We start from the raw sequence: 72089 nt of genomic DNA on the forward strand, positions 1-72089 counted from the left end.
GAGGGCACTCCACTTATGTCCATTCGCCTATGCAAAACCTTTCTCAAAGGAGTGTTTCACAGTAGACCTCCAATTAGGCATCCATTAGAGATGTGGAATCTCCCTAGTACCAGTCTCTCTCAACCCCCTTTTGTCCCTCTGACAATAGTCTGTGCAACCTCCTCAGAGGTGGATTCCCTAAAGGGTCAGCATCACTGTTGACCCCATTGTTTAAATCATTCCCATCATCCATTTCATCACAAGCCTCCCCACCCAATAATTACACTGTTGTCCTAAGGGGTCGGGGCAGACCTTCCCATTATCACATAACGTTCTTTCTGTGTTGTTGATATTCTTCCATTCATCACTGAGTTTGGTTCAGAGCCCCTTGGAACCATGTCGGCCTAATACCAAGCTCATGGACACCAGAAACTCTCGAGCTAAGCTGCTACACACAATGCCCTTCTCCCCATTACCTCAGAGTTTGCATACGACATATAGAAGTAAAGCAGAGGCCATTTCTGTGCAAAAACCCTGAAACAACAAGGACCCATGAAATCCACCAGGAGCCTTTGGTGGGGAACGGAGGGTGGGATGTGATGAATGCAAGATCAAAAGATGAAACGTTATGGTAAGACATAACTTCATCTGATATTGTTAATCTTCCCAGTCATCACTGATGGGACAGAATCACAATCTACCTGGGTGGCCTTTATGAAGAACATTCCTGAGCACCACTGAGTGAAGGTCGCTCTTCCCCTGGAGACCATATCCAACTTATCTTTGATGAAAGTGTGAGGTTTAGCCCAAATAGCTGCTGTACAAATGATGTCCACAGATGCTCTGGAGTGAAAAGCTACAGAGACTGCCATAGCTCTAGTTGAATGTGCTTTGATATTGTGAGGTTTAGGCTCATTTGTACGAGAGTATGAAAAAGAAATACAATCTCTGAGCCACGTGTCTTGACACAGCATATCCCATTTTTGGACCAGAGAAGGAAATGAAAATTTGATCTGTCTTGCAGAGATTTAGTCCCAAGTAAAAACATAGTTGCCTATGCACGTCCAATGAGTGTAGACCGTATTCTCCTTTATTGGAATAGTTTGGAAAAAAACACTGGGAGCTCGATGGATTGGTTCACAGAAAAATAAATTACTTTTGGGGAGAAAAGATGTATTAGTATGTAGAAATACTCTGTCTTTATGAAATATTAAAGTACGGTCTCTTGATGCATAAGGCCTGTAATTCTGAGATCTGTCTAGTTGAAGTGACAGCTACCAAAGAGAGAGATTTCCATGACAGGAATTTGAGATTTCATTTTGCAGCAGGCTCAAAAGGGGGTTGAGAGAGACTGTGGTACTAGGGAGAGATTCCACATCTTTAATGGATGCCTAATTGGAGGTCTGCTGTGAAACACTCCTTTGAGAAAGGTTTTACATAGGCGAATGGACATAAGTGGAGTGCCCTCTGATCAGTTATGAAAATTGGAAATAGCTGCTAAATGGACTCGTATGGCAGAAGCTCCATTCTCAAATAACTCAGATAGGTATTGAAGTACAACAGAGACTGGAGCCGAGAAGGGATCTAGCATCCGTTCTTTAGATCAAAAAGCAAACCTTTTCTATTTATCCCTGTAAAGTTTTCTGGTGGATGGCTCATGGAAGGCCAGAATGATATTGTGAACAGGTGCGCAAAGGGTTTCTTGCATGGCGACTAACGGAAGTGGAAAAAACAAGCTATCAGCTTGAGTGGACAGATTTGACAGAGTCAGCCCCTTGGGGTAAGAAATTGTCTGGACGAGTGCCCAGGCTCCATGCAGGCTGTAACAGGTGAGGCCAGAGGAAGGGGAACCACACCTGACGAGGCCAGAATGGGGCAATGAGGATCACCGTGCATCTCGAGTTGCTTTTTTAAAAGCTAGAGGTATCAAGGGAATTGGTGGATAAGCCTAGAGACCATCTGTGGGCCAATCGTGAGTCAGAGCGTCTCTCCGCGACTCCCCCTCTGGGGAAGAGGGCAAAAAAGCTGCTGCATTTGTTCAAAGGGGAGGCAAGAAGGTTGCAGCAAGGCTGGCCCCATCGGCTGAATATTTCTGCAGTCACCTTGGGATTGAGACAACTCGTGTGGAAGGAGAATGCATCTGCTCAGCCTGTCCACAATCATGTTGGAACTCCCAGGATGTGCACTGCTATACGAAAGCGGTTGGAAGCTAACACCCAGTGCCAAATTCTCATGGCCTATCACCACAGGCAGTAGGATTGGTACATAAACAAGGAGGAACAAAGACTACTGACATATTGCCAGTCTGAATCTCAATCATTCCAGATGGAAGGAGAGGATGTAATGCCTGCAAGACTAACAGCGCCATTCACCTCCAGAACATTGATATGCAGGTTGGCCTCTAAGCTCGACCACGTGCCTTGAACCATCTTTCCCTGAAAATGGCCACCCCACCCTATCAGGGAAGTGTCCATGGTCACAGTGGCGTTGGGGAGTCTGAAAAGGGTGACACCATAGTTCTGTGCCTGGTCTTATCCACCAGAGGAAATCTTGCTTGCAAGAGTTGGTTATGAGGATCTGAGAGTTTAGGGGTGAAGAGTTGCCAATCACTGGGACAATAGGAGCCACTGTAACAGTCTCATGTGTAACCTTGACAGAGGAACTATCGGAATGGCTAATGCCGTGGACCCTAAAGAGCCTGGAGAACTTCCCTTGCTGACACCTTTCTTTGACAAAGTATCACACGTACTTGCATATTAATCTCTAAAACCAGAGTGTCTGTAGAGAAACCAGCTATTGGGCAGGTTGTAAGTTAGATTTCTCCCAATGAACGGTGATGCCTAGGGACTCCGCTAGTGAAAGTGTGTAAGACGCTTGGTAGGGGCAAAAAGGAGCCAATCATCTAAATCCTCTAAGTCTCAGATGAGCTGTCACCACTACTAGACATTTCATGAACACTCTGGGGGCTGTCGAGAGACCAAATGGCAGTGCTCGGAACTGGTAATGACTGGCTCCTCGCCAGAAGTGAAGACTCCTGGAGCATTTGTCCATTTTGATGTGGTAATACGCATCCCAGAGGTCTATCAAGCACATCCAAACATCCTCCCTTAAAAATGGGAGAATGGATTGAATAGTGGCCATGCAGAATTTGGTTTGCATCACCGATTTGTTTAAATGGCCGAGATCCAGAATGGGTCTCCAGTCCCCAGTCTTTTTTGGCACTAAAAATAGAGTAAAACCCAGATCCACATTGGTCTGGAGGAACTGGTTGGATGACTCTTAACACAGCTTTCTTCTCTCTAAAGCAGCTTCTTCCCTTTGATTGAGTGGAACATCAGGAAGGTTTTTTTTTTTTGTAGGTTTTAGATGGGAGGCTAGAGGAATGTAGTAGTCTCTGGAAATTATCCTCTGCACCCATCGATCATAGAGGGTATAACGACTGGGGAGAGATGGGTAAAGGCTGCCAGCCTAGTCAAATAGAATGTGATATATAATTCTATCAACTGTATAAATAAATGTAAGAAAATACTGTAAAATGTGAACTTCAAAGATTGTTGCAACATTGCCATCTGCTGTAAGGATGGCCAAGCCAAGTATTTCAAATGTGTCTTAGTTGAAAAGATCTTATGAATCTCTTTGTTTTACAATTCGGCTCCAGTGCGGCTGGATGAAGGTTTCATGCCCATTGTTTTTTGTTAAAGTTTCACGCACACGCACATATATATATATATATATATATGTGTGTGTGTGTGTGTGGGTATGCATATATGTGGCAACTCAACACCGTAAAACTCCACTGCCAATCATGAGCAGACAGATGATCCGCTGTGGTGACCCCTAACCAGGAAAAGCCAAAAGAAGTTTTTGGCTAAAGTTTATGACCTGAATTTAGATGTGGAAGGTGCTTTATTGCTCTAGTTTCTGCTAGAATGTATATGTGAAATGTCTTCTATTGTAAGTGTCTGTGCAGGTGTTAGATTGCTAAATAATGCAGTTTGTTTGCCTGGGAAAACCCAAGTGTCAAAAATGATGTAATTTAGGGAGGGACCCAGCAAACATGTTTGTTAGTAATGTTTAAAATACTATTTCTCACAAGAGACTGGAAGCATTTTGATCTTGACATCTAACTCATCAGCACTCTGCCTTATGCTCACATGTAAGTTTTAGCACTGTGATTTCTTGTAGGAATAGTTAAAGCTAGTAAAGCTTAATTAGGTATTTTTCTTTGAAAGCAAACCTGTTATACTGTATTATTTTAAGTTTGTGTGATCTCTGAACTCTTAGTTCTCTGTGGTGTAGTAGTTTTGTCTTGTTTTAATTATTTAATTAAATATTTTTAAAACCTTCCACCTGTGGCTGATGTGTAGAGATAAGCTCTAGAGTACATTGCATATTTATAGAGGTTATTTTAACAGGCCACTCTAAAGTAAGCCTTGACTGTTAGTCGTACTACCATTGGATAATAATATTGCACAGTAATTGGACACCCTTTTTTAAGGGCCTTTTAATAGTCGATATTAGTTGGGTGGTGGCCGTAATTACTACCATGTAGTCTGGGCAAAGGGGCACAACTGAAGAATCTGTGTCTGCCTTTTCCAGGAGTGTCTGTGAAGTAGTATAAAAAAGTACAGTTTTGTACCTACCATAAATGTAGATGTTCGAGGATCCACATTGCTGCAGTCCTAACCATTGGGGTAGTCCGCTGTCCAGTCGGCCCGAATACCAAAGTATATGGCTGACGTCGGTCAAGGCGCATTAGACTGACGTCAGGACGTCAGGGTACTAATGCGCATGACCGACGTCATATCCTCAGTCTTTTCTTGCCCCAGATGTCAGAAGGCCCTAAAAAGACAAGGCCCAAACCAAAACACTAACAAAAACCCTGCACCAAACATATATACAATATATACAAATGCACAAGAATATAGCCTAACCCACACCACAACCCCTAAACACAGAGGGGAAGGAGGGAGGGTAAATTGGACTGCAGCAATGTGGATCCTCGAACATCTACATTTATGGTAGGTACAAAACTGTACTATGTTCTTCATTCCACATTGCTGCAGTCCTAACCATTGGGTAGAATCCCAAAGCAGAGGTAAGGGAGGCTGGCAAATCATAAGGAAGCAGGAGCTGTCAACATGCCTTGCAAAATAGCTGTGGCAAAACCAGCCCTAGATTTAGAGTAGAGAGGAAGGTGGTAATGCTTAGAGAAAGTATGCCCTGAACTCCAAGTAGCTGCCTCCAAAATATCCTTAGTTGCCACCCCCCTGAGAAATGCTGTTGAAGTGGCAGTAGCCCTTGTGGAATGAGGCCTAATCCCAGCTGGAATCTCCTTGCCATGATGGGAATAACAAAATGAAATGCAAAACCCAATCCACTTAGAAATAGTTTGCTTAGACACAGGCTTGCCCTGAGAAGTCAAGGCAAAAGAAACAAACAACTGCTGAGACTGCCTGAAATCCTTAGTCCTGCTTAAATAATAACGCAACTGCCTATGTACATCTAAAGTGTGCAAAATCTTTTCTCCCTTGTTTTGGGGATCTGCATAGAAAGTAGGCAAATGAATAGTTTGGTTTAAAGCCACACTAGAAACCACCTTAGGCATAAAGGAAGGATTAGTGCGTAATGATACTCTATCCTTATGGAAAATCAAAAAGGGCTCTACTGCCATAAGGGCCTGCAACTCAGAAACCCTTCTTGCAGAAGTAATGGCCAACAAAAAAGCAGTCTTCCATGAAAAGTATTTTAACTCAGCAGTAGCCTTGAGGCTCAAAAGGTTGTAGAGTAAGTATTTAAAAGACAAAATTGAGATTGCAAGCAGGAGTAGGAGGTCTACGTGGGGGTCTTATATTCTTTGCCCTCTAAGAAACTGCTTGAACAAAGGATGTGAAAACAATGGTGGGTCACAATCATAGTGAGCTGAAATTGCTGCAGCATGAATTTTAATGGAAGAGAAGGACAAACCTCTGTCCAATAACTCAGTAAGATATTGAAGAGCCACACTCAAATTAGGCTCAGAAATCTCCAAATTCTTTGCTGCACTCCAAAATAAAAATCTCTTCCATTTTTCTGCGTACACTTTCCTTGTACTAGGTCTTCTGGCTTCCATAATCACATTTAAAACTTGCTGAGGAAGTTGAGACCTGCTGTGATTCAAAACAGAATATGCCAGGCTGTTAGATGAAGAGATTGAAGCTTGACATTGAGCAGGTGACCGTCCCTCTGAGATAACAGGTGTGGAATCAAAGGTAAAGGCCATGGAGGCTTCCTTACCAGACTCCTTAGAAGTGGGTACCAGTGTTGCCGAGGCCAATCTGGAGCTATTAGAATCATCCTTGGCTTGTCTTGTCTGATCTTTAGGAGCACCTTTGGGAGAAGAGGCAGAGGTGGAAAGGCATACACATGAAGATTTTTCCAACTGAAAGAAAGAGCGTCCACTTTCCAAGCTGTGTGATGAAACCCATTTGTGCAAAACTTTGGCAGCTGGTGGTTTAGTGGAGAAGCGAACAGATCTATGTCTGGAGTTCCCCATGACACTGTCAATTTCTGAAATACATGAAGATCCAGTTTCCACTCGTGGGGATCCATGATTTGCCTGCTTAACACATCTGCTAAGGAGTTCTGTGCTCGGCAGAAACCTTGCCTGAAGAGTTAGTTGCAAGCTGGCGCAGTCTCCCATAAAATCATTGCTTGCCTGCATAGAGGATAAGAATGTGTTCCCCTTGTTTGTTGATGTACCACATGACAGTTGTGTTGTCTGTTAGAATCAACACCTGCCCAGGAAGAAGTAACTCCTTGAAAGCCATTAATGCAAACTGGACTGCTAACATCTCCTTCATGTTGATATGTAGATGCTGTAGTCTGGCAGGCCACTTGTCTTGTATCCACTTTCCATTTAGATGAGCTCCCCAAGCAATGTCCGAGGCATCTGTCGTTAAAATCTGACTCGCCTCTGGCCGGGTCACAGAGAGTCCCTTGTTTAGGTGACATTCCTGAGCCCACCACAAAAATTCTTTTTGAATGCAAGGTATTATTTGAATGACAGTGTCCAAATCCTGGCAGTGCTGTGTCCACACATTTTGAGATACCATTGCAGCTTCCTCATATGCAGTTTGGCATTGGGAAGCACCAGAATACAAGATGCCATGAACCCTAAGGCTTGAAGGACTGTCCTTGCAGTCAGCCCGGACTGAAGAGATAGTTGATGGAAGTAACTGGAAAGATTCTTTTGTTTGTCCGGGGTTAAAAAGGCCATCTGGGCTGCTGTATTCAGTTTCACACCCAGAAAGCACATGTCTTGAGAGGGTACTAGACTGGACTTTATTTCGTTCACAGAATACCCTAGGCATCTTAGCACTGCTATGACATATTCCAGATGCTGTAGAAAGTCTTCCTTTTCTTGAGCCAGAATCAGGCAGTCGTCCAAGTAAGGATAGATTTGAATTCCTTTCAGCCTGAAGTAAGCTATCACTGGAGCCAGAACCTTTGTGAATACTCTGGGCAGTAGATAAGCCAAAGGGCAATGCAGAGAACTGATAATGAGAATTTCCAGCTCGAAAACGCAGATACTTCCTGCAACTTAGTCTTATAGGCACATGAAGGTAAGCTTCCTTGAGATCTAAAGTTACCATCCAATGATCTTTGCCCAGCAGAGGTAAAAGCTGTTGTAACGTCAACATCTTGAACTTGGGAATGTCCAGATAAGTGTTGAGGATAGATAAATCCAAAATTGGTCTCCACGTGTTCCCCTTCTTTGGAACTAGGAACAGGCGAGAATAAAATCCTAGGCCCCTTTCTGGTACAGGGACTGGCTGAATAGCCCCTATTTGGAGTAACAAAGAAATTTGCTTGTGAGCCTCTTTCCTTTGTGGAGGTGGAACGTCTGGCACGCCTTTGAAAGGGGGCAATGTATGGAAATAAAACCTGTAACCGTGGTGAATGATATCCAACACCCATCTGTCTTGAGTGATTAAATCCCAATTTTCTTTGAAAAGAGACAGTCTTCCTCCCAAAGGAGCTGCCAGACGATAATCTACTGGCAGCTGAAAAGGCAGGTCATTGGGTCTGTTTATGAAAGGACTGACCCCTGCCCTCACCAGAAGTCTGAGCAGGTGAACCCCCTGTTCTAGGCCTAAAAGAACCTTGAGCTCTGCCCCTACCACGTCTAGACCTACCCCTAGACTGGGAATCATAAGCAGGATATGTCCATCCCTTAGTAGGCCAATTTCTACTAAACTTCGGTGGCTGCACCTGCAAGAAATCTTTAACAGTTTGCATAGACTTAGCTTTGTCCTCCATTTTCTTTAAAACTGCTTCCACAGGCGAACCAAATAACACATCAGACTGTAAAGGAGCATCCAAAATCCTAGTCTTAACATGCTCTGCTAAATTCTGATCCCTCAACCAGGCATGCCTGCGAAGAACAGAACTAGTGGCAGCCACCCTCGAGGAGGCCTGCACAGCATCAAAACCACATTGCAAAGAATGCTTACCCACTTGTTCAGACACATGAACTAAATCCAGCAACTCTTTACACTCTATACCTTCCGCCAAAGCATCCACCTTAGATTTCAATTGTGAAAGGAGATAATTTTGATATTTTAGCATGTGAAACTGACAATTCAACGCTCTCATGGCTAAAGTGGAAGAAGTATACACTTTCTTTCCCCACCTATCCAAAGCCCTTGCCTCTTTATCAGTGGGAACAGGATTTTTAACAACAGAGGCCTTAACACCCTTAGGCCCCTGAGAAACAGTTTCGGGTCTGCCCTAGGACTCTTAAACAGATACTTATGAGCTTCAGGCACCCTATAGTACCTATCAGGCTTAACAGGGGCAGGAGGCAAAGAATCAGGGTTCAGGAAGCCTCTGCAAAACATCTTCCACCACATTCAACACAGGAGGTATAGCTAAGGGCCTATGCTGGGGTAAAAAAGAATTCCCTAAGCCTTTTCCTGGAATCAGAGTAATCTTGGCCTTCCCATTTAAAGTGCTCCCTCATGGAATGCAGAGTCTCTGAAAATGAGAAATCCTCAGGAGGAGAAGCTGTAGGAGTGGAATCATCCACATCAGAATCAGAATAAGGAGGATACTCCTGCAAGTCTTCCACAGAAGACTCAGAAGCCTCTGAACACCGTTCAAAACTCTCAAACTCAGGTTCCACCCTAGGCCTCTTATCAGGAGGGGGCATAGAGCCTCTAATCATAGTAATTAAATCTTCTGCCATTTTAAGCATATGTTTCTTAGGCACAGAACCTGAAGTGCTAGGAGAAGCCCCCACTGAAGCTGAACTTGGCCTACCTCTCAAAGAAGTTTTGGAAACAGTAGGAGAAGCTCTAACTACCTTGGGAAGAGAGGGAAGAACAGTTACCTGAGAAGTCCCCTCAGCCTGGCCTACCTCCTGAGAGGGCACATCCTGTAACAGTAAAGTCTCTGCCTGAGACTCCAAAGAAACTCCTGGCAAAACCTCTGGCTCCACTGAGCCTTCTAAAGAACCGACGTCCGGGACTGCCGGTTCATCAACCCTAGGCTTTGCTGTTTTGTCCTTGCGCCTTTGACGAAGCGGGCGCGGAGCATCCGGCGGCATTTTGTAATTACAACGCTTCCCAAACACTAACCTGGCACAGTCTAACCTTCTCTTAATAGTGCGTTTGTTAAATCTAGCACAAGAGCGGCAACCAACAACGTCATGCTCAGGCCCTAAACAAGGTATACACAAAGTATGGTAATCCCTATGAGGTATCTGCTTCCCACAAGAAATACAGTTATTCACTTTTTCTGACATCCGGTTAAATACTGAGGCAAGAAAAAACCAAAATGTTCCCAACGGGTACTTAGCCAACTTTGATTCGGTCTGAAACTCCGACTTCGGAAATATTTCAGAACGCCAACCTGCACTCGCAAAACTGCTTCTGCATCGGACCATGCGGCAAAAAAGACTGAGGATATGACGTCGGTCATGCGCATTAGTACCCTGACGTCCTGACGTCAGTCTAATGCGCCTTGACCGACGTCAGCCATATACTTTGGTATTCGGGCCGACTGGACAGCGGACTACCCCAATGGTTAGGACTGCAGCAATGTGGAATGAAGAACATCTTATCTTAAAGTGTGTGTGTGTTGTGTCAGCTACTTGGGCAGAGGCACGAAGCACTGGTTGGACAGAGAGGGTACTGGAGGTTTTAGTTTGCCCAGCTAGGCTGAGACCTGGACCCTATAAGCTGTGCCAGTCAGGAGTCTTACTGGGGACCTGGTGAGCAAGGGAGCAACCAGTCCCAGACTGACCTCTGTGTGCACTTAAGGGAAATTGTACTTTACTGCGTGTAATACTTATCCTTTCCTCTTCTATGAGACAACCTCCCTGGTGTTGGTGCTGAGGATGGAGGCTCCTTGATTGCTGGGCCAGGGCACGGTCGTCACAGAGGGATGTAGTAGCCCCTGGAGATTATTCTCTGCAACCATCAATCGTATGAAATAGAGCGCCAAGCAGTTTGGTGTATGGAAAAACGGGTGTATACTAGATCACTGAGCGATTAAAACAGACCCTATGTAAGCGAAAGCTTACAATTTCGAACGGTCAGAACAGAGATTCTTTTCCTGGGGGGGGGGGCACTGTTCCAACAACCAAAAACAAAAAGACATACTTTAAACATTACATTAAGTGGGGGGCTGTGCCCCCCACACCCTACTTAAATATACCAACTCCGAGACCGCACTACAGTGCTGAAAACAGCAAAGTAATGAAGCTGCCAAGCAAATTTTTTCCCTGGGAAAGAATTTGCTTAAAAGCCGCTTCGATATTTTGCCGTTTCAGGCTTTTGAGTTTGACCAAGATGCATTCGAAAGAATGAGTCTTCGGTCTAATAGGGAATAGAGAAAAACGAGCCCCGACTGCTTCCAGAGGAAAGCAATCGGGCAACACTTCAGCAGCATTGATAAGACCGCTCAGAGAAGGAATCCCTGGAGTCTTGTTTTCGGGGATCCTCTCTGCCCCTAAAGGGGCATCTTCTACCATTAGAACACCCTCTGCCTCTAGGGGAATCCTCGCCAGGTGCGTAACGGAAAGGACCTTGAGATTTATTGTGCCATATTTTTTGCACTGCTCTAGCTGCCCCTTCGGTTGCGTGGGAGAGCAGCCTCATGGACAAATTGGACATAGACTCAAGGGTGGGCAACCTTGTCCCGTGCCCCATCAGAAACTTAACCCATGAAGGCGGAGCCTCCTGAAATGTGCCAAGTAGTTCAGGGACCCGACAGCAAATGTCGCTGAAGCAAAACCTCGCTTCCCCAATCTGTCCACAGTCCGGGACTCTGTTGGGCGGGTGAACAGTAGGACTTTCTTTTGCTAGATCCTTTAGTGGCCGCCACCACAACGTCAACTAGCAAACCTCTGGACCAGTGAGGATGCTCTTCGGGGGCGGGGGATCTTATCTGGTCTCCGGGGAATGGCCTCAATGGATTCAGTGTTCTGTCAAGCATGCTGCACGACAAGCTGGATTAACTGGTCAGCAGGTGGGGTCACTCAAGAGGTAGAAGGCTAGGAGTGAAAAGCCTGCAGGAAGACAGACTCCCAGCCACCTCTTAATATTTCCAGAAAGTCTCCGAAGGAGACATCAGGGGGTGACCATGGGTCCCCTCCCCATCATCATAGTCCGTATCCTCACTCTTCAGGAGAGTCAATGTGCTTCCTCTTGTACGCCTTCTTCAGAGGAGTTTCTTCACTGGGAATACCAGAGGAAGACTTGGAAGAATGGGTACCCCAAACTGGGGTTTCCTGAGGATTCTGCTCCCGGTAACCCGGGGAGGTGGGCTTGTGATAGCTGTAGCTCAGAGGGAGCAGGGTGAAGTTCCAATGTCAAAGGAGCACCTCCAGAAGCAAGCACGCTCTCCATCGCCCAGAAAGCAGGCCCGCCCAAAGAGGAATGGGAGCCTGGAACAGAGAAAGACAACCTCGGAAAAGAGGTCACACCCCGCTCTGTCAGACCCGCTCCTTGGGATAGAGCCTCAAAAGCAGGATCGGGGTAGATGTTATCCCCTGGATCAGAGGATGGAAAAAATGAAACAGAACTGTGCTCTGAACAGAGGACTCGCCCCCCCCCCAACCATGAGTCTGAGGAAGAGACTGTACTGATGGAACCAAAAACCAAAGGGCTAGCCTCAAAGCCTCAATGACGGTCACCTAAGGCACCGAGAGGACGGAGCAACAGATTGATCCAAAGGAGGAGTATACAGAGTCCTGGGAGAGATAGACCCAAACCCCAAAAGATGGGCGAGTCTTAGGAATATTTATCCCTCTGGCTGTCAACATCTTTTCCAACAGGCTCACCACATCAAATTCAGAAAGACTCCTGGTGGACTTCGTGGGCACTCCTAAAGGGGAGTCGGGTCGGTCCAGAAAGGGGCTTGTACATCTGACCTAGGGGCACCGTAGTCTCTAATTTGGAGACAGGTAGTAAAGGAATCAGTGGAGCAGAAAAGGGATTCTGTGCCAAAGAGGCACCGAGTTGATGTTATTTGTTCCAAAGGAATTGCATGGGTCGAAACCACTTTCAGTGCTGTAGCTGTTGTCGAAGGTAAGGTCGGAGCCATAGTTGAAATGGAAGGCAGGGTCAGTGCAGTCAAAAATCCAGTAATGTCCATAGCTTCGGTCAACGTGGCAATTGGAGCAGAGCACGGAACGGTAGTTAGTAGTAATAGAACAGAAGTAGCAATTCTATGCTCTGAGATGGATTTGTGGGCTTTACGTTTATGCGACTTGCTCTTATCACCAGCCGGTGAAGAGGGATCAGAATGGGGGCATTTTCTTGTCCTTCACTGGAAGGGTTGAGACCTCAGACACAGAAAGGGCATCTGAGAAAGGAGAAACAAGAAGGCCTTTCAGAATCAATTTATTTTTCCTTTCATTGAGTCCACTGACTAAAACTTTTGACAAATCTGGCAAAGAGGTTTAACAGAGGTGAGAAACCCCCACGACCAACAGTCGCCGTGAGTCATTGTTAGGGAGTTTACCACTGCAAGAGGTGCAATGTTTAAACCCTGAAGTCCCTTTTTTGTCAACTGTCTGTGGATGGAAATGTCTAACCAAAACTATTAGACACCTAAAAAGGTAAGAAAGGAAAAGATACCAATGATGGTATCAAGCGATACCACAAGGGTAAGGAGAGGGCATACCAACAACGGTAAAAGAATTACCCAATGGGTAGAGCTAGTTAGATATATTGAGAGAAAAAGAAAAAGGTTCAAAAATACACAAAGAAAATATAACGCTTAGCTGGAGAGCTTGGTGAAATTCTGCTATATGGCTACACAGCAAACGAGATCAGAGGTAACAAGGAGACTGGCATTGTGGGTAGCAGCTTAGCTCGAGAGTTTTTTTGGTGCACGCGAGCTTGGTATTAGGCCAACATGGTTCCGAGGGACTCTAAACCAAACCCATCAGTGATTAATGGGAAGATTAACATCAGATTCAGTCTTATCCCCAACTAGTTCTCAACGTCGTCTGACAGCTTTACAGCTACTAACTTGTGCACAAACAAAAGACCAGACTGGATACCAGCATCAAGTTTACAAATGTCATTCAAATGTATCAATTTCCTAACATTATCAGCTTCAACAAGTCATAACCTTGCCTGTTAAATACTGCGATTAAATTGCGGTATAACAAGGAGTCCTTGACCAAGCCCCTGGGGTAATTCCACATATGTAACCACTTTAATACATGCTCTCTCCTACAGCATTCAAGTAGCAGTTCTCAAAGTGTAACTTCTTGAAAGACCAATTGCTGAAGGTTGTTGATTTTGGTAATCAAAGTTCCCATTATGTCCACCAATACTGGCCGCTTCCATTCCTTAGAACGCTTCCCTTTAACTATTCAGAAACAGAAAATGTAATGGTATTCACTATGCTACCTGCCGAAGTATCATACAGTTAAAGTCTAGTGCCTTTCACATTGAAAAGGCAGTGTCCCTTTGGTCACCACCATCTAAGTTGGACGTTCTTTGAGCAGGAGTAATGAAGGAAACTTCAGACCGTTGAGAAGAACTGCCAAAGTTCCTTCTTCCACTCTGTTATTCTGGCTGATAAGACCATCCAGCTTCATAGTTAAATCAGCAACAGTAGACAAAGTAGAAATGGACTAGAATATTTACTGTAAATAGACACGCACGCAGTGCGCCAGAACGCCGTTCTCCTCCTTCCACTGACTCAAACCAGTAAACACAAGCACGATAACCAAGAAAACCAGGAACTGAAAGATGGAAGCCACTGAAACTCCAGTAGCCGAAATAAAACACTATGGGTCTTGAGGAAGCTCATTATCCTGTCCATGTCAGAGAATAACAGACTCACTGAAGAACTTGAGGAAAAGGAGAGAGAGTAGACTTTAGAGACCTCACTGACTTGCTTCTGTATTCCGGGGTTAGACTGAGGCCTCAGAGACGACTTGAACCGTCTGGAGGCAGGACCAGCTACCTGCTCCAGAACTAGAATCTGATCAGATGATCCTGTTGAACCCAAAGGTCAAGCCGACACAGCGATCGGATCAGACAAATCTGAGGCTGGCCTGACCCTAGTCTGATCCAAGGGTCACTGATCTGGAAAAGCACTGGATCCGGAAGACCGCTTCTCAGCTCTATGCTCCAACAACCTCAGATCAGAGATAGACCAGGCTGGGATCAGATCCAGGGACCTAGGATCAGACAACCGCAGTTTCCTAGGAGCCAACAGCAAGAAGGGGTCTTCAGCTTTGAGTCTGCACAGGAAGCCTTCGAGGGGGAAACAAAGTGCCCCCCTAAAAAGACCTTTCGAAAAGGAGCTTATTTGCACCTCTCCGCCAAGGCCCTGGGGTTAAACGCAGACCAAGTATCGCATTCAACCTTCAGATGCAGAGCACCCAAACAATACAGGCACTCCTCGTGCGAGTCAGAATTGGGCATCTTCCGACCACAAAAAAGCACTTCTTAAAGCCTGAGGGATTATCAGCCATAACAAAACTGAAGTAACACGCAAAAGCCCTAAAAGCCAAAGTGCTACCAGCTAAGGCAAAAAAGGCACCAAAAACTATCACCAAGAACAAAACTCATTAAAAGGCTAAACTAAGGGAGGGGAGGTGCTACAAGAGGGAACACACTAAACCGACTAAACTACACTCATCAAACTAGCCAAAAAATTTAAGTAGAAAACATTTATCTTTAGCCAGAGCAAAGGAATTGAGTCTGTATAGAACTACAACAGATCTGGAGGTTAGAGGACAGCAGGGCATCATGGGAGAGGGAGGAGCTAGAGCCTTTGCTGTGGTGCTTATTGATGTTGATCGGTTAGCCAACACTTTATACCAGTTTCATTATGTTGCAAGTTAATGGAATCCCTGAACAAAGTAATCCATCAGGAGCGTTGCTTTTCACTGATATCACGAGTGAGCGAGAAAGAAAGTTTACTGCTATGGATCCCTGGAATGTAGGCAGCAATCGAGATGCAGATGGGTGGTTCGTTCAGCTGGAGAGGCTCATGGCTAAGGAAATAGCACTGTTTTTGGATACGCGCCTCCTGGAGAAACATGTAAGTCTAAATATTACTCCAAGGGGGTTGTGTATTGATAAACTTCCTGCTACACAATTTTCGGAAGAAGAATTTGATCTTTTCGAAGAGTGGAAGCAGGCTTCATTGTCATGTACCATTAATTGGCTCCGTATTTTGATTAAACGTAATATGAGCACATGAAAAACTAAAGGCTGAAATTTTGCATCTACAGGACGAGGTGGTGGGGGAGTCCTGTTATAGGATGCATATTTCTAAAGTAAATGAAAAAAATTGTAAGTTGGAAAGTGAGATAATTCAACGTAAACGAAGTAAATTGGTGCGTGACTTAAAGGACTATGAGACTGGTATTTTGTTCTCATGGCAACGTGAGCCTGCACGTAGCAGGTCAAAGGTGAGAAATGAAAGCAACAGACAGAGAAGCACTTCAGCGTCTTCCACAGACAGGAACATTTCTAAAAATGTAACTTTTGCCAGTTCTGCATCTGTGACAACTAATACTGGGGCTAATAACGTTGCACCACTTTCACCCAATACCGAAGATTCCTTTCAGACAAATAAGTCGAGTAGGGGAAGGAATGGAAGAAAGGGAAGGAATCGTTTCAAACAATGAAGTGGTATGTGGACTTGACACAGAGACTTTAAAGTGTGTTAATTTATCTAATTTGGAATTAACACATGACATGGAAAATGTTTTATTCAGAGGCAGTAAATTTATACCCACTTTTTTTCCCTCTCTAGCAGATTTATATTTAGAACAAAGCTTTCACTAGAAAATTATTGCTGAAAGTTTATTTTAATAGAGAGGATGAATCTGCTTCTGGAAATGTTAATTCAAATGTTTCTTAATACTGTTGATTTAGATGAAAGTTTATTAAATCTGTGTATGAGTATGAAGGAGCTGAATTTTATGAATCAGATGAATTATGAAGTGGAAAATGTTAATGTTTATCATACTGGATATGGGAAGCTAGTTGTGCCACATTTTATGAGCAACAATAAGTTCACACCCAGCATTCATGTACCTGCCATTTCGGTATTTAAGATTCTCTTTAAATTGTTACAGAATTCAATGTATTTACTAAAGAGAGAAAATGTTATAATTTGAGTAAAAATGAATGGTTGGCTTTAAAAAAAATGCAAGACCAACTATATATTTAAATGTGCTGACAAAGGTGATAACTGGGTTATCATGGAAAGAATGGATTATTGTGACATGGCTCATAATTTACTGAAAAATGCTGAAGAATATAAACAGTTAGACAAAGACCCTACCACATTATTTAATGATGAATTATTATTTTTGTTGGAAAGAGGCGAACGCCTTGGTTTTTTTGAGCATAAAGATGTTTATAGATTGTTCATAAGGAAACCTGCTATCCCCATTTTGTATGCCCTGCCCAAGGTACATAAAAATTCAAATAAACCTCCAGGCAGACCAATAATTTCGGGGATAGGTTCATTCTTGAACAATGTTAACATTTTTTTAGATTTTCATCTTAAGGTTCATTTACATAAAATAGTAGCTCACATTTCCAACACTCAAGATCTCATCAATAGTATATCCCAAATTAAATGGTGTAATAATTATTATTGGGTTACTATAGATGTAAAATCGCTGTATACCAATATTGAAATTAGATGGGGGTTGGAGTCCATCACGGATATGCTGGGTGTAGGGCCAAGGACTACCTTTTTAGTGGCTTTATTAGAATTTTGTTTGACTCATAATTATTTTTTGTTTCAGAACAAATATTTTTTGCAACTAAAAGGAACGGCAATGGGGGCAGCTTTTGCGCCCTCATATGCCATTATATACACGGGTTATTTTGAGAGTAGGTTTATTTATCCTACCTCTTTTTTTGAGAGGATGTTTATCCTACCTCTTTTTTAAGAATGTCATATTATATAAGCGTTACAAATAAAAATGAGATAATCAATGTAAGGGAGAAATAGATGATTTTTTGTATTTTTTGACAATCTTCTTAATAATGAACACCATTCTTGTTTTTTCTTATGAGTTGGATAGAAAACAGATTAATTTTTTGGATTTAACATTGTTTTAAGATGGGGAAAATATAGGGTTTAGGCCCTTTAGAAAACCGACTTCTGTCGATATGTTTTTGCATGCAACAAGCATGCATCCAGGTCATTTATTGAAGGCGTTACCTTATGGTGAGTTCAAGAGAATTTATGACCATACAAGTAATAAAAATGAAAAAAATAGTGAATTGAATAAAGTTATATTGAGATCAAGTGAAAGGGGTTATAACATAACGCAGTTAATATCATGCAAAAATAAACTACTTGGGCAGAATATTGATGGAAATTACATTTTCACTAGGAATTCTGATCTGAGGTGTGATATTTACACTCAAAGAACTTATGATGAAGAAAAGCAGTTTTATGCAACTAGATATTCTGCTTTCTCTGATAAATTGGTTTCCTTAGTCAGAAAATATTGGTACATTAGTGAGGATGAGACCATTGGTCATCTTTTTGCAAAACATATTACATTCTCTTACAAAAGAGGGAAAATCTTAAAGAATTGTTGAACAACAACTTAATTGAAAGAAATTACAACACTTTCTTCAGTATGTGGAACTTTTTCTTGTGGCTCTTTTAGTATTTGTCATAAGGTCAAGAATTTGAGTATGATCAGTGGTATACCTTTTGTTGCTAAATATTATTTTAATTGTAAATCCACTGGGGTAGTTTACATTTTGGGTTGCTCATGTAATAATATGTGGTACATAGGACAGACCAAACGTATGGTCAGAATTCGTATTCTGGAGCATTTAAAAGATATCAGAATCAAGAATATAAATAGCCCAGTTGCACAACACTTTCAAGAAACGCATAATAGTTCTTCTACTAGTTTAATATTTTGTGTATTGGGAAAGCCCTTTATTAGTAGAGGGGATGATATTGTAGTTAAGCTATTGGAGTTAGAAACTAGAATGATTTTCAAGTTTCAGACTTTAAAACCAAATGGCATGAATCAGGAATTGGGAATTTAAGCATTATTATAATGTTTAAGTGATAAATATTTATTTATTTTTAGTAATTCATGGTCACTTTAAAAATATTTGAAAATGTTACTTAATTAATTGATTATGTAATGTAATTATTGAATAATGTTAACTGATGAGAGTGTGTGTATATAAATTTTATGCCCACACTTAAGTGTGATCCTTGAAGGCGAATTGCCGAGGTACCAGATCGCTGTTATTAAAGTATACTGGTAAACTGCTGGCTTTTGTGTTTTTTTCTTTATTTTTTTTCTTTATTTTTGCTGTGGTGTTTATTGAGCTAGAGCCTTGGGTCTGTAGTATGTTGCCAGCTCAGATCAGACATATGATCCTACAGCCTGTGGTAATGAATGATTACATTGATAACAGATACAAAGGGCAGTGCTCAAGTACAGGTGTGTATACTTACCATAAATGTAGATGCTAGAGATGCTAGAATGTATTCACTGTTGCAGTCATTACATTTGAGTAATCTGCTGGCAGGTTGCCCTCAGTCAGCCTGAATTCCAAAGTCTTGGGTCCTGCGTCGGTTGCCATCTTCTCTTCCATGACGTCAGGTCGTCAGGGGTATAAAACATGCAGCAAACGCCATTTTCTTCAGTCTTTCTTGCCCGAAGCAGAAGCATTTCACAAGTGCCGGTCGGACCCTGTAATATCTTACCCAAATGTAATGACTGCAACAGTGAAACACGAAGAACATCTGAGAATAACTGGCTCATAGCCAAGAAAGAACCTCAGACTACCTCACTGTTTTGATGCAGTCCTTCCTCAAAAGAGGCAGAATGGACTGAGCCATGACCATCCAAAACGTTTGTTCTGAAAAAGGCAGGGGGACCTCTGTCTACACAATTTAGTAAAGGGCCATGAATAAACTGGACCCTACCTGGGCTAGTGGAAATTCCTGGATAACTTTCTTTGAAATTTCTCCCTACTGCTGCCTTCTCTGACTGGGTGGGACATTAGGGCATTTTCTATTCTTTGGTGGATGGGAAACCAGGAATATACTATTTGCACCAAAGAATCTGGTCTGATGGTTAACCAGGCTAAAGGATGCAGATAAGCATCACCTGACTACAGCAGTCTGACAATGGTTGTACAATACTGGGTTTCCTTAGTAAAGGGACCTTGAAACCCTCGATTCTGTGGGTCATTGCCCCCCTCCCTGTTGGGGCAGTCTCCTAAATTTGCCACCACAAAAGCCTAGGACTTGTGGAACCACGTCTTTAAACTCTTGATTCCCAGAAAAAGTCCTTTGGGTGGTGGAAAATCAGATGCCCACACTGGAGTGTTTGCCCTCTTGTTCACTTCTGGTGGACCCATCAAAAGTGGGATTTAAAATAGTCTTGAAGCTCTCCACAAAATCAGATGCATCCAGGCATATAGCTATGCCAGTGCTGCAGTTCACAAAGTGTCATAAATTGTATTCACCACACAGTACACAGACACATTAGATACAGACTGGAAAGTGGTCAGTTGCAAACACAGTCTCTTCTGGATGTCAGCAGATAAGGTAAGCAAGAGGGTCACAGAGTTTGATAAAGTCTCTGGAGTCCTGGTGGATTAGTCAGTGCTCTTTGAACCTTTCCAGCACCCTCCATCTCCTTGTTAAGGGGGATGGATAGTAGAATTCTGATAGCTGCCACATCTACAGCAGGACTTTAAAAATTCTAAAGTTGCCAATGTCAGATTAGATGTACTTGAGTTGAAGCATATGGAAGACATTGGATGTTTCAGTTTTTCTAACACAAAAATGAGTCCCAATGCTTGGGACCTTTACCTCCTGTGGCAAGGCTTCAAGTAGAGTAAGCCATTCAAGAACTGCTTCATTGAGAGGGAGCTCAAAAGCAGTCACATCATCTCTATGAGATGCACCATCACAAAGGCAGAAGCCAAACCTAGTCAGCAGTAGGCTTGGTCTTCCAATTACTGTTTCCTGGCCTTCTAGCTTCCTAGTTTTAGGAGGGTACAAGAAATCTGCCACAGGTAGAATATTTCATCTTCCAAACTGCTGGTCTGAGGTTTATTAGGAATTCCTTGTACTGCGTCAAGAGGTCTGTAGACCTACAGCACCAGAAGATGTCTTTCCCTTAACATTTGAAACATGGGAGAACCAGCATAATCTGGGCCAGAATGCAGAAATCAGTTTATATCCTCTCCTTGAAAAAACTACTTTGGGAAGTGACAGCAGGGAGGAGAATCACAGGGGAACAGACCCAGACTATACAGTGTCCAAACCTATTTTTAGCTCACATTAAAGAGCTCTCTGGCACACACCATCTTTTTGGAGCTCTAAATGTGCCGTAGTTTAACATCCACTCTTTTGGATCTGCTTAAGTCCTGCCATGGAGCTCTCTAGGATTAGTATCCAGTAGTAGTTAGGAAAACAATTTAGGAAGAGTACTTGTTCACAAACCTGCAGATTATTCCCCCTTCACTGTAGCAGATGCAGAGTCTCAGGACTCTGGCTAGGAATCCAGCTGCCCTGCATTTCAGATCTTTGATGTGTGTTCCCATACCCTGTCTGAGGCATCCACAGAGCATGACTAGGATGTAAAGCTGCAAACAGGCAGTGATTGCCCCAGGTACTTAAGTTTCCTTATGTGCAGCCTGGCCGACACCAAAAATGCAGCTGTCTTGTGGACAAAATTGGTCGGGCATCGCTGGCTAACACCAGTTTACCATGTCTCTCCCCACCCCCAGAAGCAGAAGACAGCTACTGAATCTCCAACAGGATAGGGTACCTAGTACTACCACCTCTCTGGCTGAGCATGGGTTGGGCTTCAGTTTGTTCAGAGAACCATAGCCTGCAGAGCCAGTCTAATTTGTAACCCATTTCCTGCAGGGATGTTGCCCAAAAAAGTGGCCATCCAGATATGGTTAAATAGGACTACAACCAGTTTGCAAGCTGAAGTGGGCAAAGAAGCAGGTTAGTAAAGGCGAGCCTCCTCTACAAACCTTGTACACTGCTGGTGTGCCATCGTTGACAGCTAATGTCATCAAGTAAGGGCACATAACCCTGCAGGAGAAAAGGGCTGGTAGGAATCAACAGCTTGAATTTAAACCCTTTATTAATCTATCACTACAAAAGGATAACTGAACTCACTGAAAGTGACACATCCTATTATTCTACATCGTAGAATCTCTACTAACAGGGGTAGGGATAAATGTCTAGTCTTTGTATGTGGAAGAAAGCCCTCTTCTGGCTTTGATATGATGCCTGAAGCCATACTTTTCCATTTCTGGTAAAAGGAGGCTAGCCAGCCCTCTATTATGAAACGAGGGCAAGAAGGTAGAGGATGGTAGTGTTAGAGCTGTTCCCTACTGGAGACAAACCCAACAGCAGAAAGCCATCATTTTTCCCACTGCCAAGCAGTTTTCCTGCATCCTATAGTAATGGTCTTGCTTTGAGGGACACTTCCCTGATGTACTGGAGAATAGCATTGTTGGGGGGGGGGGGTCCAAAGTAAAAATTCCTCATCTAAAAAGGAACATTTTGGATGAGCCTCCCTATCCATAACATGCCCATTGCTGTCAGTCAAGCCCTATATTGCACAACTTGTTTTCCTTCAAAGTAGTATTACAATAAAGCTGCATTAGCAGTAAGAAAAAATTAAGTTGCAATAAGAACTGTGCAATGCAGATACCAAAAGGTGAGGCAGCCTGAAGTACGAGACAAGCAGACAACCTGCTACAAAGTGTAGGTGAACCTGAAACTACCGCTACTCCACCCAAAAAAAAACACCACCAACAAAGCATTGGATGAAGAGGGGCATATCCACTGCAGACAAAAGGAACGATGTTCAGAGGGTGATGCATAGTCTAGAACAAACAAATGCAGGTGAAACGTTTTAATAGCTTGGGACAAATGGGAGGAAGGAGCAGCTACTGGCAGACTTGCAATTTATTCCCTCCCACTGTACCAGCTGTAATGGATCTAAGCTGCAAACAAAGTCCTGGTTGGTGAACACTGGTTCAACACTTCCAAAAATGCCACCTTACGTGAAACAAAATTAAGATCACACTGTCAGAAGAGGACACTGTGCATGTGTAAATGTATTCACCACCTGAAACTTGATAACCACAGTCAATGGCATTCTTAGAAAAAAAAATCAAAACTACTAAGAACTTTAGGCTTTATTTATAGTTTTAACTTGTTTTTAGGTTGTTGCAGCAGGAGCTGGAGTCCTCTGTACAGATACTCTAGTGTGGGTCTTTGCTAGATGATCAGTAAATTCCTGAAATAAACAAAAACATGTTATTGTCAGGTGTGAAACCACAGTGGCAAGAGGAAATACTATGCATTATGATCAGTAATGCTATTTAATAGTCTTATAAAAAAAGAATCTGTACCAGCACAAACCTCATTAATGTAGTCAAAATATTCTGGTACATGTCAGAGAGGATAACGTAGTTATAAAAGACACACAGCACTACAGAACCCTGAATCAGCTAGACACCTGCCACATTACATGACAACAGGGTTTGCAGAAAAAGGGTTTGCAGAAAAACTACCCAGAGTAAGAATTCCAGAAAAGCCAGCCCTTGTAGCCCCCCCCCAGCATTTGAGTAGCATACTTATTTAAAAAAAATAAATAGAATTACTTGTGTACAAACAATTCCTAATTATGGGTCTTTAAATCCAATTAAAGATGAATTGCCACAAAATGTTATAATGGGGCATGACATACAATACTTAATAGGCATGCACGTCCTTTTTCTAAGGTGACTCTCTGCCACGGAAGGAAACTCTCTGCCACGGAAGGAAACCAAATTGCTAGTTTACCACTGGAAAACCTTTCAGATTTAACAGTTTGGTGTGGCTCTCTGGACATCACTAAATTTAATAACGTTTCTCAGGCCAGACTTGTTCTGGTCTGTCCCCTCTCCCATGCAGAGAAATGTTTACCTTGAAACTTCAGTATTTTCTAGCAATTATCTAAATTATGAAAGTCAGGCTAGAAAAATATTTTCTACTACCATATACCTCTTCGCCCCAATTGTATCAAAAAATCTTTCTGTACACAGATGGCTGAAATACTTACTGGCAAACAACCCTTCACTGCGTGCTCCAACTAGCATTCTGCACTTCAGAATACCAACATACAAATTTTCACCCCTCTTACCCACTGAAGTGATATCAAGATGGGGTGTATTAATTGCCTAGCTTTTTCTTAAGGCTTCTAGTATTTACCATTTAAAAAAAAAATCTTTAAGCCATACAGTAGCAAAAAGCTGTATAGCATTTTTACAGGATGTAGCAAAACTGACATGGCACAAGATATTAGGTGATGGTCTCATGTCTTAAGTATGGCCAGCATGTGTCATCTGCAGAAAAATGGCAGGTGTCTGACACCCTTTTACTAGGTACTGTGGCATTGACTGGAACAAGTTTGATTATGGTGAGAATGACGTTAAACAGAAGTGATGGTGTGAAGCTTGCCAATGGCTCTGATGCTCACCCTGGGGAAACACTACACTCAGGGTGTGTTAAGTATAAACCCTTAAAGCCTGGGGGGGGGGTATCTGCAAAGGTGGCAAGCAGACTACAGGCACATTGTCCTGCAGATCTGTGCAGGGGGACGAGTCTTAGAAAAACATTTGGCAAGTAATGTTTGCCACATTCATCAGGCTCTTAAAGGTAAACGGTATTCTACTATTAAATGCTCAAATTCTCCGTCCTTTTTCTCCCTATTTACTGTCCGATATAACACAGCATTTAAAATATTTTAAATAGACTTTCTCTTCACTAGAACAGTACCTTACTGTACCGTGGTAGTTTTACTTTCAAAAAACTTTTAACCTGCCATGGAAAAGCTTGCTGCAGTCTCCCAATTCACTGATGTCAAGGCCACTGAAAACAGGTAGTTTTCTGGACAATTCCCTCCCCACACAGACATCACCACAGCCGTCCTAATAACCCACCCATGCTGTAATGCCACAGCTCCCTGGTCCTTCCCCTAGCCATACAGAAAGCAAACGCTAGAACAAGGAAACTGTACACGAGTCAAGTCTCCTGCTGTGCCAATCACAGCAAGCAAGAGCTCAAATTATCCTTAGCACTTTGACAGCTAGGGAAGTTAGGTGTGACGAGGGAGGAGACAAGTCAAAGTAGTAAAATTTAGGCTTCACAAAAGACTGCAGTTTAGCCATTCTAAACAGAAACAGTAAAAAGCACTTTGAAAGTCTGTTTTGTGGCATGTGTGTTTTAAGTGGGGAGTGTCCATATTCATAAAGGACACCCACACCTCCAGGTTAGTAGCAACACATGAAGCATCAGAGACCATACAGGTGCAACTAACCATAGGCAAAACTGCTATACAACTGGTAGCATGTTACAGACCACCCTCCCAATCTCAAGAACCCCACTCAGCCTTCCTGAAGACATTGAAGGATATGAATGTATCACAAAATACCATCATACTGGGAGACTTCAACTACCCAAACATAGATTGGGTACATTATTCTAGCCCTAATACCCTAGCCCAAAGGTTCCTGGAATTCATAAATTCAAATGCACTGGAACAACTAGTCACCTCTCCCACTAGGGGAGATAATATACTAGACCTGATAATCACAAACATGGGGTCAAAATGCTCCACACCGGAAATATACCCCTCACTAGTGAGATCTGACCACAAACTAATCACCCTGGATATACATATCCCACCTCCATCCCCAGCACAAAAGACCACAGTGAAAAACTTCTCAAAAGCAGACTTCACTCTTCTTAAGACTGAGATGGTATCCTTTAAGCCCACTGTGCCAGTGGATACCACATCCCACAATGCCGAATCCTTCACAAATGCTTTCTATGGACATCTCCAAGAATGCATGGATCATGCAATCCCAAACAAATCCAAGTCCCTCTCCACCAAATTTAAGTGTCCTGTCTGGTGGACCTCAGCCATAAACAAATTGTATAACAAAAGAAGGAAGCTACTGCACGTCAGAGCGAAATCCCATGAAGGGAAAGACATCTCTGATCAACATTAGCAGCAAACTACGTTCTCTCATAAAAACATCCAAGGCAAACTTTGAGGACACTAAAGATAACCACAAGGCCTTCTTCGGCTAGGTTAGAAACCTGGGCGGAAACCCTCAGACATGCTCAGAGTTGGTTCACAACAAAAAATACACTGAACCCACAGATATTGCTAACATTCTGGCTGACTGGTTCAGTGCAAATTTCTCGCCTCCTTCACCCCCAAAAGAAGAAATACTTATCCCAGCTGAATGTAATCTCCCTGTCATCTCAGATGTCCAAGTGAGAACCGCCCTAAACAAAGCAAAAAACACAGCATCAATGGGACCTGACGGTATCCCGGGGTGCGTGTTACGTGAACTCCAAGAGGAGCTAAACCCACACATAAAAATGTTATTTAACCTTAGCCTTACTTCGGGATATGTACCTGAACACTGGCGTACAGCAACAGTGGTCCCACTCCACAAGGGGGTGCCTCTACAGACCCTGGAAACTACCGCCCCATAAGCTTGACTAGCCTGGTCTGCAAAGCTATGGAAAGAATCATTACGGAACTCATAAACGAAGACATAGACGCTTGACCCCACCCAGTTCGGCTTTGTAAAGGGCAGATCTTGCCTTTTAAACCTGGTTGACTTTTTCGAAACAGTCACTAGAGCCATTGATGAGGGCAAAGCAGTCCATGCAGCATACCTGGACTTGGCTAAGGCCTTCGACACAATACCCCACTCAGGCATCATAGACAAGCTAAACAGCTTAAAAGTAAACCCTTATGTCACTAGATGGGTTGCAAACTGGCTAAAGGACAGAACCCATAAAGTTAAAATCGCTGGAGCAATGTCAGACTCAAAGCCAGTCACAAGTGGTGTCCCACAGGGATCTGTCCTGGGACCCCTCGTTTGGCATTTATTTCTCAGATGTTAAAGCAAACATGGGAGGGCTGTGGCTGACAAAGTTCGCAGATGACTGCAAACTAGGCGCCATAGTCGATACACCAGCAGATACACATCCTACAAAAAGGCCTCACTGAAAAGGACAACTGGTGCCGTAGTCACGGCCTTAAACTAAATGCCAAAAAATGTATAGTCATCCCTTTTGGAAAAAACAAAGTACCCACAAATTATCACAGACAGCAACCCACTGAGTACGGAAAAAGTAATCAGAGACCTAGGGACCCAAGTAGACAGCGACCTCTCATTTGACACCCACGTTGCCAAAGTGGTTAGAAAAACATTCCACCTTGCACACCTCATCATGAAGGGTTTCACATCCAGATCCAAGGATGTCATTGTACCCCTATATTCCTCCCTCATCAGACCCATGATTGAGTACAATGCCCCATTTGGTATGTACCTCACCCGGCACTTGCAACAGCTGGAGAGACCACAAAAGTACCTCACCAAAAGGATCAAGGGTCTCCAACAGATGTCTTATTCTGCAAGACTAAAGAAACTTCAGCTCTATTCAGTAGCATACCGCCTGCTCAGAGGTGATCTCTGCCTGACGTACAAGGCCATGTCCAATCAGGATCTGATGGACATGCTCCACCTCAAAAAATCCAAATCCATCAGGACCACGAGAGCTAAAGACTTAAACCTCGGCACAAGTATGAATAGGACATGCTGGAGGGATAGATTCATAACCCAGAGGCTTCCCATGCTTTGGAACAGGATCCCAGTTTGTATTAGGCAGAGCCCCTCACTGACTCTCTTCAAGAGAAATCTTGATGAGTGGATGGGAGATCGTAAGTTTACCCCAGGGGTCACATCTGTGTCACTGCTAGACAGGGGCACAGTAAACTAATTCTATTATATAAGGGGACCTTCACTGTGTCACTACTAGACAGAGGCACAGTATTCTAGATTTATTCTGTACATTTTTGTACCATTTCATGGGGTGGCAAAAGCCACATCACTATGGCTAGGCTTACAAATGCCCCAGGGCAGATAGCCTAGTACTATACTATGAAACTATGAAGTAATCACTGAACAGTATGAAATGTTACACTGCTGTCTTTCAGTTTTAAGTATGCATGAAAAATCAATGCAGTGAGAGGAGCTTTAGTAAGAAAGAGGCCTGTGTGATGCAAGTTTTTACAGATAAGCACTGCATTGTGGGATACCAAGAGACAGACTAAACAAATCAGAATTACTTCAAGATAGCAGACCCAGAAATTACACACACACACACACATATATATATATATATATATATATATATATATATATATATATATATATATATATATATATATATATATATATATTTAAAAACCTGTAAATAATCCCAGAGTGATGTTAAAATGTAGGAAACACTAAAACATAGGAAACCCCAGCTTGCCCTCAGCCCTGGACATCTGATAAAGGCCAATAATTACTACAGAGAACACATTTTAAAGGGTTATTTACTGGAACAAGGCATTTTATCCGAGACAGTAAGATCGTTCTTGGGAAGAGCAAAGGCCTGTAGGTCATTGGAGAGCAGAAAAGTTTATATAAAAATGACATCTTATAGTATCCAACGTGGACAACTGAAAATCCAATCCAGCTAGGACAGGAGTACTTGCTTACATATTTTAAATACATATACACTTATTTGTGCATCTATACATAGCCATCCACCCACAACCCTTTTATCCCATTCTTGCATATGGGGCCTGGGTGTCACCCCCAACAGTGACAAACACGCAAAAACAAGCTAAAAGTAGCCTCTGGCACTTGTCATCTTACCTTTCATGGCAGGAGAAAACATGAGATTACATCAATGTTAAGTTTTATTGGCAATATGCCTTATGATCCAAGTCCAGATCATACCAGCTATGACATACGAACTTTCAAATCCAAAGTTATTTGATTTCACAATAACTCAGTTCCCTTCCAGTGCAACTATGGAAGTTTACACTTTAACATACAATGGGCAGAGCCTAAGCCTTCTGAAATGCCCTCATGTTTCAAACAGGTATTCATATGATGTAAACAAACCATTTTTACAGTCGTAGCATTCATTACATAAGTGATGTACAGGATTTAAGTCAAAGTGAATAGAAAATATTGTGAATGGTTAACTATCTCAGTAACCACTCAAGCTACATGCATACAGTCATCAGCATTTAATTCAACCATCCAACAGCTTTCATGAGAGGCTAAGCAGTTCTGTCTATGCTACTTGGTTGAAATATTTAGAAAAACATGAAATGTACGACAACACAAATACACAATTAATCCCTTTATCTACACTAGACAGAAATCAAGTTATGTTTGCAATTATGTCAGCTTTGAGATGAAATCTACTTTGCAAGTAGCATGTTTTTCAAATTTTCAAATGCAAATATGAACAAGTAATTTTATGCTCAAAGGCATCAGTAGGATGCAACTGCAGAAGCAGCTGGAGCAGTCACTCAGCAGTAATGAATTAATGGCATCCCAGCCACTTTGGCAAGTCACACAATCACAAAGATTTTAAGACTTGCTGCAAAATCTGTTCCCTGTCAATAAACTTTGAAGTAATCCTGGACTGTGCTATATACTTTATGAAAACATGGGTATACGTCTACCCAAATTAAAAGCAGTTGTTTGCAGAATCCAGCATATCACAAAAATGAAGACTGATTAGGTTTACTACACCAGGGATGAATTCTCATTTGAGCCCTCAAGTCAAGCAGTGCTGCTTTCTGTGCCAGTTACTCAATTACTTATCTGTAAGCACAATAAGCCGTAATGTTACCCACCAAACATAAAAAGCAAACAAGCAACTTTAACCACCCAAGTCCTCTCCTGCAAACTCCACAAATTAGGCTTCACTAGACAGAACATGCTTTCTCAGTGTGTGGTCCTAAACAGTGGACTTCTTAAAATGTTTTCATTCTGCATACCCAATTTTCCAATTGGGGATAAAAGACTCTAGGATAACGCAACTCCTACTCTTATAACTTGTTTCTGCCCTACCTATGAGATTCTCAGCATGCAATCTCTTAAGCCACTTTGGATATATCGTGGCTTATCAGTTATTCTAACTATTGCTGTGTTTCTACTGACTTTTTACCTGCAAAGCAACTCCAATATTTACACGGTACACAATTTGTCATTCTGTAAATATGTATCAGTTCTGTTTACCCCAGGCTGAGACTGAAATATCCAGGATCAGTTGTCTGCCTTGGTTAACAAAACAAAAATAAGCCAACAAGTTTTGCTATACACAAACCACTTTAATTTACTGGAAAGGAAACTGCAAATTAAGAGCACTGATCTTACCTGGTATGGAGATTTGGTAAACACGGTCTCCTTCCAGAGATCTGGAGTCAGGTAGCTGTACGTTTTAGAGATTGCATCAAACGTGGCCTTTGCTGAAAGACAAAGCACATAATTTTAGCCATAGTTACCTATAAACTGCCACATCAAAGTGATGCTTCCCCAGCACACACATCTGGCAAATTCAAACATCCTACATTACACAAACATCGAGAAATTGAATTCCATTACACAGCTACAATACAGCCAGGCCATGGATTGTGGAAGTTTAGCTCAGCTGTATAGTTAAGACACCACACCAGAATAAAGCTATGGCTTGCTGATTAAAGTAAATTAACTCCTTCCCCTTTCCACAGACCTCCACATATGATGAGGAATCTCACATGGCTGACCGTTACTACCTATTTAATTCCCCTGAGAGACAAACCTCAGACCACTTTCCACTCTGGGGCAAGAGTGGAGCCAGGAGTGGCACAGTCATACACCGTGCAGGATCAAGGTAGTCCATGTTTCCATCTGCCCAGCATGGCTATGAGCACTGCATTGTGCTTGCTGTGATGGGACACATGCATTCACCAGCACATGTTGGCCTTTACTTCCCTTTGCCACGCTTGTGCATTATGGTTGTTTCATGATTTAGCCTGCAGATCAAAAGCAGCACTTTCAATCAGATAGTGTTTTAAGACTGATTCTATCTGCTCACATTACTGAAGATAACTTAAAAAGGTAACAGTACTCAAACACTGGTCATCTTGAGCAAAAAAACAAAAAGAAAGATCCAAGCTGTTCTACAAGCACGTTTACCAATCTGGTACCTTGGCAATTTGCCTGTATGCTTCTAGAACAGCTTGGATCCTTTTATTTGGAGTTGGAGTTTTACTATATCTTAAGTAAAACTCTGTTCTTACTCCAAGGATGACGAAATTTGGGCATTTATACAGCAACACTTGTTAGTAAGAACACCAAAACAGCCTTACCAAAATTCCCTAACGTAGCTGTGCAGCCTCTGGCAGAAGTGTAGCAATCATCAATACCAGCCATCATCAGTAATTTCTTCGGCACAGGGGCAGAAACAATACCGGTACCACGTGGTGCTGGAATGAGACGCACCAACACAGAACCACAGCGACCAGTCACCTACAATTGCACAAGAAGAACTCAATACCAGCTTCAACATGGTTTTACACACCAACATACTCATACTATTTGTTTCAAACACAAAGCCATTGCTAACAAGACCCTAGTATACTGAATATTTAACAAAGAACCATAAGCATTTTATTTTGTGGGCCCATTCTTAAAGGAGAATGGAAGACTCTGTACATCAGCCACAGCACTGGTAGTTCATAGGCGATTACTAGACTAATGGCACAACAGCCTTTACAAACCTAGCCAATAACATTCCAAAACAGACAACAGACTTGAAATTGTTCTAAAACTATTGTTAAACCACACCGCAGGTTCTTAAACAGGTTATGCAAACAGATGAATGGACTGGCCATAAGATACCCAGTAATTCTCAGGTGCAATTCTGCCACTGAGAAACTATTCTGCTCTGGTTCTCATCTCCCACACAATAAAGACAACGACAAGCTAAAATACTCAAAGTGCTCAACGAGGAAACGAGCACGTCTTACACCCCCTACTGGTGAGATTATGCAGGTCCCACCCCCAACATGGGAATTTGTATTGATACAGGCCTAATACACACACAAATACACGAGTACAAATATACCAGTGTAAAAATAACGCAATATGCCTGCATATTCGTATACACACAAAATACATCAGTAAGTTGCATCTAGCTAGATCTACACAAAATACATCAGTAAGTTGCATCTAGCTAGATTACAGACACCCATATGGACACATACACAGGACAAAACCTATTTGTGCACTTCGCAAGATCAAATCCAGTAAAAAGTACAGGGCACAACTTACAGCTTGTGGGCCAACCTCAGTTTTGCGGAAGGAGGACTTCTTCCCCGGACCCCCTACTCTGCCTACAAAACTTGCAATATCCAACAAGCAGACATTCGAAAAGAAATTGTTACTGGCATCACCCAGCCCCCCCCCCCCATTTTGTGTACACACACGTTATTTGCATCACTCACTCTGTTACACACACACCTTGGCAGTTAAACCTGTGAAAGACTTCAGACTTTGGGGACCTACCAACAGAGTGACACGCTCACTGGGCAAGATTTGGAGGCACTTGTCAATTTCAACACATTATCTCACAGCTTAGGGGCACATGCTATTTTACTTAAGGCACAACACTGGTACATTACACACCTGCAATACTTGGTTCACCATAAAACCACACACAACTGTAGAGTTCACAAAGGAACAGGTATGCCACACAAGGCTTATCTGCCGTGCAAGTGATACTCCTTTAATTTCTCTCCCGAATAACGACAATTACACCACCAAAATTAGGTGTAAATGAGCAGAGCTGGGAGAGAACAAATACTACCTTGCACTTCAAGTAATGACACGTTACTTACACAAGTCCTACACAAGTCAGCAGTTTGCTGGTTACTCCACAGCTCCCTTAGCATATACCTGGAAACATCTAGCTGCAGTACACTTCTGTTTTAGATGGAGAATGCGGCATACACCTGGAAACATCTAGCTACATTACACTTCTGTTCAAGACTGAGAAAGCAACAAGTATTTGAAATGTCACTGCATTCGACGCTGGAGTAACACCACACACAAAGTCGTTACTGACCATAACCTAAACTCACTGCATTGAGTAGGCAACAATGTAAAGAGATTAACAAGAAGCTGAACATAAGCCTGTCAAAGATGTAATATAAATGCAAGACAAAAAATATAAAAAATGACCACAAATCTATATCAATGTGCATATAAACTCACACATACACAGAAGATAAGTTAGCCTAGCAAGAAGCATCAGCTCTAAATGAACTGTAATGAATTTACTGGGTAATGCTACTTGAAATGTGACTAGTAAAGTCCATTTCCGATGAAGTCTCCCTAAACTGCAGAGATGAAAGCTCTACACAAAGCGGTCTTGGTTTTTTGAACAGGCTCACCACAAATTACATGGAATATGAAGGTTTGATTAATGTAGCCAGACTTAGAAAGGTGAAAGTTAAAGGGCATCCCCTCATAAAACACCATTACCGGGGGTGGGGAGAGGTTGTTACAAGGGTGGACAAGGCTCCCGAGTTAGAAGGGGGAAGGCAATTAGTGCGGCAAGCAGAAGAATGTGAAAACAAAACCCAATGCCCAGATATGCCACTAACTCATGTATTTAGAATATTTGCATTACTTGAAACACAAGGGTACTCTAATAGATGGAAATCGGACTGTATCAACAGTTAAAAATGAAGACAGATGAAACAGCATGCACAAACTCGAACCAAGTATCTTGCACAAAAAGCATACTTTTAAATGACTGCCTTGAAAAGTCTTTAAAGGAAAAAATAGGAAATTCTCAACCATCTCTTGAAAAACAACCTTATATCCCCCACCCAATACAGTTACAAACCTAAATACAGTACTAAAACAGTCTTAGTTTCATTAACAGTCAACCAACACCGGAACAAATGATCACCTAAGAGCTAGCCTCTCAATCCATACCTAGTTCATTAGTTACCTCGTCAACTGTCAGGCAGTTAAATGGCATAATGAACCATCTTCTCTACCTCTGTTGAATCTATTCTTATAGATCAGAAACCAAATGTTCTTGCAAACTTAACGCTTAGTACAAACTTGATGAAAGCAAGCAGGAACCACGCAAAAGTACTGGTGGCTTACCTTACAAGGTACAGTATGAGGTTTACCGATTTTGTTACCCCAGTAGCCTCTCCTTACAGGAACAATGGATAGTTTAGCCAGGATGATAGCACCTCGAATAGCAGTGGCAACCTCCTTGGAGCATTTGACACCAAGACCAACATGTCCATTGTAGTCTCCAATTGCAACAAAGGCCTAAAAGCAAAGACAACCTCAGATGCATAAAACAGAAGAATCCATACAAAGTTACAGTATGTACAAACATTAATGTGCTAGTGGGAGAAGGGAGATTAAGCCTTCCTAGTGCACAGGCCCCTCCAGAATATTCCATTAAGTCGCACACCCCAGTCCAGTCAGATAATTACTACTCAGAACTCCCTTCCCCCAAGCAGAAGGGCATCATGCAGCCACCCTGCAACAAAAACTCACATGAAGTAACCACTTAAGGTCACATCTAAATTAAACAAAAAATTCTAGTATACCAGGGGGGGGAGCCTCATCCCATCACTCAGAATTGGTCTGAGAATGCGGCAATGCCACCTGCAAAAGTGCAAAGGCCAGAGCAGCTACAAAACCAGCTTGCTTTTTCTGGGGGGGGGGGGGAGACAGCGAGTAGGTTACAACAATGTTCTCATACAAGTTAAGTTTATTCCCATACACCCCCCTCCCATGGATGAAGTGTGCAGGTCCAACAAAGGAACCCTGTGTGAATGGTACAGAACATAATGTTAGGCCATCCAACAATAAGACACTAGATGGTTTGCTGACTGACTGACAAAAATATGAAAATATTTAGTGAGTAAAGCTGTACCTTAAACCTGGTACGCTGACCGGCACGAGTCTGCTTCTGCACAGGCATAATTTTCAGCACCTCATCTTTCAATGAGGATCCTAAGAAGAAATCGATAATCTCAGACTCCTACAGATAAAAAGAGACATTCAAGAAAACTCTCAATAGGAAGAAACAGGTTATGCATGCAATGGTAACCACACCCACACAGAGAAACACCATACAATTCTAACAAATCGCATGCATGTTAGATTAGCCAGGCATAAAGTCACTAAACACTAATATTAGGAGGTTATCAATCCGCTGGTAGCCAAATTCACCTTGAATGTTTGTTGACAGAATGCCTGTGATTACCAGAGTTCCTCACTTCTTGGTTTGTACCTGCCAAAATAGTCCCATACTTCCCAACTGGACAGCTGGCCTTGTGGAACCACTCCTGCGACGTGGGACAGCTCTACCTGCACACCACCAACATGTGAGCTCAAAAGTCCTCTTCCCCTACCATACACAAGGGCACACCTACAACAGGTAGGCCAGAAACTCGATTCCTAAGCACAACATGTTTAACTATATCCCAGAGGTCTCACTCAATCCCAAAATAGTCCAAACCTGTTTGGAAATCTGCATCTCAGTCTCAGAAAGGATTTTTTCCTAAAGCTACATGACAAGCTAAACATGTACAGTTTAAACTTGTCCGCCTACAATTTTACATCATAGGTTGTCTCTATTAAGCCAGGAGGCTAACCTTAATAGCTTCTTTTAAGAATTCATTAATTTTACAGTTCCACAAACTGGTAAATACACCCACATTGTCAGCAAAGTGCATAAACATAACCAGCAAAATCAGATAACCTTATTATTGAAACCATCCATAGCTGCACAGTCAAGCTCTTATAAAATGTGAGGGTTTGAATATTACTGTCACAACCAATGAAATGGCCATCTAGATTCGCTCATACAATAGTACTCTTGTCTGCATCTTGGGGAAAAATGTCTTCCAATATTAGTGCTCCCACCCTCAAACACACATTATGAATTTCTTGACCCCCCCCCCCCCCCCGGAATTACTGCAATCAACTTCTGGACAACACAGGCAGAATTTTCAATTCGGGGAGGGATTTCTGACTTAAGCAAACAGCTGACATAAAATAGGACACACACAAAGCCACCAATTTAAGCAAAAACAAGCGGTCTTCAGCACACACAACAGGAAAGGTCAGGTGATAAAGGGAGCGCTTATACTTGCACCAATTTTCAAAGTATGGTTTACAAGATAATGGGTAACTGCAATCAGTACTGTAGCTAGAGTAGAGTGTTAGGGGTTGGTGTAAAAAAAAAAAGTCTACAGTGCAATACCGGCATTTAGACTACAAAAGTGACCAGAAACAAAGCACAAGTCACGCCTGTAGTGTACAGTGAGTGGACAGCACCACCTGCTAGCTACACATCTGTCTGCCTACTTACTGGATTTCTTAGCTTGGTTAGTGTGCTGATACGACACCCTTTTCAGCCACTTCCCAAGCCAAGTGGCAGTCAAAACATTTCAAAGAAAATTCTGGGTAATACGTAATGCACACATGCATTTGAATTTTATACAAAAATCAAATCTTTAAAACCACAGGCCAAGACAGACATGACCGAAAAATGACATACACCATGTTCAAAATGTAGAGCACAGAAGGACCTGGAAGTTAATGGCTTGGGTTAGGAAGGCCATTTTCACACACGATGATGCTAATTTTCAATTTAGAAACGTTAGTTGTGACAAGGCAAACCATTCTTCAGCTAACTTGCATACTTTAATTGCAGTTACTACAGTGATATGTACATCACTGCTGATCTGCATGTCACTACAGTAAGCTGATGCTATTTAATCCCCAACTCATCTCGTACCCCCCCCCCCATCCCAGTTACTTTTTTTGTGGTTACAGCACTTCACTTTCAATGGTTCCCCATTAGGTGATAACCACACTACTGCTAAGTGCCATAAAAATTAATCCTTAAGGTTCAGTGCAACCCCCAAGCCCCACAGTACTGTTAGCGCCACTTAAGTGTGTTAAGGGACAAGATAGGTTTGAAACATCCAACATCAGAAAACAAGACCCCCCCCCCCTTTGAAGCAGGTGGGTCATGTAAAGGAAGGTGGTTCATGTGAAGTCAGAGGCAAAAATCAGAAGGATGAGAACATTTTTAAAGCCATTGAATTGCTGCAGTTATTGTAAAATGTAAAAGTTTGCATGGTTGATGCAGTTTCTTTGTTCAGGAAGAATGATACACCAACTGCTATGAAAATGGTCTCCCAGCACTGTAAATAAAAATTTGTTTGCACACCCTGAAGTTTTGTTCCTGACTGAAGGCATACAAGGTAAATTCCTAATGTTATTTATTAACGACTTCAACAAGAGTAACTCCTGGTGACCAACGTTTCTCCCACCTATGTTTCCTGGGTAGCTGAACATGGCCTTCTGGCAGTGTTCAATATCACAAAGTGGTGGGGAAGGCCACGTAGATGGCTCCTGCAGACAGCTTCTGGGAGAGAACACAACTGGCATATGCCTCTCCCCCAAGTACCTCATTACCATTCAGCACAGCAGTCCAAGGACAGTTGCTTCTGGGAGAAAACACAACTGGCATATGCCTCTCCCCCAAGTACCTCATTACCATTCAGCACAGCAGTCCAAGGACAGTTGCTAAACTGGGGAAAGATACTGTGACGTGCACTCTACAACACTGGGTCAAATTCATAAAGGTGACAAAGTGAAGTTTACAACAGGACACTTATGCACACTGGATACAGGTTCATAGGAAAAATGTTTATTAAGTTCAAACTCTTTAATGCAATATTACATACAAAGTAATCAGAAATGGAACTAAACCCTTAAGCTCACATTTAAAATGGTGCTCCCAAAAATCATAAGATCAAGGATACGCATTAAAAAAATTTGCAGCTACAATATACACCTCTCTCCAATAAGGGCTGGGACAGGGTCATATTCTGGCTCCCCTAGACCCCTGCACTGGAAAAGCAGGTCTAGCTGTTGGGCACCCACAACAGGTAGTTAGACAAATTAAATGAGAACTCAAGAGATTAGACTTATGAAGTCACAATGACACACCTGCAATGACAGTTTTAGTTCAGTCACATGTAGAACCAATACCAACCCACATTTAGTCTACAGTGGCTTAAATTTTCCCAAGCTACCAGATACTTCACACCATATTAAAAAGCTGTAAGACAAAGGGAATAAAGAGCCTCTGGGCAAGTTTCATTCATTAGCCATGTCTGCTCTCCAATACTGGTAGATAAAGTCAGCCATGGGTCATTTCCCTCTGAGTGAAGGAGCACGGTAGTCTCTCCGGCATTTAAAGGGCCATGGGACCCTTCATTACTCTTCAGAGCAGCACATCCTCTGGAACCACAGCCACTCTAAAAACTGCCAACCACTGACACTTCCCAGATCCTTGAAAGTTATCACACCAAGAGATCTGAACACAAAATGAAGGGAGTTGAGATCCTTTCTAGACAATGACAAGAAGGAAACTTTACACCAACCCTGGCTTTTCCCCTCTCACCTTTCCAACTTGCTTTTATGTACTCAGAGGAAGGAATCGTTGAAAGATCTATTCATAAACAGTGGCCTGGAACTCCTGGCCAACTCTGTGCCAGCACAAAGCTAACAGCTCATAAGGCTAGTGTCCACTGCTCTAGCAAAGCCATTCACAGCACTGTACATGGGGCTGGTGGTCTGTAGGACAACTGCAACGAAGTTGACAAATGGGAAGACACGGTATTGTGTGGAGCCAACACGTTTCTTCAATTTCTCCATGTGTATGAGGTAGTACACAAGTATAACATCCACTTTCACAGCCTGTCCATGGAAGACTTCCTAGCTAGGAGTGCTCAGGCTCTGACTGAGACCCAGTAGCAACTTCATAGCAAAAGACAAACAAAATTTAGTACAACAGTCTTTGGAAAGTCAGATCTGTTGCCATCATGTCCAGGCTATTTCCAATGATGTCATCCACCAGTACAACCACTCCACGATTACAACCTACACAACAGATTATCTCAGGCAGGATATGCTCAAACTCAAGGGGGATGGCTCTAGAGGCAAACTGACTTTTTGATCTGCATTTTCTTTCACTTTGGTGTACACGGATGCATGGATCACAGGCATCAGAACTGCCACATCCCTAATGCCAGGGATAAGGCCCATGATCCAAGCCTTGCTGAACAGAGCTCAAACAAGTTAGACAAGCAGAAGCCAAAGACAGGCCCAAGTCCAGAGGTCAGAAGGTTATAGATGCCTTAAGCCGGGGACCCTCAGCTATCGAAGAAACTTACGAAGACACTAAACCAACATTAAGAAAGGTATCTACCCCAGAGGTGGTCAAAGCAAGATTGTCAGACACCAGTGGCTCTGTTGATAAAGTAGATTTGGTTGGGCATTTACATCAATGCATTCTCGAAAGTGGAAGTCACTGGGAGAAAAGGGTCTTGAGGAGCAGAGTTAAAAGTAAGCCGAGAGAAAATGGGTCCAGGGGAAACATGAATTATGGCCAAGAAGGTGCTCTGAAACCAATTATGCTAGCAAAGATGGAGACCAGATCTGCTGCACCTTGTAAAGGAGACCTGCCATATCTTTTCTGTGGTCAACTCCAACTTGTCTGGTACAAGTGTACAAGGACTACAAGACACAATGACAGGTGAAGATGCAGGACTGCAAGACACAATGACAAGGTGAAGATGCATGAAAGTGCCAATTCCCAAGTCCTAAAAATCAGTCTATGGGGGAGGACTCCTCTTAAAAACAGTCTCTGATGTGGCTTCTTTCAACAGCCAAAGCATACCACTGATGCCGTGGTCCTGATGCAGTGGTACGCTTCCTTTTCCAGTCAGCACTGGGTTTTCATGGCAGAACGCCCTTCTCCAAGGTTAGCTTTCCTCTAGAAGCCAAGATGACTTGGGAACGGATGTAGAAATACAAACCTCTAGTTCACCTTACCCAACTCATAGTGGCACCTGTGCTCCAACAGGACATGAATGACATACAAACAAAACTACTTGTCTAAATGCACAAGAACCTTTGCCTTTGTTCATCTTGTAATGAAATGTAAAAGGAACAAAGCCAGCTAAAAATATCCATTCTAAAAGCCACAAAATAACCCATTCTTCACGAGTAGTGCCAGAGGGCTGGGTGGGTCAACCTGCCAAATAAACCCCAACAGCAACCCCCCCCCCAAAAAAAAAAAAAAAAAAAAAAAAAAAAAAAAAAAAAGATCCTGACAAAAACAAACAGTCACACAACCAGAAGAGGAACTTAAGCCCCAAAGTAGTCCAGGCTGTCTACTTTTGTAGGTCTCATGTCCCAAGCCCCTGCCTAAATTACCAGGGGTAGCAGAACTGGTCAGAGAATTGGTATGCATGACTAGGTTTAAAAAGGCCCCAGTGGTCACTGGCTTGGCACACCTGTGAGCCATAAAGCAGTCACTGCTTTGCATACTTTCAACATTTGCTCTCAGAAGCCACAGAGCCTACAACTCCCAAGAACATCTTAGCAGTGTCCACTTTTAGTCCAGGCATGAGAAGGGAAAGCTGTGTACCACAGGATGAAGACTTCCTATGGACAGGCCGATGCCACATACATAGTACACTAGGCACCATGCAGATGAAGCCTTCTGCACACCTGTTCTATGTCTGCATAGCTACAGACCTCTTGGCAGGCTCATACCCTTCATGAGGATTTGCACCCCCTCCTCTATCTGGGAAAGATACTACAAAAGATTCTGTACCATCTACATCACAGCCAGGCCTCGTTCCACTACACCACAAAGTTTAACTTTCATAGTGTAATGCACAAAATTTTCCAATCCACTCCCTACAGTTTGTTCCCATTTGTTTGCTACTAAATTTTCTAATACAAGCATTTCCATCCTACATACGATGTTATGCCTTAAGATGACTAACTCCATCCCTCCTGACAAGGCATATGAAAATTAAAACCAGACAGCTGATTAGATTAACGAGAGTTCTGTTCTAAAGAGGTAAGCATGACAGTTTGAACGGACATCTAAAACAACATCTATTAAACTAGAAATGCATTATCTTTCAAGTTTGACTGTATAATGTAACATGGACTAAATAGCAAAATTTTACCTTGATGGGGAGGGAGAAGAGATAAATTTCTTCCAGAGATTTAATTTTCATGTCTTTGACAAGCCGGCCAAGCTTGGTAACTGGCACCCACTGCAAACACAAGATTAACAGATTAACCACGAGTATTCACAAACCATTATGAAATTAAAAAAAAAAAAAAAAAAAAAAACACAATTTCAAGACACCCATTTAAAAGTTTTGTTAGGTATGTTAACCCACTGCATCCTCCCCATCGTTGTTTATGTTCAGTAGGGCAGAGGAGCTGAAGCAGCACTTAAATCTAAAGTAGAAGCATTATCCCTCAAGGAACAGAGAGCTTTTTCACAATTTCCAATGCCAGACTCCAGTCACCTTGTTCAGGATGTGAAGTGGTCCACTATTTCAAGACAACATCCACATTACAGACCTAGATGTCACCCACAGACACACATCTTTACAGACCTTATGTGCTGGTATACTTGGGACAACTATTTATTCAGCTGCACCCAATCATGCTTCACCCATACTACTGTTTCAAAATTCAGCTTTAGATACAAGGGAAATCAAAACGAAAACTGTAACCCTAACTCAACCGTAAGAGTGAGAAGGTTCATTCATACAACAGAATTAGGCACCCATACAGTTAAGACTTTTCAGTCACTCAATCCTATATTTTGTCTTCCTCAGTGTTAAGGTGTACCAGCCATCAACCTACATTTTTTCACTTTTTTGTGGTAAGCTTATATAGATAACATGCACCAGCTGCTATCGGTAGTCTTAAATTTAAAACTGGACACAGCCTAAAAGACTGGACCTTAAAAGCTCAAGATGCAGGAACCTGCATCTTTTAGAGAGAAAAAGGTGTTCTTGCATCACACCTCTCCACTTTTGTTACATCACTGCACACCAATTAGTAGCATTCCAACTACAACCCTTGAGAAAGACAATATAGCATTAATCTGAGCGGTGCCAAAAGGCCAAACTACTAAAACCAATACTTTACAAGGAAGCCACACACCAGATTCTGTGGCCAGCCACAAATTCATGACATGGGCCTCGCATTCAAGTTCTTTAACAAAAACATGTGCTACAAGCATACATCTTACTCCTTTCTTTCACAGGAGTTTGCAACTGAAGGTACACGTTTACATGTTAACCACACAACTGTATCCACCAGTTTTTAAAGACTCCATACCCTCCCACTTGTGTACAAGCTGTGAAACTGGTGTGAAATTGGTGCACCTTATTGCTGTAGCACAGGACCAGATTCAGGCCTGCTGAATCTAGCTTTGTATAACTTGAGCACTGATCCAGGCCATCTTTTTTGGAGAAGGTTCCCCTGCACCCTAGTAGCAGGAGTGTGCAGTTAGAACTTGTCTGACTGAAGAATACTGGAACAGGGCTCAGTTTTGAGTTTTCTGGTTAATTGGGTAACTTTTTTAAAACCAGACTGTTAGTTTTCCATTGTTTTATATAAAAATTGCACTTTATTCATCTGCTTTTACTGTATTTGTGTTTCTTTCTACTTTACTAGGGGCATAGACTACAACTCTGAACGGAGATATTTAACAATAAGCATCTTTATTTATTATTATTTTTTTATTGTATCTGCTTTATTTTCTGGAAAAAAAAAACTTTTATACACACACGTTTCCTGCCTTTCTAGGCTAGAATAGTCCAGTTTTCAGGTTAGTGCTGAATTCAGGGCTGTGTTACAGATCTCTGTATTTGCCCATACCTTACTTGGACAGAAGGAAGTTTCTCTGTTCACGTGTCGGAGAGGGGAGCTTTGAGTAGCCTACCTGACCCTGGAGGAGTGGTTTCAGGTCAGAAAGTAGTAGTTTATTGGCCATTTTGGGCGAACTTCTCTCTCTCATTTCCCTGCTATAAAAAACGCATTTGTCTGGTTTTGTGCGCCGGGCAGCACCGGTTAGCTAGGGTATAACTATTCCCGGCTCCACAAAGTCTCCTCTTCAATTTTTCCCTTGGAACTAGACAAACTTTCAACTTAAGCACTCAAGCCATTCATTTCTCAGCCCGGCACTTGCTCAAAGCTCATAGCAAGCACTTATAAACCCTAGCACTACAGAAGGACAAGGTTCTCTATTAGACCTTACCAGCCATTCAGTAAAACAGTTTACTGTACCTATCCAGGCATGTCCAAAGGGCAGTTTCAGGTGTACTATCCAGTCCAACTGGTGAATCTGGGCATTTTGAGGCAATGTAACAACTGCCTCATGTACACAGACAACCCTCTCCTCCCACCACCAAACACTAATACATGCGAGAGATGCAATTATACAACCAAACTGGAGGCTAAGCTCTCTCAACCCAAGACTGCTTCAGACCAGTCAAGAGAAGGGAAATACTGGCATCACACCACCAGTCTCACACAGACCCATTAAACCAGCACCAGTAAAAAACACACAAATACACGAAAACATACTCGGAGGCTCTAAATAAAAATCTGCAAAAGCAACAGAGCCCTCCAAAGCAGACATCCAAGCAACCTCCACCCCCCAACACAAACCATGAAACACATACTTAACAAAACCAGTGTGCCATGCAATCACAGCCCTCAAGGCAAAACATATCCAACATACTAATAGGTAACTCTATAGTCAGGCACACTGACGTCCCACTCACTAGGCTGAATAAGAAGGTTACTGTTAGCTGCCTGTAGGGTGTCAGGATCCGCCACATAACACAAGCACTCTGGTCACTCCAGAACAAGTACAAATATTACTCTGTCATTGTCCATGCTGGTGTGAATGACCCGAGTCATACCTCCCTGGACTACATGAAGAGAGACATGGAAGAGCTCTCTGATCACATAGCCCAGGCCAGTATGACCCTGACTAGCTATAACTCCTACCATACATTTCGGCCACAGAACCCGGACCGAAATACAAAAGGCAGGGGAGTATCCATATTCATTAAGGATACCCACATCTCCAAGTTAGTGGCACAGCACAATGCTTCAGAGATTATCCATGTGCAACTAACAGGTAAAACTGCAATTCTAATTGCAGCTTGCTACAGATCACCCATGTCCCAGGACCCCCCATTCCACATTTCTGGAAACACTGGGTAAGATAAAGGTCCTACCAAACGCCCTAATATTGGATGATTTCAACTACCCAAACATTAACTGGGAGAGCTACAAATACTAACTCCCTTGTCCAACATTTCCTAGAATTATAAACTCAAACGCCCTGGAACTGGGGCAACACTCCCACCACAGGTGACAACATACTGGACCTGGTCATCACCAACATGGGCGACCGGTGTTCCACACCGGAGGTCAACTCCTCGCTGGTTAGATCTGACCATAAACAAATCAGGTTAGATATCCACATTCCACCCCCCAGACAAGGAAACCACTGTGAAAAACTTTAACAGCAAACTTCACGTTACTCAAAACAGAGGTGGAAAGTTTCAAAGCCCCCATGCTAAAGGATAACGCTGTCCAAGCTGCAAAATCATTTACTAATGCATTCTACGGGCACCTACAAGAATGCATGCATCGTGCTATCCCAAGCAAAACCAAGACTCACTCCTCCAAGAAAAGGAAACCAGTCTGGTGGACCCCTACCATAAACAAGACATACAATAGGAGGAGGAAACTAGTACAGAAAAGACTAAAATCCCAAGAAGGGAAGACATCCCTGATCAGTATCAGCAAGAAACTATGATCCCTCATAAAATCGTCCAAGTCAAGCTTTGAAAGAAAATTTGCCAAGGACTCCAAAGAGAACCATAAGGCATTCATTAGCCATTAGCTATGTCAAGAATCTAAGTGGCAATGCTCAGATCTGCTCGGAGTTGGTGCACAATGGCACAAAATACACTGAACCAACCGATACTGCCAACATCCTGGCAAACAGGTTCAGTGCAAACTTCACCCCCTCACCCCCAAAAGAGCCCATAACCATACCAGAAGAATGTAGAGCCCCTGAAATCACAGGCATTCCGGTTAAAATAGCCCCCTCCAAAGCCAAAAACACAGCATCAATGGAACCAGACAGTGTCCCAGGCTGAGTCCTACACGTGCTCAAAGACTAATTGACCCCTCACCTAAACACACTGTTCAAACTCAGCCTCTCCACAGGCTACGTACCCATAGAGTGGCACACAGCAACAGTTATTCCGCTCCAAAGGTGGAGCCACAACAGACCCCGGGGAACTATCATCCTATAGGCCTGACTAGCTGTCTGCAAGGCTATGGAGCGCATCATCATGGAACTTATTAACAAAGACATTAGGAACCTCCAAACACTGGACCCTACCCAGTTTGGCTTTGTTAAGGGCAGATCATGCCTCCTAAACCCGGTGGACTTCAGGACAGTTACCAAGGCTATAGACAAGGGAAAGGTGGTACACAGCCTACCTAGACCTCGCAAAGGCCTTTGACACCCTTCCCTATTCTGATATTTTAGACAAGCTCACCAGCCTGAACATAAACCCCTATGTCACAAGATGGGTTGCCAATTGGCTCATGGACAGAGCCCACATGGTGAGAGTTGCAGGAGCTAGGACCGACTAAACCGGTCAGAAGTGGCGTTCCCCGGGGCTCAGTCCTAGGACCCCTGTTCGGCATATATTTCTCAGAGGTACAGACAAGCTCAGGAGGACCATGGCTGACCAAGTTCACAGACTACTGCAAATTAGGGGTTATAATTGACTCACTGGCTGATGGACATCCTCCAAAAGGTCTCACTGAGACAGATACCTGGTGTCAAAATCATGGCCTCAAGCTAAATGCCAAAAAGTGCATAGTTACTCCCTTTGGAAATAAAGTACCCACAAACTAATCACATACTCCACCTTTATCCCCTCGAGCCACACGCTCAGGAATCTAAACCTCACCACAACAATAAATAGGACGTGCTGGAGGGATAGATTCCCGTCCCAGAGACTTCTCATGCTTTGGAACAAGATTCCAATCTACATTAGGCAGAGCTCCTTGCTAGCACTCAAGAGAAACCTTGATGAGTGGATAGGAAACAAACTTTACCCCGGGGTTCACTTCAGTGGCTCTGCTGGACAGAGGCACAGGGAACTAATCTAAGGGGGCGGCGAAAGCCAACACATTCTGGCTAGGCTTATAAAATGCCTTCGGGCAGATAGCCTAGTACCTACCTATGAGCCTAAAACATTCAGCTTAGTTTTATCATAACAGACTAAAGCTGGTAAAAAAAAAAAAAAGGCAAAGATGCCTAGACTTGTCACTGCACTCAAGTTTTATAGCGAATATAAACCACTCCTGTTCTTCAGAGATTTCTCCAATAAGTAGTGTCAACTAAAACATAAACCCTTGCTTACCACAGCCAAGATTCATCTCGTCACCAAAAACTACAGGTAACCACATCTAAACTACTTTCTAGCCAATGTCTTGCAGTCATAGTAAAAATTATTTCGGAAACAAAGAACAACAGGGCATGGCAGTGCTGGGACCTTTACGTCTGGCAGGAAAATGGCACTGAAGGCTGTCATAACACTAACCCACCAAGGAAAACCAGCAACAGAAACCAAAGCAGAATAGTAGTTAAAATGCAGAAATAAGCAACTAATCACAAGGTCACTGCAAACACGGCCGAATGATTCGAGACAATAAAGACTCTAAATAAAACAGCAGTTTAATTCTCACTTAGAATTTGGAATTAGCACTTTCATCCTGTTTAATAGGACTTCTTCAGATTCAATTAAACCAAGCTGGCCAACTTCTTTTTTAGTTTCTAGAACCAGGAAATTACACCATACTTCTCTAAAAACACTTGTGGCAAAGAATAAAATCAACGAATTTTTTTTTTTTACAACAATGAAAGCTTCCCTTGCAAAAACCATAATATACTTGAAGTGGAATAATACAAAAAAATATTAAAAAAACATGAAAATGAATTATAATAAACCACTTTCAAAAGAAACGCGTTATATTCTATAATACTGGCTTTAGTGCAATAAAATCATTAAGTCATGGAGTATCACTCCTTAGTATATTCCAGCTCTTTATCACATCTTTTACCACAGGAGAATAAGGGCAATATTTCAAAACCACAGCTCTACTAAAATTATTTTCAGATGTATTTAGTGTACAGGGGTAAAATCCGTTCCCAATAAAGGTTTGTACAAAGTGCAGTCAATGGTCTCTCTAATAAGTTTCTGGGAGTACCCCCCTTTCAAAAACATACTACCAACTGTACCCAATTCTTTAACCACTTTATTGGTATAGTCAGAGGTAATTCTTGCTGCCCTAATACATTGTCCTTTAAGTTTGCTTTTTCTGTGAAGGGGGATGACTGCTATTAAATTCCAAGAAAATACCTAGCCCCAAGCTGAAGCAACAAGACAGCCGTATTTGAGATGAATTTGCACAAATCAGTCCAAGACTTATTACAGTTCACTAAACACCAGTCCTACAATAAACATTTCAAGTTGTACTCATCTTATTACACAAACAAAAACAGGCGACAGTTTATGCAAGTAAGATTTATCAATTATACAGCCTATGGGGGGGGGGGGCTTACTGGTCCGTTTAAAAGGTAGATGGGTACATTAAATTACATGCATTTAAAACTCTGGATGTTTTGCAGTGAATTCTTATATTCCAGAATGCCGGTCTAGCCTGTCACTCACCAAAACCACACTCCAGCATGCATGAAAAATGTTGGTGATGCTTCAACACTACCAAAGGATACAATTTCCATTACAGCACTGAACCCATATCTGAATTTTATGGTACGCTTGTCCACAGTAGCAGCTGTCATTTCCCCACCAGTGAGAAGGGTCTAGCCCACCTCTACCACTACTACACAACTAGTTGAGATTTGCTCCTGAATGAAACCCAAGTGATAAACTTACTACTGCCACTGCTTACTTCAATGAAGGCTACACCCAACAACCCCTTTAAACATTTAGGCTTGCTTCAGTCACCTCATTCATGACCTTTTGCCAAAGGAAAATGTCCTGCCATGAATTCAGTCCTCACTGAAGCACAGTCTTATTTTTATGAAGACTGCTAAAATTCAGCCAAGATATTCTCTTGCACACAAAAGGAAAGAGCTAAAGTGCACTGACAGTGCCACCTGTATCACATGATACACTGCCCACCAAAGCCGAATCTAAGAACCAGTTTCAATGAAGCAATTTGTTACATTTCTGCAAAAAGTAAAGGGCCCCATTTCACATTCAAACTGATGGCCCATCCTACAGCTTTCCGCAGTTCATCCATTTTGACAATTCAGTTAAGTGTAATCAGCACATTTTCCTTGATCTCTCCAACCTATATCCTGCTTACAAATCCGCAGACACTCCCCTGCAAGTATGTAAAAGCATTCGTCAACAGCCTCCACTAAAAATCCAGTCAGACTTTCCCGGTAAGCAAATGCCAAACAAACAGATATTCACTTTATTCTTTGTACGTACTTTAACTGTCCAATGGAAATAACCCAAGATCATGGTCATGTTAAAATGACTTAAAATTTTCAAAATTTGCCAATGGAAACAGGGATCACAGGACTACTAGGCAGCTTCTGACCTAAACTGCTCTCACTGAACATATCCATGAAAAATGCGTACAGACCAACTTTGGGATGTGGGCACCCAGCAAAACGCAAGACAGGGAGAATGGAAATTCTACACAGAAGGTATCATTGGATGGAAATTCAGAGTAGCAAGCCGTGTACACTGCTGCAATGTTATGGTGCCCACCACCAATACCTAGTTAATCAACATCACTTTTCTGTAGTTAGCACAGCTCACATTACTATATGTGCAGAAACCCCACTGGCTAGCCATCTTAAACTAAAGCTACCACATCTCATACCTGAAAATGAGTGCGCTCTTGGGCATTTTTTCATTTGGCTTCAAGCCAACTAAATGTTACTGTACTGATGTTGTCAACTACTTCTACTGCAGGAAAGCCAGAATTCACACAAACATTGCAAACTAATGTTACTAAATGGCTTCAGATGAATTATGCATTGTTCCATGCAACTAAAGGTAGTTTTCAATCATTTTTTCACGACCTGACAACACTGCTTGATAAGTGAATTTGCTCTCGGTGTTCAAAGGGCATACCTAATAAAAGGGAAAATACATACAAGCAAGCAAAAATGGGCATACCAGTGTTACAGACTGCAATCATGTCAGCGCTTGTCAGCCAATGCTAGGCTAAAATACAGAGTTCCATATTGTACAAGGGTGGCTGGGCAAAGGCCTCAATATGCAGAATCTTACAAACACAGCGACTTATCAGAAGTAATTTTTATTAAAAGCAAACAGTTTTCTTAAACCTTAGAATTATGTATACAGTGAGAAACAAAACCAGGTAAAACAAAACTGAAAATGCAGCTAACAGCTTATTTACCTCTTTGTCATCAGCCTTGCCACCCCGTGGTCCACGACCTCTCCCTCTACCCCTTCCTCGACCACGTCCACGACCACGGCCACCAGGGCCAAAGCCCCCACGGAATCCTCCTCTACCACCGGCGTCATCCGCCATTTGCTATAAAAACAGATAAATATTAAAATCTTGAGGTCTCTGTAAAAGGAAATATTAAACATTTAAGTACAAGGCATGACTCTGGTAGTATTGCTTTGTTTTACATTAAATGCTGTAAACTCAAAAACATATTCAATAGTAGGTCTCACACAACCACACACAGTCAACTATAACAATACTACAATTAAAAATAAGATGTTAAGACTTTTAACAGGTTCCTTTGCCACAACGCCAACGCCTTTAGAACGTGCAGAAGTGTGAATCCTTGTGGGCAAAGATTTTAACACAATCCAAAAACTGATCAAGATTCTACATTAAACAGTTACTGTCAACACCTATATATAGATAACAGTAGTATGCCAATTACTCCCTTATCTTTTCCATCTAAACAAATTTGCTTCAGTAAAAATGTCTTGGCCACTCAAATGGGATAATTTGGTGGGGTATATTAGTAAAGAAACAGGCAAGGGGTGTGGGTATGTGTGGGTGTTAATCAGGGATTAATTTAATGTCAACCTCTGTCTGGCAACATGGGGGCCAGACTCGGGGTGAAGCTGAATTTCCCATCCAATAAGAAGGGTTCGTTTGGACTAGGGTCAGGGATGAACTCTGCTTCACATAGAGTTTATTCCATAGCATGGGGCTCCTTTGAGACACATCAATCTCCAGCAAGTACTCTGTCACAAAGTTCAGGTCCTTGGATCTAGTGTTTCGGGTCCATCAGAGCTGGATCCGAGAATGCCTTCTGCTAAGAATAGTTAACCTCTCAATAACCTGTAGTAGACAAAGCACAGGGATAGGGTCTTAAGGCGATCTGTATAGGACAGGGTATTCATAGCCTGGATTTGCCTGAAGAACTTTTGAGGTCATTCTAACAACTTTGCCTGGTTACCCAAGGGGACACTATACTCGATGGGTCTGAGAATGGCCGAGTAAAGTGGTACTAGAACTTCCTTGGACACAGATGCCATGCTTCTGCTTATGGGACCCTCAATGGTCAACTTGACTGCATGCCTAACTGCCAATGAACCTACAAAATCAAACATCTATTTGTTGACACTGGCAGAGCACGGACTTCCCATTCATTCATAGGCTCCACCATGGGACCCATGAAGTTTCCAATCAGATGAAAAGTAACACTTGGCAATCACAGCATAGTGTTGCCACCAGAAATCACAGCATAGTGTTGCCACCAGAAATCACAGCATAGTGTTGTCACCAGAAATCACAGCATAGTGTTGTCACCAGAAATCACAGCATAGTGTTGTCACCAGAAATCACAGCATAGTGTTGTCACCAGAAATCACAGCATAGTGTTGTCACCAGAAATCACACAAACAGTTAAATGTATACCTGTAACACTGGCAATTACTGCATAATACAGCAATTATACTGAGAAGGAAGACTTCTGGGTGGGTTATGCAACTGCCCCATTAAAGCATTTGCAATTTGCTTACCAAGGACTTCAGTTCTGAGTTGAACTTTAAAAAGTGTAACAGATTGAGGAGGGCTGGTAACCCAGAATTAAGGCAAAAATGCAGAAAGCATGTTCAGTGAGTTTGGCATCAGGGCCCAAGAGCATTATGTTAGACAGTACCCCCCACACACACATAACAGTAAAGGGGACAGCCCCCAAGTTTAAACAAACACCTTGGAGTTGTCTTGGATTACCTTAGCATTGGATTACCTTAGCATTCTCAAGGCACAGACAACATAAAACACTTTCACAAATGATAGTGCCATACAATCCCACAGCAATTATTCCCAACTGTAAGACTATATGCCTTATCTTTAACAGTTCTCTACACCACCACCAACTATAAGCATTTGAAAACAATGTTTCTTTCTATATAATTCTAGCCAACAGGCAAATCCACTACCGTAACCTCCAAGAGATTTAAATGGCTACTACTTCTTAACAGAGCTACTATACTATGAACTATTCAGCTGTTCAAAGTCACCATGTTGGGTCAAAGAATCCCCCCCCCCCCAAATCAGCTTACAAACAAGATGACCATCATATTCACTGAAGGAAATTAGACCATGTTTCAGTGCCACCAGAGGAGAAAAGGCCTTTGATAAACCTAGATCAGCAACATGGAATCGACTATCAATGGATTATGTTCGTAAATAAAACTGGGCGGCTTTAACCTTGTACAGGAGAAAGGCTTACTGAAATAAACTGCCTGTAACTACATCTGTGATGCCAGAAAAACCGCTGCCAGTTAGTAGACAAGTATGTAGTACTTTCACCTTGTAAACACAATACACATTTCAAAACTGCTTGAAATGCTATGAACACTACTTCTTGCTACCCCTTTTGTATTTACTTCTAAAATATGATATATATTTTTTTTATATCATGTACTTTGCTCCTCTGTAGCCTGGGCCATAGCTGTATATATGAAAAAGCCTCTACTTACCAAATTTCAAATAAGCTTATCAAACAGAACAAGCATATCGTTCCAAAACTCTCTCACAGAACCATTCAAGTAATAAGCCAAAGGCAATTTATCCAATAAGGGAATTCTCAACACTGATGATCCACACAGATAACAAATGGGCCCACTTCTCTCCCCACTTTACTAATAACCTAACTTTTAACTTCCATCACTTGAATCTAGTGAAATAGACTAAAAATGTTATCACCAACACACAAATATCCAGTGGTCTGCAATTTAGCCCTCAAAAGTGTTTTGCAGATATATCCAAATGTAATCAAATAAGCGGACACTGTTTTTCCGTTTTGTTAAATTATTCTCATTGCAGTTCAAATTATCCAGTTCTACTCGCACTGCGGACAGTTCTACCCAGACATAGCAAGGACACCATTATTCCCTTTAACATTAAAAAAAGTATTTAGATATTATGGTTTATTCCTTCCTTAGTTTTACATTTCATGCAGAAAAAAATCACCTTCAAATTACTTACTTATGCTACAGAATATCTCTGTTCGTACTCCCTGGCACTAGGACACCTATAACCAAAAATAATACTCTTCCTAAATGAGTATGGATTGTCCTTACTGTGGCGCTATTCAGTATGCAATCCATACATAGAAAAAAAAAAAACAAGAAGGAAACCCAATGACAGCTATTCAAATCTGCTATTTTGCCAATAGAACCCTTTCAATATTAGGCTCTGCAGCACTGAATAACTCATCAACAAGAAACAAGTCAATAATGGGGAAAACAACTTAAAAGATGCCTTAAGGCCATGCCAAGTGTGCTTACCTTTATGACAACGACCAGCTCATTCTGCAGGACTGTACACCAAGCAATCGCTACTATGCTGTGTGTTACTTAAATATTTTTTTTACAAATACAGTACACAACTATTTTCCCTGCTCACCTCTCCATGTACCATGTCACTTGCAGTTCATTTTATTACCACTGCAACCAATATTGCTGTTAGTTTACCTTATCTCTCTCTCACACACTCTCCCCATATGTATGCATATTACATCACTTTAAATGTTTTTAACTGCTCTAGACAATAAACGGGTCTTTAGCCCCCTTCTATTCACATGCATACTACCGAATTAAAATGAACAGGAAAAAATGCATCTACAACTCCTACCCCACATACAAACTGACCCAACATATATACTACTGGTAAACAGTGATGCTGCCTATGATCTGATTGACTAATTACTTGCACTAATGTAAACTATTTGACAATTGATACCAATTCAAAATACCCGACAGGATTTATCAACAGGAACTAGCTCTGCTACTATACACGTTTTATTACCACCCAAATAATTCAGTTAGCAGATCAGCAAATTGCTTGGAACATTAAAGGGGGAGTTGACATAATGGTTAAAGTATTTGCCTCAGCCTAAGAGGCAAGGTACAGAGATTAATTCACGGCCCGGTTATTGGGTAGGCAGGTTACAGTCTACAGAGAGACTGCCCAATACATTACTAAAGCCTATACAGCGTTATAGGAGTGTTCGGAGGGGATGGGACTGCAATTTTATGTTTGTGTATATATTGCTCACACATAATATGTTAGTTGGACGGGGCTATAACACTGACAAATATTTAAAGTCACAGATGAGCTTTGCTGATTAACAACGAAAGGCATTAAGAATTTTTTTTTGAAAAGTCTCAGATCATCCACTCAGTAATACGTTAAGGATAGACTGTACGACATACGTCCTCTAAGCCAAGGGTTTGGATCCTTATCCTCCGTTTACCTACTACACAGTTCCAGGTACGTCCCTTAACTGATAAGCCCAAAGCACCTAATGTTAAATTATCATCATTAGTATTGCACAACACTAGTCAGATATGTTTTGGGGGGGGGGGGGAATACAAGACACTAGTACTGCTCTGCACACTTTGGGTTCTGCTACGTACGTATATAGGACCGTTCAAGGACAGGCCTACAGCTACAAATGTATTGGGGTTTAAATACACAACCTTTTCATACAAAACTAATTTAGGAAGTACAACATCTCCCCTGAAAATTAAAAGATGTTGTATATATAAAAACTTAACAAACGATGTTGAAGATGTACAATAGATAAACAAACAGAAATCCAACGATCACTTACGTGATTTTTTTTTTAACAAAAGAGGAAGTGACAGACGTGCACACGCTACTTAAACCTGGACTGCTCGCGAGACTAGTGAACCCCTGAATGTGAATGCCCATTGGCTTTGCAGTCTCAGTGGCGATATTTTACTTTACTGGCTCACCAGATGCGCAGTAGCAAGCACCGCCCAAACCCCGCCCGCCGTGTTTGACGTCACGGTTAAGCATTAGCTGTGTTAGCTGACTGCAATAGTTCATAAATGTTTGTATTGTGGTTATGCTGTCTGAGTTAGATTGCTGTTTCACAGAAATGTCATAATTGTTAAACACACAATATTCATTTAATACTCATGCCTGACAAAAAGTACTGCAAGAATAGCAAAAGTACATATTCGCAGGAAACACACTTTTCTGTTGGTGGGACTGTAACTACTAACTAGACAGATGCATACTCGTCCAAGATTCTGTCTCCTCTTCTATGCAAGTTAGACGAGGTTTACTGCAAAAGTAAGTGTATGACTCCACACTTTCACTATGTTAACAGTATACAGGAATACTATAGCAGAGTTAGGTTAGTACTAAGTGCGCCCGCAGGCAGGTGCAATCCTGGAACCGGCTGGCCGAGAAATTAATTGTATTTTAATTAAAAAAAAAAGTTTTTTTTTTAAAGGGTGTTCCTGTTTAAGAACGCCCTTTGCATCCCCTCCATTCTCAGACGCAACAGGTATTTGCGACCTGTTTTTGTCTTCTGTGTCTGTGCGACCGATGGTTTACGTCTTTATATTTCGCGCCTACTGGGAATTTGAATTCCAGATGACGTTCGGAGTGTGCGACAAATGTAGAAGTGACAGGTATGTGTGTTATTAAAGAAACACTCCACCCTAGAACTAAAAAAATATGTTTATTTCATAAGTGAAATATGAGGAAAAAACAGAGGACTTTTTAGGTGTTGAAAATACTGAAACGTTCTATTTAACAAAGTACTTCTTCACAAATAATCAACACTTCCCATTCAACATCACTTATATGTAAATCAAATCGTCACATGACTCATTATCCACAAATTAAAAACATTTTAAACGTCATTTTTTCAAAGTACAATTCAGTGAAACCACATCGTTTAAACCAGGATTGAACATTGCCAGTATAACTTCCGTGTTTCCAAAATGTTATTAGAAATCACCTCCCCTCAAATGATTTTTAGGTTGTTCACTAACTTGAAACATAATGCTTTTAAAGCACTTAAATAGCGAATCCTTCTTTTCTAAAACATTCTTCATACCTATCCACTTAGAAGCATAAATATGCTCCTATATCATTCTACTTGGCTTCTAATGATCTTAACAACATAATATGCTGAACAAATTATGCATGTGACAAAAAATACTAACCCCCTTGAATAGCATGAGAGTTTGCCTATAATACCATAAATGCTATTATTTTATTTTATTTTACATTTGTTTACCGGGGAAAATCCGACTGGATACATGTCTATTTTCAGCGGAGGCCCGGGGAGAAAAGCTCCAACATCAGACAAAAAAACAAATATGAGTTCCATTCATACATACCAGTTTGTTGTTGGTTTCAACATACATGTCATAGTGTTCTACAAACAAGGTCGGAAAATTACTAGTATAATATAAGCAGCATACTTTAACACACATACTAAAAACAGCAGTCATAAGGTAATGGTAAGAAAAACTAGTCCTGTAAAAGAACTAGTAAACACCGAATAATGGTATATCATGAGATTTTTTGCTACAGGAAGAATAAAAGAGGATTTAGGTTAGTGAGAGTAGAGAAGACACTTAGGATCCTGGGTAGGAGTTAATCAGGAAATGAGCATTGGCATAGCCAGTGCGACTGGAAGTGGTGGAATAGCTGTTTTTTGAAGTGGGGTAGACAGGTTATGGTGATAATACTAAGAGGGAGGGAGTTCCATACTTTTCCAATGATGTTTGTAAATAGAGCATCACCACCTGCGTTGAAGGATTTAACCATTTTCAAGAGTGGCCTGTTAGAGGAGCGAAGACTATTTAGATTGGTATATAGTAAGACTAAGTTCTTAAGTGCAGGAGATTTGTCAGGGTGTTTGAGTATTTTAAATGCCTCAATAAGTTGGGTCTGCTGTAAAAGGTTTGGGAGTTCTATCCACCCTAGGTTTTTTAGGTTGATACAATGATGGGTTCTATATGGTGTTCCTGTTGCAAATCTTGCAATATGATTATAAGAACAGGAGAGTTTGTTTAAGTCGGTTTTGTTCAGGTTGGTGAAAATTGTGGAGGCATAAAGAAGGGTAGAGAGCAAATGTGTGCGGGCAATGGTCACTTTTGCCGTTGGTGTTAGAAAATTTTTGATTCTATATAGTGATCCGAGTTTTTTGTTCACGGTTTTAATGGCTAGATTAATATGTATATCGGACCTGAGTTTATTATCAATGGTGACTCCTAGAAGTTTAGTGTGAAGGTCTGGGGAGATAATGGTCCCATTATTTGATTGTATGGAAAAGTCTATAAGGGGAAGTTTGTGGGTTGGATGGAAGAGTAATAATTTAGTTTTTTTTGGATTTAAGATTAACTGACGACCTGATAGCCAGTTTTCCACTCTTGTAAAGCAGCTTTAGGTTTTGGTTAGTAGTCTGTCTAAAGATATATCAGAACATACTAGTGTCGAATCATCAGCATATTGAATACAGGTGGCCTCAGGGATGGCTTTATGAAGGTCGTTAATAAAGACTGAGAAAAGAAGTGGTCCTAATATGGACCCTTGAGGAACCCCAATGGTGTGTGGTAGCAGATTGGAGAGTTTATTCTGCCAGAGTACTGCTTGTTTCCTGCCAGAGAGGTAGGCATGGAACCAATCTAATGTTAAGTTATCCAGGTGTAAATTTTTTAAGGTGTCAAGAAGTAGTTGGTGGTTGACCATGTCAAATGCCTTTGATAAATCCAGAAAGAGGGCAGATGACACTTTTTTATCATTGCGGTTATGATTTATTGTGTCTGTAAAGGAGAGGAGGGCCGTTGTTGTGCTGTGGTTGGGTCTAAAGCCATGTTGAGAACTGGATAGTAGTTTGTTTTGGATAAGATATTGAAGGAGTTGTTTATGCATACATTTTTCCATAATTTTGGCCAGAGGGGACATTATAGCTATAGGCCTGTAGTTAGATAGTTCTGTGGAGGAGCCCCCTTTATGAAGTGGAATAACATGGGATATTTTCCATATCGAGGGGATTATAGATTCTGTAATGGTCTGATTGATAAGGATAGAAACAGGGTAGGCTATGACATCTGCAACTTTTTGTAAGTATTCCGCTGGGAGGAGGTCTGCAGAGAGGGTAGTTGGTTTAAGTTTTAGTAGTAGGGATCTTATTAAGGATGTGGGGACAGGTTTTAGGTTGAAAGTATGTGCAGGTTCTGGGATACTCTCGATTACCGACAAGTTGACAGTGGATAGTTGGTTGGCTAAGGTTTGGATAATATTCATAAAGAATGTATTGAAGGTATTGGCTATTTCTTCAGGGTTTTTATCCAGTACTACTTCTGGGGTCGGAGTGGAAGACTTGCCTGGGTGGAGAATGTTGTTTAAACCTGCCCAGAATTTTTGAGGGTTATTTTGGTGTTTATTCTGTAGTTGGCAGTAATAGTTTTTTTTGTCAGATAATATGGCTTTTTTTGTTGCATTTCTTTGCTGCTGGAATTTAATGCAGTCTAAGGTGGATTTGGTTGTACGCCAAATTTCCCAGGCCTTGTTTCTAAGTTTAATTTTAAATTTAGAGTCTATTGTAAGCCAAGGTGCAGTCTTAGTTTTAGTTTTGATGAGTCTTTTTGGAGCATGAGTATCAAGTATGGTTAGGAAAGTGGTGTTAAAATTATCTACTGCCTCCTCTAGGGGGAGATACTTGAGCATTGCCCAACTACAGGATTTCAGATCATTCTGAAATTTTGAGAGGTCAAACTGTTTCTTATTTCTAACTGACCTATACATCGGGGCTGTAGAGCAACCTGATTTATTTTTCCTTATATATGTGATAAGGTGATCACTAATGTCATTTGGTAGAGTCCCAGACTTGTACATGTGGGGGTGACTGTTTATAAGGATCCAATCAAGAATACTTTCTTTTTGGTTGGAGTTTCCAATTCTAGTGGAGGTGGTTATAATCTGTGAGAACCCATGACGATTTATGTGTGTGGGGTTATTTTCTGAAGAACATAGGTTCCAGTCAATGTTAACATCACTCATGATTATGGTTTCTTGTGGGTAGTTATTAGTTAGCCAGTTTAGTATGTTCTCCAATGTGTTAGTGTTATTCCCAGGGGGGATGTACATAACTATTAAATTTATACTTTTTTCTCTATTCAGTTGTAGTTTTAAGGCAAGTATTTCAGCATTAGAGATTTGGGGTGGTTGGGTGGAGTTAAAAGTAATATTAAGGTTGCTTTTATAGAGTACAGCGATGCCACCACCCTTTTTTTGTTTCTGTCAATCCTATGTGTATTGTACCCAGGTGGGATGAGCTCATTATCTTTGATCCCTGGTTTTAGCCAGGTTTCTGTTAAACATATTATATCTGGAAGGTGAGTGTCTAGGAGAGCATGCAAATTATGTACCTTATTGTTAATACTTCTGATATTTAGGTGGTAAATTTGTAGTGAATTGGATGATGTTGGGGAAGATGCAGGGCAGTCTTAGTTGTTTATAGATGTGGGGCCAGGATTGGGGTGGATATCTCCATCTTTAGTGATGTTTTTACTAAGATATTCTAATAGTCTTAATAGTTTCAGTAATAATTTCTAGGTATGTTTGGATTTGGGGTGATTTTGGTTTATTTTGTTACAGTGGTGGATAGATAGTTTTAGAACTATTACAGCAGGGCTGTTGGGTAGTAAGTTTAATCGTGAGTGGGGATCCGGAGGTACTCGTCTGCTGTCTAGGGTAGTGGTATCCTGAGTATGGCTGGTCTTCATATTTGGTAATTATATATAGACTAGTTATCAGTGATAATAGAAAGAATGTAATGTTTATTTTTGCTATACTATTGGTGGCAAGAGCAGATTTCATTATCTAGAATCCCGGTGCGTTGATATACGCGGAACTTAGGTCAATTGAGTATATGTATGAGGAGGGGGGAGGGAGGTAATTATTAAGGGTAAGGTTGAATGGCTAATGGGTAATGAGGGGGTGTGGCTACGTAGCTGTAAATGTAGGGGTACTGGGGGGCGGGTGGGATATGGGGGCAGGGTGGGGCGCGGAGCGAGCCCGAGCGCAGCGAGGGCGAGCGGAGCGGGGATAATTCAGCTCCAACGTTTGCTAAGGGCCAGAGAATATAAGGCAGGTAAATAAAGTAACCTTGTAATTTACTACGGTAACTAACACAGAAAGCAATAGTTAACAGTACAGCTCAGCCTAGTAATATAACTTTGTAGCTCTATGAGCTATGTGTATTTAATGAAATTGTGGCTACCGTTTTATTTGAGGAGTTATATTGGTTTACTGCCGTTATTCCTGAACCCAGAACGCCAGTGTTCTAAGACAATATTATACCCACTTCTATGGTAATTAGAGGAAGAATTTCAATTTGTTTTATCTCATCTAGTTTTGGATGCGTACCTTTGTTGGAACGTTGTTTTTCTTTTGGTAAAGTGAAGAAGAAGAAATATCTCGTTCTCTTTAGTTGAAGAGGGCAGCGTATGGCCAGAGCTTGGCTTGGTTTAAAGTACAGTTAATGTAATTATTATTGGCAGTGTGGAATAAAGAATCACCGTTGATGGATTTCTACTGTTCACTAACTCCACAAAGAAGGTGCCACTTTTGTCTTTGCTCCTGATTTAGTAACAGCCCTCCTCTCCAGTAATATTTTCCAAGAGCTCCCTTTCTTAAAAATGATCTTAGGATATGTTCCCACAACCTTTCTTAATTCTTTATTACCCAACATTTCCAAATCTCACAAATAATATTAAAAATTTCTTTAACATCACAATAACGTATGAAAAAAACTTTATTATTAGAATGTTAATAGTCAGAACGGCAGTATCAAATTTAGGATAGCTCAGAATGTAGACAGTTCAAAATGTTAACAGCTCAGACTGTAAAGAGAGGTAGGTAGGTGGGTGTAAGGGGTGTGACAGTGTTTGTGCTACAGTTTGCAGGATAAGGTTAGAGTAAATGTTAGGTAAGGGGAATGCTTATGTGTTTTGTGTGTGTGTGTGTGTGTGTGTGTGTGTGTGTGTGTGTGTGTGTGTGTGTGTGTGTGTGTGTGTGTGTGTGTGTGTGTGTGTGTGTGTGTGTGTTTACTGGTGCACATTTCTGCATATAGTGTATAGTGACAAAGCCCAGCTGCTAACTTTAATGAAGCGTGACAACCCTAACCCTAAGCCTGCACCTTATCTTAGAAAAAAAAAAACTTTATGTAACATTATTTAGACAAACCAGGTCCTATGGCGCTGCTGTGGTGTAGGGGTAGTTTTTATTGTGCATTTCAGTTTCAAACTTCATGTCATTCAGAAAATGTATTTTAACACACATCCTTTTATTCTAGCAACTTTCTAAATATGTCCCTAATTTTGGGCCTTTATCTCCAACATTATAACAGACTTTGTCCAGATTTCTTGTGTTAAGAGATTGCGAGGTATGGTGTGCATTTGTGTCTGTATGTATGTATAAGAAGGAGGTAGCATACCCCTCAGCTGTCCAGGTTTTTGGAGAATGTCCAGATTTTTGTCCCATATTCCTCCTAAAAAGCATTGAAGTTGCTAAGTAATGACAGACATTTGAGTTTTAGATAGCCTAGTACCAACTTATGAAGCCCTAGGACCTATACAAACCTAGCCATAACAATTCCCTGGATATTTTTTCCCACAATATTTACTTCCCTGGACCCCCTGTCTAGCAGAGCGACTGACATGATCTCTGTGTTGAATTTCCTATCTCCCATCCAATCATGTTTCCTTTTGAAGAGAGCCAAGGAGGTGCTCTGCTTGACATGTATGGGCAGTCTATTCCAGAGTATGGGAAGTCTCTGGGTCAGGAACCTATACCTCCAGCATGTTTTGTTCATTGTGATGACAAGGTTTAGATCCCTGGAGCATGTGGCTCTGAGGGATTGGGATTTCTTTAAGTGGAGCATGAACAATATCTCAGGGTTTGACATGGCCGTGTATGTTAAGCAGAGATTGCTTCTGAGTAGACAATATGCCACAGAGTATAGCTGCAATTTTTTTAGACGGTCAGCATATGGCATCTGCTTTAGGCCTGTGATTCTTTTAGTGAGGTATTTCTGCGGCCTTTCCAGCTGTTGCAGATGTCTTGTGAGGTACATACCAAATGGGGCGTTATACTCTAGAATGGGTGTAATGATGGATGAGTACAGTGGGACAATGACCTACTTTTTTCTGGATGAAAAGCCCTTAGTGATGAGGTGTGTCACATAGAAGGATTTCCTCACTGTTGTAGGGATGTGGTTATCGAAGGTGAGACCACTATCCACCTGTGTCCCTAAGTCTCTCATCACACTTTCAATGTTTAGTGTACTGCCACCTGTGTGATAATTCATGGGCACGTGTTTTTTTTCCAAAGGGGATAAGTACATTTCTTGGCATTAAGCTTGAGCCCATGGCTCTGGCACCAGGTATCTGTTTCTGTAAGGCCTTTTGGTAGAATATCCACATCATTTGGGGATTCAATAATGGCTCCCAGTTTGCAGTCATCTGCGAACTTTGTTAGCCATAGTCGGCCTGTACTTCAGAGAAGTAGATGCCAAACAAGAGTGGTCCCAGGACTGAACCCTGAGGTACTCCACTTGTCACTTGTCTGGAGCTGGATTTGGAGTCGCCTACTTTTAGTCTGGGTTCTGTCAGTAAGCCAGTTGGCAACCAATTGAGTGACGTAGGGATTTATGCCCAGCTTAGTAAGTTTATCTATTTCCAGAGTGGGGGATGGTGTCAAAGGCCTTGGCAAGGTCCAGATAGGCTGTGTGGACCACCTTACCCTCGTCCACAGCTCTGGAGACTGATTCAAAGAAATCTATCAGGTTCAGGAGACAAGATCGGCCCTTCACAAACCCAAACTGTGTGGGATCCAGTGTTTGAAGGTTGCCAATGTCTTTGGCATTCCATGCCCTTGCAGATCAGGCTCATCAGACTGATGGGGCGGTAGTTTCCGGGATCCAAGGTGGATCCCCCCTTGTGGAGTGGGATAACTGTAGCTGTGCGCCACTCAGTGGGCACGAAGCCTGAGGTGAGGCTATGATTAAACATGACTCTTAGGTGAGGTGCCAGTTTATTTTGTAGTTCATATAGTACACAGCCCGGGATGTCATCTGGTCCCATGGATGCTGTATTCTTAGCTTTGGAGAGTGCGGTTTCTACCTGTGTGGCCGTGATTACCAGAATTTGGCAATCTTTTGGTACTGAGATGGGCCCTTTAGGGGGTGAGAGAGGGGGTGGGTGAAGTTGGCACTAAATCGATCTGCCAGGATATTGGCAATATCCTTGGGATCAGTATATTTAATGCCATTCTGTTGTAGCTCAGAGCAGATCTGAGCATTGCCATTTTGATTCTTGACATAACTATAGAATGCCTTGTGGCTGCCTTTGGAATCTTTGGCAATTTTTTATTTTCGTAACTAGCTTTTGAGGATTTTATGAGGAATCTCAGCTTCATACTGAGGCTGGTGAGGGAGTTTTTTGCATCCTAAGATTTTCCTCTTTTCTGCAACAGTTTCTTCTTTCTGTTGTATAGTTTGTTTATAGCAGGGGACCACCAGATTGGCTTCCTTTTTTTTTGGAGGAGAGTATCTTGGTTCTGTTTGGGATGGCACAATTCATGCACGAGTGGATGTGCTCGTACAGTACCTTAATGTAGGATTCAGCAGTCGAGCTTTCAAATCCCGTCTGCATGGGTGTCATGAAGTTTGTCACTTCTGAATTCAGTAGCATGAAGTTGGCTTTGGACAAGTTTTTTAAGGAGGTTTCCTTATTGGGGGGTGGGATGTGGATGTCAAGGGTGATTTTGCTTCTGGTCAGACCTGACCAGTGAGGGAGTGACCACTGGTGTGGAGCATCTATCTGCCATGTTGGTAATGACCAGGTCTAGGATATTGGAGCCCCTGGTGGGACAATGGATTTAGTTGATCCAGGGCTTGGGAATTTATGAATTCCAAGAACTGCTGGGAAAAGGAGTTGGTACCAGACTAGTTTTGCCAGTTAATGGCAGGGTAGTTGAAATCACCCACTATTAGGGTGTTTGGATGTATCTTAATATTTTCCAATATGTTTAGAAAGGTGTAGTGAGAATCTTGGGGCATGGTGGGGGAATCTGTAGCGAGCTACAATTTGGATTGTAGTCTTACCTAGTGTTAGTTGCACCTGGAGCATTTCAGATGTATTGTGTTGGGCACCTAGCCTGGAGGTGTGAATATCCTTGGTGAATATGGACACTCCTCCACCTTTAGTGTTTTGGTCTTGGTTTTGTGGCCGAAAAGTGTGGTAAGAGTTGTAGCTTGGTATTGCAGGGGTGCTCTCTGGAGCCTTGAACCAGGTCTCAGTTACTGCACTTATATCAGTGTTCTCCATTTTTAGGAGTGCCTCGAGAGAGTGCATTTTGAGGTTTAGACTTCTAGCATTGAGAAGCATTACCTTCAGATTTTGCATGCTTGTATCTGTTACGGTGGTGGTTTTGTCCTTTGAACCTTGCCTCATATCCTTTAGAAAAATACATACTAACATAAATCCTGTTATTTAAGCAATGTTCTAAGTTCATGAGAGCAATATTTATAATCTTCTCCTATTTATTTTAGGCTTTGTCCAGATTTCTTGCACTAAGAGGTTGAGGTGTGTGTGAGGGAGAGTGAAATGCCCTAGTTAGATTTAGCAGGTGGAATTTATTTAAAAGTGCATTTTCAAGGAATTGTGAGCTTCAAGGGAAGAGAAGTTTACTGCTGCTCATGCTAAGTCTGCTTAAAATGTGCAACTGTTTTGTTTAGCAAATGCTATTACTATTGTGGTATACAATTTTAAAGCAGTGTTAGTAGCACAGCAGGTAGCATACTTGTATCCTGATACAGAGGGCTGTAGGTTCTACTCCCACAGCATGCAGCTTTGTATTTTAAGGGGGTGGAGTACTGCAGTCCTGAGTATGTCCTCCTTTGGATGAGATGCCTAATAACTATGAACTTGTTTTTCAGCCTATCGCCCATTCCTTATTGCAGTATATCAGCTTACCATAATACAACGTAGGCAATTTATTCTTCAAGGGCAGCAGGCATTGAATTTGTAGATGAAACACTGAAATATAAATTTGTTTTCTAGCAACAACCTCTTCATTTAGTTTCAAATCTCTCTAATGTGGAATTATTCAGATGACTTTTACTTCTGCAGAGACTGTGCATATTGACTGATATTGGTGGATTGTAATGACAGACGTTTGAGTGGCCTTTTATGGATGAAATGAAACTGGGCAGTTTGTCATTATTGGTTCATATGTTTTATTTCATTGCTTACTGGGAAAATGTTCAAAACTATAAATTTAAAATACATTCTATCAAGTGGTGCTGTATTATACAAGGGATATAATTCAATTATTATATATTAGAATTGAATCACCTTCCTGATTTGTATTAAAGAACTTTTGCATGGTCCTAAAATGCGTGCAAGGAGCAAGGGGCCAATGATCTGAAAACAGCCCAAAGGTAAACTTAACCTGCCAATGGCAAGATGCATTTTCTTTCAATGTGGGTGTCAATGCTGTTTCAGTTAATGTGACTTTCAAAGGTAGAGAAGTTTTAATGCCAAGTCTGTTTTAATTGTAAGACTATTGCTTCATTTAGCAAATGTCTGTCAGTGTTTGTGCTATAAAATTTGTAAATTAAATTGAAATATTTGTAATATCATAGAAGTAAAGCATAAAACAGTATGCACATAGTTTTGAACAGTGTGTATGGCAACTGGGGAGAAATAGCCAAGTAATGGGACACTGAATTGGCTACATGGGGAGAGTCTGTGTGGGGTTCTGGGTTTGCGCCCCCCCCCCCCCGCAAAAAATCCTGCAGGCTCCCTTGGTTAGTACAGTAATACAGATTACTCTGCTTGCTAAACTCTATATCCAATATTTCCAGAGTAATATAAACTGCACAACAGCTTTAATGTGATTCAAAAATATTCACAGCCTCTTCTATTAACCAAAAAAAAAAGAGAGAGAGAGAAAAATAAAACTAAATTAAACGGACAGAAATAAGGCTGTTGAGTTTCTAAGAACACATTTCCACTACAAAATACATCCTTACGTTAAACTACAATAAAGGCTGCATCTTCTGCAAAACCATTATATCTCAGTGAACCAAAAATGTTACATGCTTGTAAAATCTGCTACACCTCACACTAACAATGAGAGTGCTTAACACAGCCCAAAGCTTTGACCAATAATGCCTTACGTTTTCTGTAAGCCTCCAATATCCCAATAGACATTCAAATCAATGCATCTGTCTGCCTTTGATAACTACAGGGTTTGAATCTACTAAACACAACCAAGCCACAAAATAAGTAAAGGCTTGCTAATACCTTCCTACACTCTCTCAAATGTTCAGCACATTGCTTGAACTTACAAAAGTACAGCTGTGTTTAGATTTAAGTCCTCAAATTTTAACCTTGTCCAAATACTAAATGTCAGTGAGTTATAACAGTTTTGGTAATTCTGCCTTCTTCATTATGGAACCACAGCTGGAGAAACAGCCTCTTTCTATTAGGCATATACACACAGCAGACCAGCTTTCAAGTGTACCCTTAATCTCCATTTGCAAACTGGATTTATAACTGTGACATTATGATATTTAAAACAAAAATCCAGGTAACCATACAATCAATAACTTTTTAAAGCCAACTCTGGTGGCACAGAGAGATAAAGCTCAGATTATTTGGAGTGAGTGGTGATATAAAGGAGTGGTTCTGAGGCATATAGGTGGAGCACCAAGGCACAAATGTAGTGGCCTTCAAATCACATGGAGAAAGAGGCCACCCCAGTGACAAGAGATGCACATTAACCCACCCAGGGAAGGGGTCAGGAATATAGAAATAATCTCACAGGAAATTTTAAACAAATGCATAAAGTGTTGGTGAAGGCAAAAGCAACACCATATGGCTGAATAAATGGCAGCCCCTCAAGATAGCTCTTGTCCTCATGGTTCTGGGAGACCCAGACTACAAAGGACTGAAGTCCAGTATTGGGAGGCCTGATGGTGAGCAAACATAGGGAGGGGCACCCAGGAGTAGAAAAGGAGGGCAAAAAACAGACTCAATACAGCATCAGCATTTTACTGAGTGTGAAACCTTGTGTACAGGCTGTAGGCATTTTCACAACCAACCTGCTGCTTTCTACTGCTGTAGAAAAAGCAACAACATGTTTTCACTTCGCTTATACTTGAAATTCAATGTGCCACAAAAGCTAAATTTGCTGTAACAAACACAGCTGATGCATTACATTCAAAACTAAGAATAGAAAATAGTTCACCTGACAGGCAAACACTCCTCCCAAAGGAGTTAAGGAATAAACATTAGGTAAATCAGTACAGGAAGGAGTGAAGCTAAGTAGTCCACAGGTATGTCGCTCTGGATAACTCCAAAATAAGTAAAGCAAACAAATTCAAAACTAAGTGCCACGTATCAATGTCAACAACTTAACCCCGCTATTTATGAATTTCAGTCATTGACGTGGTTTAAACGAATTCCATGGAGATAACTGATCATAATTTTGAATATAACAACTGCAACAGAAAGACAAAAGGTAACACGTGTATACCCTACTTATTAATTATTTTAACATGTTAACAAGTTAAATGGTTTTTCACCTCTCAAATGTAAACTTTGAATGGCATGTCAATCATGCCTCATTTCATATGCAGGTTTGTTCGTCAATCATCTGTGCCACTCCTACTCCTGCGTGAAACTCCGGGTGAGCCAGTGAAGGAAAATATTGCCGGGGATGAAGTTTGAAACTGAAATGGCAGTTATTTTGTAACTTAAGTCTTTCATGATTTACCACTTTGCTAGAAGACCACACGTTAATAAAAAAACGGGCCAAAATTAGGCAAAATCTGGACATTCTGCAAAAAAAAAATGTATAAGAGGTATTGCTGCATAATATATGAACTTATTTTATTCCAAAAAATATTTTATCACAGTACTAATTGTTTTGCTACCATTTCCCATTTAAATGGATTATATTTACATTACTAGTATACTTTTCATAGGGCTCGCCATCACAAAGGGTGGATCACGTTACCTCGTACCGCTGTCAATCAGATGCTGTCTTGTGATGTCCCCTCCCACGTAAAGGCACATAATATCTGGGGGAAGAGAAGCTGTCCACTACCGAGTGGCGGGGACTTAACATCCATATTTAGGGTTTCTTTCTTTTTTTTCTCTTCTCTTGTATTTCACTTTTATAAATATATAAGGAGTTTGTTAGAAGCCAAAGTGTTAACACTCCATGAGATGAAATCTCTTCAGCAGTAGAAGCCGTAGTAGTAGTGCTAAGAGTCTTTCTGTGAGTAGGTCTGGAATCAAAAGCTCCAAAAAATTCTCCAGGTGGTCCTTCCCAAAACAGATGGCTTGTAAGGTGGGCCTATCCTAGATCATTTATTTATTTATATACTTATTTACATTTGTTTACCAGGAAATTCCGACTGGACGCAGGTCCTTTTTCAGCGGATGCCCGGGAAGAAAAGCTCCACATCATGTACATGATAAACAGAGATACAAAGTTGCACCAATAGTAAACAACATTACAAGTTGTTGGCTTTAATACAATAACAAGACACTGATTATCAACAGTATATACAGTAAATGTTGCAAGTTAAGATAGTTTCTTGTCATTTATAGTATTAGTAACAAAGTTGTCAGACAATATGTTAAAAGTATGTAAAGACAACTAGCAATTTCTGACTGGTTAGTAGTGGCGGTAGTATAGTTGGGTTAAGAGTCTAGGTGGGGGGAAGGTAAGGGTGGGGGTGTTAGTCTGGATTAGAACAAGGACAAAGACGATGCAAATTTAAGTGGAATTTGGAATAGATAGGAATGTAGTATTCATATGCCTTAGTATCTGGTCAAACGTGTCTATTTCATATGACCGAAAGCTCATATGATCGACACTCTTTTCACCGACACAGAAAACTCATTTGATCGAAACTCATAACATCAACACATGAAATTCAAAGTATTGTGCCCTTTTCCTACTGTAGCGCGATCCTGGAGTTAGAATAAATAGTTGGGGGTGGGAGCCAGAAATTTATGACGTATGTGGGGGGCCTCGCCCCCCCCCACACCCCCCAACTATTTATTCTAACTCCAGGATCGCGCTACAGTGGGGAAAGGGTATAATGCTTTGAATTTCATGTGTCGATGTTATGAGTTTCAATCAAATCAGTTCTCGGTATTTTGAGCTTTTGGTGTTTTGGTCTCTCTGAAAAGTTTGTCGAGCATATGAGCTATCGATCATATGAAGTAGACCTGGTCAAACACACCACTGCAGTGCCAAATCTTTATACCGCAGTTTCTTGGGTTAATGGTCTTTGATATCATATGTCACTGTCACTCAGTTGTCTTAAGCTGTAACTTAATTGCCCCCACCCACCCCTGACACAGCAGGGAAAGCTGCTTCCAAAACTGAACTATTGCCTTATTGGTAATATAGTGATTAAACTGGGATAGCACATTTAAAGGCATACTCCAGTTGTATGCCTGTAAATTGAAGTAGGGAAGTACTGCTCCCCCCAACACTTCTTTCCAGTATTGGGTGCTTGCTTCACTAAACAAGCTTTTTTATGCAACTTGCAGTGGCAATAGATCTGTATAACTTCTGGCTGCATGTTGTAAGGCTGGACTCCACACTATAGGCATGCTTTCTTTAAATTTTCTATTCAGAGTTCCAAATCTCTTTTTTTTTTTACCTTGAACTTGCTACTGCTGACACCAGGGAAGGACTGTGGCGTCTCTGATTCTGCAGACTGGCTGGCAAAAACCACCCTAAACTGGCCTGCAAATCCTGACTACGCCAGGCTTTGATCATAGATGTGCTTTACCAGCTGCTCAATGCACTTCTTTCTGAAGTGACTTCATGGACACTTTGGAAGTGCTGTTTATGGCTGGTACATGTTACCCAAAATTAATTTGTCACAGTAGTTGATGCATGGAAGTACTTCAGGGAGCAGATTATGAAAGTACTTGTATGTAGATTCTCCTTGTGGTCCATTATGAGGGTGAAGGGTGTGTGTTCGGTTGTTTCCATTGCGGAAGCGGCTGCAACAAGTGATCAATTGCCCTAGTGTGGCCTGTTGGGGGAGGGTCAGTAATACTGTCTGGTTTATGATTGGTTCCACTTACATCTTTCATTCTGTGTGTATTGACAGGCCAGGCCCACCGTCTTGTTTGGGGGACTTAACTCCACAGGCTGCAAGCTGGGCCGGAGTGCTTATTTCGTGGTCTTTCTCTGGAGAGATGGGTTTTATGGGCAAGTTCCCCGTGCCCAGTCACCTCATTTTACTAAATGTGCGGGTGGTCAGGAGGTTCCCTTATCAAGATTTGTCATGACTAAGTGATGCTGGAAAGTCTGTTTCACTTTACTTCCCTCTTTCTGGGAACCATTTTGAGTGTGGAGAATTCTAGCTATCAGAAGAGGAATTGCTTATACTTGTAGATGGCAGAGGTTCATTCTGGTCTTGAGTTTTGTTGGGAAGAGTTGTAGTTAAAGGGTACTGTTGGGAGAAATTACTATGATTGGGTACCAGGGTGGAAGGAGTGCATGAGTGGTGCTGATGGGAGTTGTCGTCTTTATATCAAGCAACAAAGGAGTTCTATTCATGGGTGCAGACATTTCCAGAATTGGTAAATGAGCAAAGAGACTTTTTTTTTTTTCTCTGCAGGATGGCAATGCTTGCTTTGGAAGAAACGTTCAGTTCCAGATCATCCTTAACACCTACTTTTTTACCATCTTAAAATGCTGTAGTGGGTTGGCTGAGTAGGATTTCATTATACCATTATACTCCTACAAGTTGAGGGCAAGGACTCAAAAAAAAAATGTTGGGCAGTGGGGTACTCTGTAAGAAACACTGCCTTGCCAAGCAAAATATGGCTATAGAAATGAGCCTTTAGGGCACAGCAAAGGATTATGTGCCTTGTCATGAACTTGACATGCATTTTTAGTATATTCTTTCCAAACTAACTTCATTAGTGGGAAGGGGCTAAGAATGAGTAGCTCCTTTATGTCCAAGGCCACTTTGGTTCTTCTACTGGAGATAGTGAGGGAAGAGATCATATCCAGTGTTTCTGTATGTAAACCCTGTAACATGTGAGACTATGACTTTAGCACTGTTAGAGAATCTCTAGATGATTCATTGAAGTGACACCCTGACCCCATATGCAGAAAAATGGGGTGGGAAAAGGGGCTGTGGATGGATGGATGGATTATATATGTAAAGAGAGAATAGAGGACCAAGTACAGTGAAATCCATCTTGACCAAAATGGAAGTGGTTTCCCCACTGGTGCTTAAGGAAGCTACCAAAATTCTGAATGTAGCAGTGTCCATGTTTTGTGGAATTTCTTATTTACTTCAAGCCTTAAGTATGCCTTCATCAAGGTACACCTGTCAGCTGTTGCAGCATGCTTTGCCTTTGATGCAGTTCAGACTTTTCACCTGTGAAAATGAATAAGGGTTGCTCATGTCACTGACTAGCACAACATTAATGTTTAATAGCCATGGCAGAATCTTGCATGTAAGCTAGATCCACATTCAAAAAGGAGTATTGTGCTAATTGCTGTTCTTAAAGCGGTTTGTTTCTCGAGGCAGTCTTGAAGCAACCACTTTATTCAAAATTTCTCCAAGCATTACCAGTTAGATTGAAAGAGCTGGATTTGCTCCTGCTGCTGTGAAAACTTGAGTTGCATATAAGTGATGCCCAACTGCTCCAACCTAACAAGAGAATGAAAGCTATTCTAATTATGACTGCAGCAGTCTTTTGCAGAAAACACGGTATAACTGTAAAGGTTTACTATTGAAATGTCGAACGGCACTACATCGACTGTACTATAGTCGAACACGGAAGTTTGAAAATAGTAATGTCGACGACAAAAAAAAAAACAATCTAGAACTGTGTTTTAACATGGGTCGAGGTAGGGGAGATGTTTGTAGTTCTGAATAATACTGAACACCTACCTCGACCCATGTTAAAACCATTCCTAGATTGTTTTTTTGACGTCGACATTACTATTTTTGAACTTCCGTGTTCGACTATAGTACAGTCGACGTAGTGCCGTTCGACATTTTAATAGTAAACCAACTGTAAATTGTTGGCTACTTTTGTGGTTTTGTCTTCTACTTTTTTTTCCCAGCTGCAGACTGCAGTGGACCTTAAGGTGATGGTGTGGATAGCCATGACTTTTCTCACTGATTCACTCTTGTATCTTGCATCTTGTTGCCTAATTCATGTCCGCTTGGGAGGGGTTTGTTTTCTTTGTAAGCCATACCAGCAGACCCTTGTGTAGACATGGCTGTGCCCTGCTTTGGGGGGGAGGGGGGTGCTGGAAAGAAACAAAAATTACATGGATGGATGCCACTTTGCATAGCAGAAATGTGAGAAGCTTTAGTGAAGCCACGTTTTTCCAGGAGGAAAGGGTTACCCGTCTGTGAAAGTAGGGCTAGGTGTCAGTACTTGGCAGGTGGCAGAAATCTTTGGGTTAAGACCACAGTAACTTGATGCAGCTTTTTGATATGTTTTTCATAGTACTTCTAAACAGTTGGGGTAACATGCAGTTATTTGTAGTGCTCTTCGTATGAGGTAAGGTTGGGGGTAGATTTGGCATAGTCTGAAAATTATCATAGACCTTTTTTAATGGTCTTTGATAAGATAACTGTGCCTAAAGTAAAAGTGCTACATAAACTTGTTACTAATGTATATTTGTGGGTAATAAAACCCATGGGCCTACATCTATAAATCTGTATTTGTTTAATGTCTGTTTGCAAGTATTGACTGAGGCTGGTTAAGTGATATAGGTTCATAGGTTAGTACTAGGCTAACTGCCCTTGCAAGCCTAGCCAGTTATCCCTTGTGAGATTCAAACCCTGCACCTTGTGTTTGTAAGACAAACACCTTAACCATTCGGCCACCCTCCTGACTGAGGCTGGTTAAGTGATATGGTTGCTGTAAGATCTTTTTAGGTAAGTCGTGAATTTCTTTTGAAAGGAAATTTGTCACCAGTATAACTGTTTTTGGAAGACAGTGGATTACATAAGGTCTCTTTGAGCATGCAATTTCAAGGTTAATTTACTGCACGACCCTTTAGGCACAGGGGTTTTAAATTTGTGTCATTGAGCTATCACAGTTTTTAGGGCTTTTGAATCCGCATGGGCAATGTAAAACAAAAGTAAATTTGGGCATGACTTGTGGAGGGGGGGGTGTCCTTGTATTTCCTGGCATAGTATTAATGCTGCATTAGGGACACGGAGGCAGTATAACCCCGGTATAATTTGTGCAGTTTTATAAATCTTGCTTGATAAGTGGAAGGGTGTTTAGTAACCACTGATGCCCCCCA

The 72089-nt window shown here is 41.6% G+C and overlaps 1 protein-coding gene and 2 non-coding genes across 3 annotated transcripts; 1 reads left to right on the forward strand and 2 right to left on the reverse strand.

Annotated features, from left to right (window-relative positions):
• Positions 1-22664: 22664 nt before the first annotated feature.
• Positions 22665-48977, reverse strand: RPS2 (ribosomal protein S2). Its single transcript, XM_044089113.1, has 7 exons — positions 48840-48977; positions 40493-40582; positions 34357-34464; positions 33567-33740; positions 30755-30914; positions 29781-29872; positions 22665-22783 (listed from the first exon to the last, which is right to left on the reverse strand). The coding sequence occupies exons 1-7, from the start codon at positions 48972-48974 to the stop codon at positions 22706-22708; spliced, it is 837 nt and encodes a 278-aa protein (XP_043945048.1). The 5' UTR covers positions 48975-48977; the 3' UTR covers positions 22665-22705.
• Positions 32106-32242, reverse strand: LOC122817458. Its single transcript, XR_006367275.1, has one exon. It is a non-coding gene; the product is annotated as a small nucleolar RNA SNORA64/SNORA10 family (small nucleolar RNA).
• Positions 48978-71358: 22381 nt separating the features above from the next.
• LOC122817469 lies at positions 71359-71487 on the forward strand. The gene has a single exon (XR_006367283.1). It is a non-coding gene; the product is annotated as a small nucleolar RNA ACA64 (small nucleolar RNA).
• Positions 71488-72089: the final 602 nt, after the last annotated feature.

This window comes from Protopterus annectens, chromosome 12.part0, assembly GCF_019279795.1.
Source record: "Protopterus annectens isolate FY-2018-M chromosome 12.part0, PAN1.0, whole genome shotgun sequence".
Lineage (NCBI taxonomy): Eukaryota > Metazoa > Chordata > Ceratodontiformes > Protopteridae > Protopterus > Protopterus annectens.

Excerpts from the sequence above, each read along its gene's own strand:
- RPS2 (XM_044089113.1), bottom strand. The coding sequence starts at position 48,974 with ATGGCGGATGACGCCGGTGGTAGAGGAGGATTCCGTGGGGGCTTTGGC. Across the intron at positions 40,583-48,839 it reads GCAAGGCTGATGACAAAGAG|TGGGTGCCAGTTACCAAGCT; the intron begins GTAAATAAGCTG and ends TTGTGTTTGCAG. Across the intron at positions 30,915-33,566 it reads CTCATACTGTACCTTGTAAG|GTGACTGGTCGCTGTGGTTC; the intron begins GTAAGCCACCAG and ends GTGCAATTGTAG.